General features: G+C 47.5%; 3 protein-coding genes across 3 annotated transcripts; 2 read left to right on the top strand and 1 right to left on the bottom strand.

Moving 5' to 3' along the window:
• Window positions 1-33441: 33441 nt before the first annotated feature.
• On the top strand, window positions 33442-35944 carry LOC125944340 (uncharacterized). The gene is made up of 2 exons (XM_049664727.1): window positions 33442-33744; window positions 34599-35944. The coding sequence occupies exons 1-2, from the start codon at window positions 33519-33521 to the stop codon at window positions 35942-35944; spliced, it is 1572 nt and encodes a 523-aa protein (XP_049520684.1). The 5' UTR covers window positions 33442-33518.
• A 463-nt stretch (window positions 35945-36407) lies between these two features.
• Window positions 36408-39634, bottom strand: LOC119444745 (uncharacterized). Its single transcript, XM_049664728.1, has 5 exons — window positions 39207-39634; window positions 37940-38069; window positions 37518-37652; window positions 36861-37233; window positions 36408-36412 (listed from the first exon to the last, which is right to left on the bottom strand). Exons 1-5 carry the CDS (start codon window positions 39632-39634, stop codon window positions 36408-36410), a joined length of 1071 nt encoding a protein of 356 aa, XP_049520685.1.
• An 849-nt stretch (window positions 39635-40483) lies between these two features.
• Window positions 40484-59908, top strand: LOC119444746 (phosphoribosyl pyrophosphate synthase-associated protein 1; the record flags this gene model as incomplete). The annotated part of the gene is made up of 4 exons (XM_037709096.2): window positions 40484-40817; window positions 58437-58507; window positions 59285-59431; window positions 59697-59908. Coding segments are annotated over 4 exons (711 nt in total), but the record flags the coding sequence as incomplete, so codon positions are not given.
• Window positions 59909-62158: the final 2250 nt, after the last annotated feature.

Genomic DNA, 62158 nt, shown 5'->3' on the forward strand with positions numbered 1-62158 from the left:
GTGTTATCAGCGGTACGAATGAGGTATTTGTGGGCGGTGAAAAATGTTTTGGGAAGTAAAAAATAACTGTTTCAACAAAATGCACTCGCGTAGTTCATGAATTCAGTATAGCGACCGATATTCCTCGTCAACAGTCAACGAGCACATTTTCAGCCCTGGATTGTTTCTTTTTAAACGAAGTTTTATAGGCTCACGAGTGTTGGCGGCGGCGGCGGTGGTGGTGGTGTCACGCTGAAACTTGAGAAGATCCTGGCGATAGTGCAGAAAGGGTCCAAGCTCAATGGAACATACCAGGGGCAAGAAAGAAAGGAAGGAAGGGAGGAAAGAAGGCAGTTAGACAGACAGAAAGAACTGAAAAGAAAGAAATCACGTGTGGCACACACCCACATTGATATGCTACACGCATGACCACGTGACACGCGCGCGACAAATCAGGTGTATCGCGAGGTCCAAGGGACATGGAAGGAAAGCGGCTTGGCGCGCGCTCCTCCGGGCTTCCCTCACCTCAGATCAGTTTCGGCGAACAGATGGGAAGGCCACGCGTGGTGCGCTCTGCAAAGGAGCAAGCTGCGTTTGATGAACGGCGGAGTGAACTCGCTCGGGAAAGGGCTCGTCGTCGACGTGGTTATTCTAGCGTGAGGGCTTCCCTAGCCGAGGCTCGCCGTCAGCGAAGAGCCGACGATCCCGAGGCGAGGGCTTCCAAAGCCGAGACCCGCCGTCAGCGACGATCAGAGAATCCCGAGGCGACGGCTTCCGAACGTTACCCTGACGAAGGTCTGATACACACACGACAAGCTTCGCTTTCCCCATTTTCTCGACAGGGGAAGCGCTGGTGATTTTTTCGGGAAAGAGCCAAAGTGAAAGCTATGAAAATAGGCAGAGGGCCAACGATGTTTGCCGTCTGCAGTGGGTCTGTGTGACTTTTCAGACGACCAGTGGACCAAGTGCAGCGAGACACTTCTGAGCTTTACGTTATCTTTTTCAGAACTCTTCATTTAGGTTGCGATGCTTGCTGTTTGGTGGTTGTAGGCGTTATGTCGTGCGTGAGACCTGAGTCACCGTCTACGGCTCTGTTTAGTTTCAGGCATGGTTCAGGTTACCGGATACAGCCACTTGAATTACAGCGGTCAGAGTGAGCAAGGATGGTGCACGGCGTCTCGGCAATTGTATAAATAGAAAAGGAGGAGGTTACCTGGGCAACAGTGGCGTAGCCAGAAATGTTGTTCGGGGGGGGGGGGGGGGGCTCAGGTTGCAGCACGGCCTCCTCCTTATAATATTTGTCGAGGGATCAAATGCATGAATAATAACTGCATTGCCAATTCCATTGTATAATAGATGCTGCAAACGAATTATTGAACGCTATGCACTGTCCGTTAAAATATGTATGTTTTCATAAAAGAATATATTCGTATGCCCCAAAAATTGTGGCATAAATAAGTGATATCAATGCTTCCGGATTTTTTTGTCTAATTAATAAGTAAAGGAAACATTACATAAACTTTAGAACTATTGCCCCTTTTCGCGGAGCAGTTTGTTTTAGAGAAACAAGATGGCGCTCACGGCGGCGCGCCATACCTCTCCTCAGTGACCGCGCACGAATACGAAACCATTACCGCTTCTACCTTGCTTCTGTGCTATCAGCTGTCAGAAATGCAACTGAGTTTTCGCTAACACACTGTGCTCCAATCATGCTAGATTGAATCATGTGGATTGAAGACGTGTGCAGTATTTGGCTGCAAAAATAGTGACTGGCATGTTAAGGAATAGAATGTATCTGTGTGGCGAAATTCACGGACCGCTGCTGCAACTGTCCGAACGTGTTACCGGCACTTCGTGATGTACGGATTTCCTCGAGGATACAGAAATTTGCTCATCCGCCAGCCTTGTATCGCTAACCTTCAAAGAAAGGGCTTCATCTCCAGAACGTCGGCAAGAGTGAGTACCAATCGTTAAACAATGACAAAGGGAGTAGCGCCGCTTCCTGTCATAGTAAGTTTCGCGCACGTTATCTATAGACATCTGTCCCGAATGGCAGGAAAACTTACGCCCACTCTATCGCCGACGCATCAAGAATAAGCGAATGGACGCACAGTTGAATATATGCGCACTGTAAACACACAATAAATGACGGAGTACACCTATGGCGCACCAATGGTCGAAGCTGAATGTTTCGTGACGGTCCACAAGAGTAAGGAAGTTACTAGCTGTAATATATATTTGCTACAAGGTATTACAATGTACAAAACAGCTACGTTTCAAGCCTTGCGCGCAGCAAGAACAAATCTATCCGATTCGGAACTGAGCACACCCGCGAGTGATTAGGCAGAAAATAATCAGATAGTGGCCGCACCGAGGAACTTCACCGAGTCAGAAACTGACAAGCCACTGCTTCAAAATATTTGCCAAATAAAGAACAAAGAGCAAAACACACTTCTTCTTCTTCTTCTTTCTGAGGTTTTACGTGCCAAAACCAGTTCTGATTATGAGGCACGCCGCAGTGGAGGGCTCCGGATTAATTTTGACCACCTGGGGTTCTTTAACGTGCACTACAACGCAAGCACAGGGGCGTTTCTGCATTTCGCCTCCATCAAAATGCGGCCGCCGCGGCCAGCAAAACACACTAATGCTGACTGAATTCATAATCGGACAGCTTGGAATACATATTTAGCCCCGCTTTTAGAAGAAGCACCATATACACTGCTTGCGCCGTTTGGACATAGCTTAATCAGCTCCGAAAGCGCTTTTGCATGTTCTCTGAAGCTGTGATCAAAGCTTCGTGTCGTCCTAGTCACCGTATACGTAGTAGTGACGGTAGAGAAAACAGTCGCAAAACTGTGTATGACGAAACTGGTTGTTTATTGGGCGAACCTGTGCCCACAAAAGCAAGCTACACTCAAAGCACAACGATAGCGGCGAACACAGTCGGCGATCGTCGAAAATCTGATCAGCGGCGCGACGCGTTGGCTTTTTTACCTGAGTCATCGAAGGTTCCAGATTAATCCCTGATGCCCGCGTGTCTTCCAGAAAGTTCTAGACAATTCGCGTCGGTCACACAATCAGATAACATAGGCGTCGCTGAAAACAGGCAACAAAAAGAAGCATCGATTAACGTTCTAGAAACTTCCGATACAGGCGCGTCCTGCGCCGAGCGATAACGTTTAACATTTGTTAGCCGGTGGAAAGCGGCCACCGGTGAAAGATAAACATGTATACGTGTCAATACCCTCCCCTTAAAAAGCATCGTCCCGATGCCACAAACACGAAAGCGAAAACAAAACCACGCGTACAGAAAGGGAGAAAAATAACAAAGCAACAAAGCACCTAAGTTCCTCAGCGGGCGTAGAAAGACTTAAGACGCACCACGTGGATGACTTCAGGTCGTGCGCGGCACCGCTGTGATTGCGAAATACCGTCTGGCAAGACCTCATAGTCCAGTGCGCCAATACGTCGGATGATTTTATATGGTCGAAATAACGGCGTAAAAGTTTCTCGCTGAGTCCTCGTCGGCGTGTCTGAGTCCAGACCCAAACACGGTCGCCGGGCTGGTACTCGACGTAGCGTCGTCGAAGATTATAGCGTCTGCTGTCGGTCCTCTCCTGCTTCTTGATGCGCAGGCGGGCGAGCTGTCGGCCTTCTTCGGCACGCTGCAAATAGGTGGCAACGTCGACATTTTTTTCGTCGGTGACGTCTGGTAGCATGGCGTCAAGCGTCGTTGCCGGGTTCCTTCCGTAGACCAGGCTGAACGGCGCCATGTGGTTGTTTCTTGCACGGCCGTGTGGTATGCGAAGGTCACGTATGGAAGGATGGCACTCCACGTCTTGTGTTCGACGTCGACGTACATTGCCAGCATGTCGGCGATGGTCTTATTTAGGCGCTCGGTGAGGCCATTCGTCTGTGCGTGGTAGGCGGTGGTCCGGCGATGGATTGTCTCGATGTATCGCAGGATGGCTTGAGTTAGTTCTGCAGTAAAGGCCGTGCCTCTGTCGGTGATGAGGACTTCTGGAGCACCGTGACGTAAGAGAATGTTGTCAATGAAGAATCGGGCTACCTCGGCGGCACTGCCTTTGGGCAAGGCTTTTGTTTCGGCGTAGCGGGTGAGGTAGTCCGTAGCTACCACGATCCATTTATTGCCGGACGTCGACGTCGGAAAAGGCCCCAATAAGTCCATCCCGATCTGCTGGAACGGTCGGCGAGGTGGCTCGATCGGCTGTAGAAGTCCGGCTGGCCTTGTCGGCGGTGTTTTGCGTCGCTGACAGTCTCGGCATGTCCTTACGTAATGGGCGACGTCGGCAGAGAGGCGAGACCAGTAGTATATTCTTGTATCCTCGCGAGCGTGCGGGAAAAACCGAGGTGTCCAGCCGTTGGGTCGTCATAGAGAGCTTGCAGAACCTCTGGGCGCAATGCTGCGGGTACCACGAGGAGGTAGTTGGCTCGGAGAGGCGAGAAGTTCTTCTTTAGGACAATGCCGTTTTGCAAGAAAAACGACGCCAATCCACGCCTGAACACCTTCGGCACAATGACGGTCTTGCCTTCCAGGTAGTCTACAAGGCTCCTTAGTTCCGGGTCGGCTCGCTGTTGTTCGGCGAATTCGTCGGCACTGATGGGTCCCAAGAAAGTGTCGTCATCCTGGTCGTCTTGTGGCGGCGGTTCGACGGGGGCGCGAGACAAACAATCGGCGTCAGAGTGATTTCGCCCGGACTTGTAAACGACGGTGATGTCGAATGCTTGAAGTCTCAGGCTCCAGCGTGCGAGGCGGCCTGAAGGATCCTTGAAGTTAGCTAGCCAACACAAGGCGTGGTGGTCGCTCACAACTTTAAAGGGCCTGCCATAGAGGTAGGGGCGAAACTTTGATGTAGCCCAGGTGATGGCGAGGCACTCCTTTTCTCTTGTGGAATAATTTGCTTCCGCCTTTGATAGCGACCGGCTAGCGTAACTTACAACCCTTTCTAGTCCGTCAGTCCTCTGCACAAGCACGGCGCCGAGTCCTACGCTGCTTGCGTCGGTGTGGACTTCGGTATCGGCAGTTTCGTCGAAATGCGCAAGTATTGGCGGCGATTGCAGGCGTCGCTTCAGTTCTTCGAATGCTTCGACTTGCGACGTCTCCCACTTGAACTCGACGTCGGCCTTCGTGAGATGCGTCAGTGGCTCAGCGATCCGTGAAAAATTCTTGACGAAGCAGCCTGTAATAGGCGCACAGTCCAAGAAATCTACGCACTGCCTTCTTGTCAGCGGGCGGAGGAAAGTTGGAGATGGCCGCAGTTTTCTGAGGGTCGGGGCGCACTCTTGATGACGTGGCCCAAAAACAAGAGCTCCTCATATGCGAAGCGGTACTTTTCGGGCTTTAACGTGAGTCCGGAGGTTTTGATTGCTTTAATAACTGTTTCAAGGTGCCGCAGGTGTTCTTCGAAGCTTGAGGCAAGCACAACGACGTCGTCCAAAGAGACGAGGCAAGTCTGCCACTTCAATCCTGCCAGTACTGTATCCATGACGCGTTGGAAAGTCGCAGGTGCTGAGCAAAGACCAAAAGACATGACCTTGAACTCGAACAGTCCGTCTGGTGTTATAAAGGCAGTCTTCTCCCGGTCCCTCTCGTCGACTTCGATTTGCCAGTAGCCGGTTTTGAGGTCCATCGACGAAAAATACTTTGTGTTGTAGAGTCGATCCAAGGCGTCGTCAATCCGTGGGAGGGGGTATACGTCCTTCTTCGTGATCTTGTTGAGGCGACGATAATCGACGCAGAAACGGAGGGTTCCATCCTTCTTCTTCACTAACACCACGGGGGACGCCCACGGACTCTTGGACGGCTGGAGGATGTCGTCGCGTAGCATTTCGTCGATTTGTTGCCTTATGGCCTCGCGTTCGCGCACCGAAACTCAGTACGGGCTCTGACGGAGTGGGCGGACATATTCGTCGGTTATAATGCGGTGCTTGGCGACAGGGGTTTGTCGAACGTTTGACGACGACGAGAAGCAGTCCTTGTATTGCAGGAGCAGAGCTTTTAGCTGTTCTTTCTTATGATTGGGAAGGTTCTGATTGACGTCGAAAGTTGGTTCAGGTACTACAGTCGTCGTTGAAGGTGCACTAGAATCCGTGAAGGCGAAAGCACTGCTGGCTTGTACTATTTCGTCTATGTAGGCGACCATGGTGCCTTTGTTAATGTGCTTATATTCGTGGCTGAAGTTCGTGACCATCACTCTTGCTTTCCCTTCGCGTAGTTCGCCTATGCCTCTAGCGACGCAAATTTCACGGTCGAGCAGTAAGTGATGATCGCCCTCGATGACGCCCTCCATGTCTGCAGACACTTCGGTACCGACGGAAATCATTACGATTGAGCGAGGTGGAACGGTGACTTGTTCTTCAAGCACATTCAAGGCATGGTAACTGATGCTTGTATCCGGCGGTATTGCTTTGTGTGTTGAAAGCGTTATCGACTAGGACCTTAAGTCGATGACTGCACCATGTTGGTGTAGAAAGTCCATGCCTAGGATGACGTCCCTGGAGCAGTGCTGCAGGATTACGAAGCTCGCCAGGTAAGTGCGGTTGTTTACCGTGACTCGCACTGTGCAGATTCCCGCCTGCGTTATTAGGTGACCTCCCGCTGTCCGTATATCGGGTCCTCGCCAGGCCGTCTTCACCTTCTTTAACTTGGCGGCGAACGCGCCACTGAAAATCTGATCAGCGGCGCGACGCGTCGGCTTTTATACCTGAGTCATCGAAGGTTCCAGATTATTCCCTGATGCCCGTGTGTCTTCCAGAAAGTTCTAGACAATTCGCGTCGGTCACACAATCAGATAACATAGGCGTCGCTGAAAACTGGCAACGAAAAGAAGCATCGATTAACGTTCTAGAAACTTCCGATACAGGCGCGTCCTGCGCCGAGCGATAACGTTTACCATTTGTTAGCCGGTGGAAAGCGGCCACCGATGAAAGATAAACATGTATACGTGTCTATATCTCCGAAAACAGAGGTTTTCTAAGCCGCGCCGGCGTCATACACTTCCATGTAAACAAGGAGGCAACGGAGGCAGTTGAGGCAAGCAATGGACGCGTCACCACGTGATCAAATGTGGCAGCGCCCACGGGATCGCCGCGAAAAGGGTCAATGTCAGTTCGAAACCAGCAAAACAGTGCATGCAGCTTATATGAAAAACGCAAAGGCCATGAAATGAATAAGTTGAGGGCAAATATTTTGATGAATCTTTGTCATTCAATAACCTCGTTTACATTTTTCTACATATGCAACGGCCAGGAAGAAACCTCAATGACGCTATCCCTCGTTGCAATCGATTGCGCGGGAGGAGCTGTCGTGTATTGTAATTACACCGAGATAGTACTCGCAGCAGTGAGTACAAATTAAAAGTGGGAGTTCTGCAAAATATATATTAGAAATGCGAAGATAGAATGGAATATACAAATGCGAAGATACAACTCGCTAAAGGGCAAGAAAAGAGTCGCTGGAAACAAAGTTTACCGCTTGTATACACAAAACCTCGCAATAAGATATTTCAAAAAATGCGTATGAGTCTCCAATAAATCTACGTATTTAAGCGAACGTCAGTGTATATAATGCGTCAAATAGGACAAATAAATATGTTGCTCAGTCACAGATAGTAACTTTGCGCACATAAATACAGATGATCTAGTCAAGAACATAACTATGATCTCAGAAATCATGTTATGTACTTGGGCCATGAAGCGGTCGCGACATCGCCATGTGGGTAGAATATTATAGGAGTAATGCATAAATCAGTACGAAAATGTGTAATTTAACTGCCTGCACAACGCCAACAATTATTCTGCACCCAAAATTAAAGGAGAGTGTTCCTTCGTTTCAAAAAAGAAATAAAAGCAGGTAGCTGAAAATTAAAAAAAAGGACAAACGAAGGCCACGGATGATGCGGTCAGTTGAACTACCCAATATCCGAGCGTGTTTTTGACGAACGCCGCGTGGGCCGAGCTTTCAATGAGCAAGGTCGGTCAAAATTGGTTATTGGTATTCTCGTAATTTTTGTATTCGCGTGATAATTGTGATCATGATGCCAACTGCTAGAATAAACGGCGAAAATTTCTGTGGTTTCAAAAGCTAATGAACGGTCATACGTTTTCATAATTAAGAACTTATGAACCTGAAGTAACAGTGCTTTTTACTTGGATTGATTTTTGCTGCTTCGCTATCTAAAGGACAAACTTCTCTCGGCGGGAAAGTTGAGCGAAGCGGTCAATGACTTCGGACACGTTGATGCCGCCGTCTCTGTGGGTGTAGGAGCGCCAGCCTAACCATGCGTTCCACAGACATTGTAGAGCGCAAGTAGTTTTTAGTAAACTCTTGCTAAAAAAATATTCTCTCTGCGCTGGCAGTGGTCACTGGAAGGGTGACTAGAAGCTGCAGCAGTATTTACGCATTTACATAGAACCTGCTGTCGCAATGAGAGATGGGCATCTATTCCGGTGCTAAAACCTAAAACACTCCCTTGATGCCGTTGGCATACTTGTTTAGGTATCTTGCAGAAACAGTAGGCTATTCGATTCCAGCGATGTCCGTCGTTTCGTCAGGAAGTATGGAGAAGCAGCCTGCTTTTGAATCTAGGCTTTCTTTGATAATGTCACCACAAATTTCTATTATTTGTTTTTGTGCGTCTGGGCTTAAATACGAGGCATTACTGGAGCAACTTTCCAAATGGTTCTTCAGATATGTATCTCCACAATCAGCTCGCATGCAAAGAAGCACTCTGAAAATACCTGTATTTTCAGCAGGGGCATTGCTTAAATCCATAGGGCCCCTGTCTCTGTGGCCACGGAGAGCCAGACCTTGTCGCCCGCAAAAAAAAAAATTTCCATAATAGGCCGTTTACTTTCATCTGTTTTCTCATATTTTACTTTGCCTGCCCTGGTACAGCTGATCAATAACATTGGGCACGCTTCCTCAAAATGTTTGGAGAAAAGTATCAGCTGCTAGCTGATAGTCCCGGTGATATTTAGTATTTTCGTGTGTGTGGAAGATTGCGAGCGCGTGCTTCCATTTCTGGAACGGCTTGGACAGGAGGGCTCCAGTGCGCGCATTTTCGCCCAAGTTTATAAGAACATTAACCCAATAAAGTTCTAGAATTGAAAATCTTTTAAAGCATGCCTTTGGAAATGTCAGGGCACCTTTCGCGTCAAAAGTTTATGAGAACTTTACACCCATAAAGTTTCGTAATCGAAATCCATGCACTCCGTATATTCCGCGGCCGCTGCGAGATGCCGCAACGCGCCCGCTCGCTATCGAAAAGCCGTTGAAAGTTTGTGCTTCGATGGGGCTTCTTGCGTTACGTGACTCCAGGTGCAAGGGCATTGTCACGAAATCTAGCCCGAGTTCGCAATGTTCGTGCGGAAATGTCTTTTCGAGCGTGAAAAAGACATTGTAGACAAAATCCAGAATGATTGCCGGCATCGGTGGTAGTTTTGGTCGGCGGTGCATGCCAGCACGAAAAAATTTCGGGGGGGGGGGGGGCTCAAGCCCCATCAGCCACCCCCCCCCCCCCCTGGCTACGCGCCTGCTGGGCAAGGCATAGTGCTCAGACTTCGAAAGCGCGTATTGTTTTGGTTGTTACCATCCAAGACCGGAAGGCAGCTATGTCTAGGCCTTATAGCCGCGACCAAGTTTTTGGGCCGACTAGTTAATGGTGCACAAGAAAATTCTGATCCAGGGAAATTTCCGCAGTGGAGAACATGTCGGTGTCTCTCTTTTGTGGAAGGATTTGCATCAAGGTACGCGTCCAATTAGAGATCAAGATGAAATCTGTCAATAAGGTTCAAACTGTACAATGATTTGGTCTTAGCCTCCTCGGACTCTGGTGATCCCGGTGACATCTTCGTCCCCGAGGAAGACAGGGTCGCCGAGCTGAACAGGCACATGGAGTTCACTGACGTTTCACCCTTGACGCCTCGTGTTCCTCAAAGACAAATAAAAGCTTACGAAAAAAGGGAAGCAGAGCGAAATAGAAAGCGCTATTGTAGTCAAAATTCGATCAGGGTCATCGCTGTTTTCGGAGAACCGGTAGCAATGAACCCTCCAGAAACGATTGTGATGACCCTTGAAAGCTTGGGAAACATGAGGAAAGTCTACGCAGCGTTACATCTAATCAAGAGTGTCTTCAATTGTTCACACTGCGCCCAGCGAACCTTGATACACGAAGAGTCCACGTCACCATGCCAAGCTTATCGTAGTACATGATTCACAGGGCACGAAGTTGGCTTGAGAAGCACAGCGTGTGGACAGTCCCAGATTCACTTCAGAGGTATCGTTTATACCCTCAGGATGTGCAGACTAGGATGGCCTACTGCACAAAAGATGAGTATGGGTGCTCACAACAGAGCCCAAACCAGAAAAACATGTGTGTTCTTGTTGACGGTGAATAGTAGTACGTGCCTATATTTATGACTGGCTCAATACGAGAAGCATATTGCGTGTTCAAGGCGGCGAATGCGGACATTTAAATGGTGTTGTCGTAGTTTTATTAGCTTCGTCCGAAAAGAGTTTCCCAGCTCCCCACCAAGAATTGTGCCTTTTTGTGTATTGTGCCAACGCCGATCCGAATGTTTCTACACGAAAAAATTTTGATGAGTGGTGCGTATACCATCAAGGACTTGAAAGAACTGCGGCTGCTCTCACCAACAGTGAAATGTTATCTAGGTGACTGTGAATAGTGTCCTATAGTCAATTTCATAACTACAAGAACATTGGGGGCACCACACGAGGTTGAGATCACATATCTGGTGTGTGAAAATGTAGACATTTTAAAGAAAATGCCGCAGCCGACTTCGTACGCGAAGGGATTAGTTAAGTGGATATCGAAGTGGGTTCCGCAGGATTATGGGCGAACACAAGTGGCGACCATTCCTGAAGCAAGACAACGCGAACGGCAAGCATCCCTCGTACTGAATTTTAATTTGGCAAAAAAAACTAGACTGCCATAGTTTCAAATGAGATTCAGGCCTACAACTGGGACAAAGAAAAAACAAGTGTCAGTTTTCGCCTGTGTTGTAACCACCAGTAAAACAAGATGCCCTTACGCTGTTATAAATGATGACATGTCCCAGGATTCCGCCCATGCTTGGTTCGCATTAAGCAAGATCTACGAGTGCCTTGAAGTCCCCCACAAAGTCACGCCAGCTATGTAAGTGACGGCGCGGCAAGCCACCTCAGAAACAAATTTCAATTGTATCAGCTTTCACGCAAAAGTCATGAGCCACTAACTGCGACGGGGCACGGAAAGAACTCAAGGGACGGAGTTGAAGAAGTCGTGAAGCATCAAGCTTCTCTTCACAACTTACGTGCAGAAAATGGCAAAGTAATATAGTGGGCATCTCAAACTGTCCCATAACTGCAACTTAAGCTCGAAAACATCCAGCTGATTCATACACTTGCGAGTGATTCAGTGTTTCTGTGATGAAATTACGGAGGATGCTTAGAACTTTATAAGAATGTGAAGGCGAAAGCCTAGTTGAACCCATAGCGATCTGCAATGAAGCTCTGAGCCCACCTGGCGACCTATACAAGGCGCGCCAGCGCAATGTGAGCTTCCTGCCGCTGTTTCCAGAACGTTCTACGGGCGCCGCCGCTGACATTTCGCTCCTCCTCTCCAGCGCCGCCCTTGATCTTTCCCTCAACACCCTCCCGCGCCACCGCTGACATTTCCCTCGTCATCCCGAGCGCCGCTGTGGCCCTCTCCCTCAAGTCCCTCCAGCGTTGAGCGCGAGTGGCAGCATGGGAAGACTAGCACAGAATTCAATTTGTAAACGTTAGCGCCGGCCCCATTACTCCTTTCCAGATTCCACGCACCGCCTCATATTTACTGTAGCCCCAAAGCTATCTATTTTGCATTATTGATGCATTCCTCTTCCCCAAATTTTATGATGAGCTGCGTAGTAGCCAGCTGTTGAAGAAGACGACGAACGCGCGAGCAGTGGCAGGAGCGCGAGGCAGGCGTGAGGCGAGCTTGCTCACTTTCGCTATACCTCAGAACGACCTTGAAACAGAGATTTAAGGGTTTCGTCTTAAAAATGTCGCAGTTTCGCCCGAGAAGCGAAGCATCGATAGCGATAGGGCAGGACAGTTATAAGAAGTAAGGATAGTAGTTTCATCGGCCGTCTAAACATAGGCATACTAACTAAATGAACAAGCATGGCGTCACGCGCGCACAAGCAAACATATAAACAATATAGGGTTTTACGTGCCGCAATCTTGATCTGAATATGAGGCACGCCGTAGTGGGGGGCTCATCTACCTAAATCTAAGTACACGAGTGTTTTCGCATTTCGACCCCATCGAAATGCGGCCGCCGTGGCCGGGATTTGATCTCGTGACCTCGTGCTTAGCAGGCCAACACCGTAGCCACTAAGCAACCACCGGCAGGTACAAGCAAACATGAAGACATCTCACTCGAAGACTGCGAAAACTCGCTTTGAAAACGCTGGAGTGAAACGCGGGGTAGCAGCAGCGAGCGAATTTACCTTCGTGCTGCCTCTCGCATCAATGCGAGAGGCAGCGTATATTGCGCATGCGCCGACAGCGAGCAACGGCTACCTAAGCTGGTACGCGGCGGCGCTCGATCAGATGCAGCCATGGGACGTTTCCCGCGTTCGCGCCGGGGAAGCGCGGGCGGCGTCGGCAGCAGCTCGGCGACACTAGAGTGTACTAGAATATGGACCATTGCCTAGTACACTCTAGCGACACTGCGCGCAAGCGGTTTCCGCCACCGCGCCGAGACCTGCGCATGCGTCGTAAAGATTAGATGTGTGCATGCACTGACCTTGAGGCAACAGCTATGTAAGCGTGTGAGCGGCGGCGCTCGATCAGTAGATTTCATGGGACGCCAGAGATAGTTCGTACTCCCGAAGAAGAGGCCGCGCTTCGCGAAGCAAGGCTCGCTGCTAAGCGGGAGAGGCAGCGGCAACCTAGGATCAGCCAAGTTACAACCTAGCATCAGCCATAACATACCCCTACGATCGCCCAGCTTCGCTGTTTCAAGCCTTGCGCGGCCGAGTGCAAGGTTAAGCCTTTGTTAGTTTCTGAAAACAAATTTCCCGCTCCGCGTTCCAACGTACAATGTTTGGCTCGGTTTTGCGAAGGGCGTCGGTTAGAGGACTGGCGACACTTGCAAGGTTGCGAATGTAGTTTATGAAGTAATTGCTTTATAAACTGCGCGAAACAAAAACGAGGACACAAGAAAGAAAACACACACGACACCACGAGCGCAGTGGTGTCGTGTGTGTTTTCTTTCTTCTGTCCTCGTTTTTTTTTCGCGCAGTTTATAAACGTCTAAAAGCTATGAACCAACTAGCCCGCCAGAACGTCCTACTGAAGTAATTCGCTGGACCTAAAAAGGAGCGCAAGTCAATCTTTGTTTTAGGCAAAGGAAAGTTCGTGATAACCTCCATTTTAATTTATGATGGGCGCCGCTTCCCTAAAGGTGGATTCACACGACCGGACGGAGGAGGAATTTTCGCAGCGGATGGCGTATCACCTGACGCGCGCGTCATCAAAACGTGCCGCCCTCGCCTATTCCGGGCTCCTCCGCTCGCGGTCCGGATTGAAAATGCTCGCCGGCATTTCCATCCGTCCGTTTGGCGATCGTCTGACCTAAATTTAGCGTAGTCAGCGTCAAATCTGTCAACATCGGACGCATTGGCGTGGCTACTATGGCGTGTTATCGGCTTGGAGCCACGTGTGACTTCGTTGTGCCGCAGTGACCGCGTGTATTTTGTTGTGATGCAGCGGGAAAGGCGAGTCGTGGTTGCGCGCGCATATCTATTTACTCAGACTGCGCAGCCTGCGTGACTTCAACATGAGTGAGGTGCACAAGAAAACGCTAAGTGACGAGGCAACCGTTACTCTTTTGGTTCTTGTTGAGGGATTCATAGCACTATGGCATATAGGGCACGCCGAGTATGCAAACGCGCAGCTGCTAATAAACGTTGGAGTCGAGAGTAAGCACGCGGATTCCGCAAACGGCGGTCCGGCTGTGTGAATGCGACCTAACTCGGCAGCGCCGGATTCAAGTGCTGACGTCACTGTTTGTCCGCGGAGCAGGCGGGATTTTGCCCTCGCGTGTGTATCCACCTTAAGCGAACAACATGTCCTATAGGCCCGTTTATAGTCCGACGTTTCCGGCACGCGGGCCAGCGTCGTTTGCGGCCGGTCACGCTAAGCCGGTTACGCTGCGCCAGCCGAAACGCTATAGCTCCTCTATACTTCGACGCGCGCGCCGTTGGCTGTTATCTTCGGAGCATGCGCAGAACGATCCCAAGCCGCGCGCGCTTCGAACGGCTGTTTGCGACCGTCGGCGAAGCAAGGGGGAAGCGGCGTGGGCGCCTTTTTTCTTCGCGCGAAATGCATTGTTGGTCGGCGCAGTCGACGAGACCAACGCGCGAATGGTTCAGGAGCATAGAGGTAAAAAAAACTAGGAGGGAGCATCACGTTATTCCGCTAGCCTCGGCAAGCCAACCTCCTCTGAAGCCACCCCTCCCACTGTCTCAGGGGCCCCGTGCGCGGTGCCTTTTAGGTAGGAATAGGCCCACAAGGTTGCCGGAACATTCGTGATTGTTTGGTACGTGGTAACTCTTAGTGGCAGCTGCCGTCACAGGCTTGGAGGCCCGTATGCGGGAGGTGGTTTTCTGCTACTGCGCGCGTCGTTCTTCGCTTCAAATGCGATGCCTTGAAATGTGGAGCAAGACTGGGGCGTCTGACTCATGAAGACAGAAAATTTTCAAGGCGTCACTTGCGCTAACCACCGCGGTTAGTGGAATCGCCAGCGCTCGCGGCTCGAAACCCGTCCAGACGCCCGAGTGTGGTCTATTTTTCCCACGTACTCAAGTTTCGTCAAATCAGCCGTTGTGCACCTTAAGCTGTGGTGCGTATTATCTTGCTAATTTTTCGTCCCGCTGTCTTGCACCTAGAAAGAAACGATGTGTTTTGAGGGACACTTTTTTTGTCGCATTTTCGCTTAATAAAAGGCTCTGGTGTGCGTGTTTTATTTTGAGAGAAATAAGCCTTAGCCTGCAGTTCTAAACGCCGAAGTGGTCGCCGTTTATTCAGATTTACGTGTACTATTTTGCGAGATTGTGTGGTGCGAAGACGCTGTTGAGACGCGTCTCGGGGATCCATTTTCGTTATATAATAAAGCAAATGGGCGGAATTTGTGCATTATCTAGAGTTTATTCAGCTGTTTTCGAATGCGAGTATAGCCCCACAGCATAATTATGTCCTAGAATCAAAGACTGCCAGGGGGACCCTTCTTCCTCTGCTAGTGTAAAACGGCATGAAAACTGAATACATAGCGGCAAGGGGAAAATGACAGCATTCATTTGCACTTGTGGATTCATTGTGTTGCTGGTGTACTTGTACTATGGAAAGCACATTTTTATGACAACAGTAATTTTTTCATTCTTTATTCAGTGTTCAAGATTTCACACAAATACAGAAGGAAGCCACATTTATAATTTATATGAAGTACTTTGCAAAGATTATACACAAAAGAAAATTATAAACAGCAAGTAGGAAAACTTATTGTGCCACTGCTCTTATAATTGTATAATATTTATATCTGCGCTGTCCTCACAAATATCGAAAGGCTTCGGTGATTGTGCTTGTCAGAAAAGTAAGCAATACATATGCAGAAGTAAAATAAAGAGTGGTTATTGACAAAGTCATAGTTGAAAGAATTGATCTGGGGTCAGACCCACAAACTAAGTATGTCAACATTCAAATACAATGCATTTTGCTGCAAGTAAAATGTACAACAAAGCTTATATGTATCACATACCTACAAAAAAGTTAGCACCGTCGAAGCTGAGCCAACACACCGCAAAATTAGGAGGTGACGGCTCTATTACGTTGTGAACCTCAAATTAATTAATATTTCACGGTATTTAAAACATTCATTGATTGGTATACACCAAATTTTTGTGCTTACAGTGAATCTGGCATCATAAAAGGCTATTGTAAAGCAAATGAACAGAGTGAGCACAATAAATTATTTTAAAAATAGTAAAACCAACGGTATTCCAGGTGACAGTGGCAAATTTCCACAAAGGTCAGGTAAAATACATACAGGATAAACATTAAAAAAACATTGTCATCCTCAAGCGTATACTTAGTTCACAAATAATCCATTGAGAGAATTCACAGCATGTCCATGTCATCACACAGTTTGCTCTAGTGAAAGGTAGGCCAGCTAACCAACTGTCATTGTCCACACTGTTTAGCTTGGGCTGAACAGAACAATTGTTGAAGCATAATTTGCATGCAGGTGATTCAAGCTAGAGCATTCAGCAAGACAACAAACATGTATTGCAGAATTGACAATAAGGTATCACATTTTCCCTCTATAAAAGTTTGACATCTGCATACAACGCTCTTGAACAATATATGCACTTCACAAAGTAACTCAAAAAACAAAGGCCGTAACATAAAGCCTGGTGGGACAGCTGAAGTTGATGGACAAAGGAATTAATTATGTGGGCCATCATGAACATAATTCACCTACGAGAAAAATTGTGTAGCAATTTTTCCAGTACTGCGAGCCGCAGGCACCCAAGCTCACACACCCTGCCTGGGTCAGCAGAGTAACCATGATCCTGTATTGCTTCTGTGAGTGGTTCACTGGCTGCAGGGCTTCTCTGAGGGGCAGTGAGGTTAATTACATCGATGGAGTATGGTTTTTTCAGAGGAGCGTACAAAGGAATAATTTCGATGTGTTCCAATAGAAAGCAATTTCCGCCATCAATGTCCCTGACCTCACTGCGAACTATCAGACGCTTCAATGCTGCTGAAAACTGCTTTGCGGTTGGGTTGTCATTGCAGCCCCCAAATCATTTTATTGCAGCAAAAAGTAACTCAAGGTGGTCCTGACTGAGCTTGGAAGTCGGAAGATACGCCAATAGGCCATTTTCTGTAACCAAGTGGTTGTATAGACGGTTGTCTAAGCACACCACAAAGCGAATGAAGCCTGTCTTTTGGTTGGTCCCTGTCATTAGTTTACCAGCTGCAGACTCCCTAAGCGAGCAAAAGTAGGCCATAAGTTCTTTCACATACGGAGTGACAGGCGCCACATTTTCAGGACACAGCGGTCCTTTCTATTCTTCTTGCCTTGGATGTCTTGAGTTTAAAATGTCAAATGCGTTGTTGACATGTCTGATAAACTCTTCTGTTGGCAAGAAATTTGAAAATTTTGAATTTGTTTTTGCTCTGCAGTCACTAAGAGCATCTTCTACCGAATGACTAAACGTTTGAGCCAACAATGAGACTTTCATAGGCTGGTTTTCCCAGGCAATATGTGCTTGTCTAGGTTTGTTTGCCAAATGTAGGCCCTCTGTGTACTGGATTTCATGCAGCTCATCAATGTGTTTCAACAGTATGAACTGTTTGTTCGTATCACAATAGCCTTTTTATCAAACAGGGTGTGCCGCAGTAGCTTCGACATGTGACAGGGATCCAACATGGCAAAGAAAAGCTTTTTTTTGTCACTGGACGCGGAAAAGAAGCATCCAGCTCAGGCAGGTCCATCTTGCAGCGAAGGCTGTGCAGCAATGACAAATTCGCTGGAGCGCCATCGCAGGTCAAACTCACAATGTGTGCACCTTTTTCGTGAGTGAAGCTAGCTGCTTGCAGCACCAAATTGCGCCTCTGCTCACCACCAAGGTCATGCACTAGACAGTAGCCAATCGGCAGCTTCCTATCTGCCATTGATTGCAACAAGCAATTAAAACAAATGTATCTTTGGCAACTGGAAAGCTGTCATCATTGACATCAACGCCCATATCAACATATCCATGGAAGCTTTTGCCATCCCACACCACTTCTCTGAATGGCCATCTCATCCACAACCATATTGCATAATGTGGAGCGCCGTGCGTTACCTTGATAGCCAATGCAGTCATTGCCTCTTTTGAAAAGCCAGCAGCCCTATCAATGGATTGATATCATTTACACAGCATCTTTCGATGCGGGAGGCATGCGTTGAAAACAGCTCGTACATATCTGTATGCTCTAGGGGAATAAAAATGCAAAGTCAGTGCAAATGGCCTGAGCTCTGGTGAGTAAGCGGGTGACATTGCTGGCACCAGACTTATGTGGCAGTTGACGCATGAGCAAGTCTTTTTTTACCCCACCAAGACTCTGAAATATGGCGACATCCTCATTTCCTAGAATGTGATTGTCAGATAAATCTTCTATGACATCTTCGAAATGAGCAACCTTTTGAAAAAGCTGTTGATGAGATTGCCGTAGAGTCTACATCTTCTTCTTGGTCGCAGTTTGTAATTGTCTAACGCCATACCTCACGCCTCAGAAAGGCCCTTCAAGCGCGTCTTCTGCTGGCTGTGGCTCCAAAATATCAGGCGCTGTAACAGGTGCATGAGTGACCAACATGACACAAAGCACGTACGCAGAACAAAGTACTTCATTGTTGTGGCATACACTCTTGTGCAAGCTATGAAGAATATAATGCTTAATTTTAGGTCATTACCTTACTCACGACGGTTTCCGTTTACACTTTTGTGAACTTAAAAACTGTGGGGGCATAAAATTGCCATCCACACGAGCTTGCTAGTGCCACTTATTTTGTTTGTTTATTTGCTAAATACTGTAGGCCCATCTGGGCCCAGGCAGGAAAGGTAGAAGTACAAAACAACTAACAGCGAAGAGGCCAATGTAGCATAGTTCAATGAGAGATGTTTCACAGAAGCCTGTTAGTTTGAGTGGGCAAAATATAACGAGCTCATATATCAGGGCTCATTGTGACCGATTGAACATATAAAGAGCATAGAAAATTGTGAATTCTGAATTGTGAAAATTCTGTTCGTACCACTTTCAGTTATTGTGTCATTTGAATGGAAAAGAGAAATTGAAAAGGGATTATTGGCCGCTAATTGGTGTTTAATGGAAACCCTGAGGAAACTCATACTGCTGCCGACGAATCTGAATGTTTCAGTATTTATTTAGATGGTTGCCGTGATCATAAATGTTAGTGTCCAAGTGCAGTTCACTGAGTGACATTTATTATGCTTCAGCTATTAAACAGTTGCCACGAAAATATATGCTACTTCACTTGCAGTTACCTAAGGAAACAAGTATGTAAAAATTGAAGTGGTCGAGTATTATCCTCACCTTAGTATGCCTTGCTGTTCGAGGTGTCGCTGGGTTGTGTGTAGGCAGTGCTGCAGAAGCTTCACCCTTGAGCGTCCTGGAGGGCCTTGGACTGGGAGACTGGACAAAATACACCAAGTGCAATGAGGAGGGACTGCTTACTGCAACATAACTTGAAATTGCTGACCGTGCAAATGAAACACCAGATGCACAGTTGAAGCTAAACCGCAGGACTAATAGCGACACCATTGGCTTCATTTAAAATTTAAGCACAATAATGACCAGCAAGCAAGACATTGTTAGGGAGATCAGTGGCTGTGGCTATATACTGTATTTTTTATCTACTGTTCCAAAAAATGTTGATAAAGCTTACCAGCACAGTTGGCATATTATAAATTTTATTACTGTTGTAAGCCTAGCAAGGGTGCTAATTATGTGTGTAATGAGAGGACATGGCTGAAGTATAATTCAGAGAAGGAGTGTGTTTTCCTTATTCCAACTTTACTAAAAAAAGTGGTTTTTCATCTTACATAACACTGCTTTGCTGCAGTTTTATTTTCCTTATCTTGTACTTATCCTAGATTGACTAAAATGAGATTATGATGCAGCATATATGGCTTTCATTCATTAGCACTTGCTTTTGCCAGTGTTAACAATGAAATTTGAACGCAGTATGCTTGTCACCTGTGTCAAAAAAGGGCTGTAATGTAGCCAATGATAGGTTGAACAGTTCTATCTTTCTCTTCATTCTGAGCATTATTAATAGATCTTTTAAATCTGTCGAAAACATCTTACAAAAAGCTGTATGACAGTCTCATTTGCATTTTTAAAACTTAAATAATTACTCTAAAGGTGAAATCCAAAATATATATTACAGGGAAACACCAGATTTTTGCAAAGCAGATCAGAACATGAATGAACCAAAGCACACATGTGAGAAAATGTCTTAAGCTAGCTCTGTGATCATTACAACAATCAAACATGCCAGGACATGTTGGATTTCGGAAAGCTCATCAGCGATGTCTGAATCAGTCAAGGGCGCGCTAGCAGATGTAGCAGTACCCTCTGCTAGCACATCAATCAGACAAGCCCTCAGAGATGTCCATATCCATTGTGGCTTGAGAGAGACCTGCCTGAATACAAGAAAAGCATATTTCACTTCAGGAATGGTGGGGGACATCTACCACAGTCATGAAAAAAGTATGATCAAACTGGAAACATGCATTATGGCTGCGTACAGCTGTGCATCAAGTTACTGGCTCAAGTTGATGCTGTTATGTTCCCGTGGATGTAGCTGCTTCACTTTGAGGTTGACTCATTGCTTTGGCATCGTCCTTTGCAAGTGTCTGCAGTTAAAAAATAACCCACCAGATATTTTTAAGGTCCAACAATAACATTTGCTGTGGAATGCATTTACACAACCTTTGCAGAGTCACGCAAAAGACCTCGCATGATCTGTGCATGCTTTCTCTACAGACCGCATCCCCTTATGTAGAAAACTTTGTTTGATCTAAGTGTGCTTGTAAAATACACATACAGCTAATTGAATCTCGGGGAAAATGGAGCTGTAGTAACTTTGCAGTGCATGTTTCACACAAAAATATCAAAGATATAGCTGTAACACATACATAATGTACTGTAATGCCCCCCTCTGTACTGCCTCCAGGCCTTCAGGGTACTACTAATAAATGAGCTAAAATGATGTTCACTCCTGTAATTTAAAGTAAAACTGTGTTATTTCACCTCAACTGTCATTTAATGACCTGTTGTTTAAAATATGTCAACCAACATCATATCTTCTGAAAAAAAAAGAAAATGATATTTAGCCTCAACATGGGGAGTGATTGAACTTTGCAACATGATGTTTGAGCTTTGCACTCACAAGCCGAGTTACTACGAGCAGAATATTCTCAACAAAATTATTGTTCTTGGCGACTATTGCAAAACTTGGTATGTTATGTGAAGACTAATCTTTCATGGTTTCTTGAATTAATAAGCTTTATTGCAATTTCGATTGTTTTCAGCCACAAGAAATACATACAAAATTCAGTCAATAATAATTTTTATAGCAGGAAATGTAATTCTTCGACAATAAATATATATAGTTTCACATTGTGGGCTTTTTAGGAGTGTACGCTAGCTGATAAAAGTACTTTAAAGAGAATTAATGTTTAACACTTAGTGGGAATTATGACAAAGTTGAAAAAAATGGCTTGAACAGTATTGCACCCCTATTTAGTCAGTTATAATTCCCACGAGCACGTAGTCACTAACGATCGCGAATATTGCAGTTCCATTTTCATAAATAAAAGAAACGTTCATTGTGCTCACCTATGGAAGGACAGACCATCGCGACGATTTTCTGTTCGATTAGGGCATCCTGGCACACAACACTTCATCACGCAGGTGCGCCTACTGCTGACGGGAGTTCTCGACGGTCTGCTAAGAGGCCGAAGACTTTGAGCAGATCTAGAGCAACAGTGTCGACTTCGCTACCTTAACTACGGGTAGGCACGGCCCTAAATATATTCGGAGTCTCCGGCTCGCCAGTCCATCCTTGGGCACAAGATGGGACAATTTTTTTTCCCGTAGGGGAACAGCTAGTCGCTTCGGACCCTAGTACGCTCGCTTAATCGGCTGCACATTTTGCGGGGGCGAAAGGCATCATTGTTTCCCAGAAGACGTCGTCAAACGCAACGAATCGTCGTTGGAAGGGCGGCTTGGTTGCCTTCACACGTTTGCAGGGCGAAAGGTTCCCTCGTTTCCCTGGAACCACACCGAAACTCAACCAGTCGTCCTTGAGGTGGTCCTCCCGGGTTGTTGGGCGCAATTCCGGTTAACCGACTCCTTCGTTCGGAACAGCCTTGGCGCCTGTCTGCTAATTAAGCGGCGGGACTCAACTGCTTCACACACTCGAATTCCTTCACTAACCTCGGCGCGCGTTTGCCACGCTGAGTATGCGCGCATATACCGAAACCCCCGCAGCAGACGAAACCGAAGCCACCGAAGCGAGCCGAGTAAAATCTACCGCTTGCCTATCACGTGAAGGCCTATTTCCCATCATCCCAATTCTTCTAAATGTTTTATGACTAGGCTTCAAGATTTCACGTGACGCTCCCTCCTAGTTTTTTTCCGTCCTCCATGGTCAGGAGCCAATTAGGCGCCGGGCACGTCGGGGCGCACGGAAGCCGCCGGTTACGTTGGCTGCGCCAGTGCGCCCGACTATAGAGGGGGTCGTTTTCGCCAACGTGACGTGGCGTGCGCGCGCGCGCGCTCACGTTATGTCGGACTATAAACGGCCCTTCAGTATTGATCGTCTGTGCTAGCGAGACGACCTTTGCTCATTTTCAGGGTGAGGCCTGCGGTGCGCAATCTAAGAAATAGCTCATTCAAGTGTGTCATGTGCTGCTCCCAGTTGCTAGAAAAGACGGCAGTGTCATCGAAATAAGGAGCAGAAAAAGACTCGGCACCGGATAGCACTTGGTTCATTAGCTTAGAAAACACAAACAGGGCATTCTTGAGCCCAAATGTTAGTACTAGCGGGCGAAATGTTCCGACACGTTTTTCAACTGCATCGTTTAACAGCTTTTCGTGTCGGGGGGAAAACGTACGGATCCTCGTCCGGAAGGGCTCTTCTGAACTCAATTCAAGGTCGTGCTCTAGAAGGTGTCTCCTGCCAGGACGGGGACTGAACAAGTCTGTGAAAGGTGCTATAGGTTTCTTTAAGCTATTTGCTTGTTCACTGGTCAAAGAAGCACCTTTTGTTGTGCTTTGAATAACTTCATCCGAAGGTGGGAGGGTGGACACCATCGGTACATGAGGTACTGGACCGTTCAGTTCTTCCGGTTCATTTAAGATGATACTCGCTGTCTCTGTGCGCTCGATGAACGGCTTCATCAGGTTACTGTGGTAGATTGTAACATTTCTTTTACCAGTAGTGGTCACCAAGTAATTCGTGTCCGAGAGCTATTGTTTAACTGTTACATGGCCATCCCATGCTACTGATAGCTTATTCGCCTTTGAAGCCCTCAAAGTTAGTGCCTTGTCTCCCTCTTTGAACGTTCGCGTGCGTGCTGTCCGGTCATAATAAGTTTTCGCGCGCTTCTGCGCGTTTTCCATATGAATCCGAGCTAATTCCTGCGATTGTCGTAGGCGCTTCTACAAGGTCAGAGCGTACTCAACAACTGTGTTGTCTGCCAGTTTGCCCTCCCATTTTTCCTTTAGTAAGGTGACGGAGACGGCAGTGCGCGCACGTAAACTGCCGGGGTAAACCTTGTTGCTTCGTCGGTGACTGAGCGCAGAGCGAAAATCATTGCGGGGAGCGCCGCGTCCCAGTCAGTTGCCCACCACTGGTAACAGAGCACGCGCACGATGCGCTTCATAACGGAGTGCAGCTTCGCTACTGAATTAATCTGAGGGTTATATACAAAGCAGTGGCGAATCGTTATACCGCATTTTCCCAAAAATGCCGTAGTCAACGCACTAGTCGAGACTGAGCCCTGATCACATTGAATTTCACTATAGGGAATCCTACTCCAGAAAAGACGCTGACCAGTGCGTTGACGATTGCGGTGGAGCTCAATTCAGGTAGAAGCACTGCTTCAGGAAACTTTGTTGCACGACAGAGGAGGGCTAATAAGTACCTGTTTCCTGCTGCCGATAGCGGAAGAGTACCTACTACGTCTATTTCTAGTTTTCGAAAAGGCTCGCTAATTATGGAAACTGAAACCAGCGGCGCCTTCACCTTTCGGTTGGTCTCCCCGTCCTTTGAGCATGAGCGCCCCAGTTCTAAGACTCCTTGAAGCACATCGGCCGGTAGTAATTGTTCAACAGCCCGCACTTTGTTTTTCTTTTTCGTAAATGACCAGCCCAGCTGTCGCTGTGAACTAGCCCCAAAATTGCTCTGCAATACTTTTGTGGGACTACGAGTTGTTCAAAACACAGGCCTTCTCTGTTTCCAAATATTCTGTACAAGAGGCTTCTTCAACAATGAATGACGATGTCCCTTTCTGCTTGCGCGTCGACATTTCCCAGCATATCTGCAGCGTCTGGTCATTTATGTTCTCCGTATTGAGCCTGCATTTGTCAATGCTGGCTAGAAGTTGAAAGTTTTCGTGGACTGGCGTTATCAACTCGCTTTCGTGACTAGATGGGCCCCCGGTTGTGCTCAATTCAAGGTCGTGCTCTAGTACAGGTGTTCCTGCAGCGGATTCGCGCATGCTTACCTGTTCTGGCCGATCTCGTTGTTCTGGCGTGTCGACTGCATCTGTTAAGCTAGCACGCTGCGCCGCACTAGTTTGAGACCTTGTGACAACCAATGCAGGTTGTCCTCTTAGTTCAATTCCCGTCTTTTGTAGCTCCCTCGCTGATCTATTACAGAAAATGTACGGAATTTTTGTGGGAAGTTTGTCTGAAACGGCAGCTTCGGCCTGAAACTCGCCAAAAGGGCCTTTCATTTCCACCCTGGCTACTGGTAAGTATTTGTGGTATCTTCGACTGGTCGCCTCGGAGCGCTCTAGATCGCTCTCGCGAGCAGCGTTGTCTTCAGCTGGTTGAAAGAGGGTGCGCGCCTTACGTTCGGCTGGTTCTTTTCGATCGCCCTCCTCCCGCGTCGAGCGCTATGAGGCGCTCCGCGCCCTGTCGTCGGATCAGTCGTCGAGATGAGAGCGTTTCCAGCAACGTCATCACAGCACAGCGTCGCCGTTCTTGGCGACCGTCCACCGTAGCCTAGGCAACCTAGGCCACAGCATGCTGGCGGCTCAACGAACGGTCGTCCCACCGGCGCATCCACCGGTTTAGCTTTGGATAGGCGAAACATCGGACGTTAGCAGTAGTCACGTGGTTTCGCATCTGCCATGTCCCCGTCCGAGAGCGAGTCACACGTTCGGCTTGCGCGCTTGTCCTCTACCTCTGAGTTCGGGGAACGGCGGATCTGCACGACTCTGCTTCGGGGGATGGATGCGACCAGTCGAAGATACCATTAGTGTCGGGTTCTATTGCCTGACGTGCCCACACACATCAGCCTGTAAAATCTTCGCGCTTAACGAATCACGGGTGGACGATATCAAATGTTGCTCATGTGTCTCGCAGGACTTTGCAGTTAATGCCATATACGGACATATCGTAGGTGTAAGGCAGCAGCAGATCGCTTTCGCCTATTAGCAAATTACCAGACATAGTTGCTTGCCTGCATCCTGCGGCTATATGCCTCGACTGTTGGCATTTGTAACATATTACTGGTATTTTATTGAGATAGCAATTCTATGGACACTTCAAGCTGATTTCTGCCGTCGTCGTCGTCGTCACCGTGAGGTTCCGCATAAAGTACAAGGGCGATAAAATCGTCGCCGCGCGCCGTATGTGCGAGTGAAAGCGCACGGGGGACGCGCCCTATCACGGAGAGCGAACGGACGGCGGAGAGCAAATGCGACTTCCGTCGCGCAAAAGGCCGTGGTGTTATGGGAGGGTGGGAGGGGGGGGGGGGTAGACGCTGTGCTGCGGCACCAAATGCGTATCTTGCAACCGGGCGCAAGGGAAACTGGCGACGCAATCCCCCACGCGCAATGAGGTAAACGGGCAGGCATCGCGGGAGGGAGACGGGGGGGGGGGGGAGGGGGGCTTCTACTCTGCCAACAAATGCGTTCTTGTACTTCTCGCCGGAACGGGCTGCCGGTGTTGTCACGCGCACCGTATCTTACAAGCGATCTCCACACGGCTCTGACCTTTGTATGCGCCGCGCCATTCGCCGCTCAGTTTCCGTTGAAGCGACAGACCGCACGAACCTTCGCCCACTGCGGTGGCTGGGCTTGCTGCCAGCGTTTTGACAGTGGTTGTCTGCGGTCATCGAGTGCGATCTATTCATGTTTGCTTGTGCGCGCTGATACTACGCTTGTTAATTCAGTTAGTAAGCGAATGTGTCCATGTTTATGCAGCTGATAAAACTACTATCCCTACTCCCAATAGCTCTCTACTAATTTGCTGCCGCAATTGATGCTTCGCCTTTCGGGCGAAACTGCGACATTTCTTCCTTTAAACTTCGATAAGTTGGACTCTTGTTCCTGGACTGTTGTTGCCGGTGCCGCAGCACTTTCTACTTTCACCTGACTAGCCTTTCTTGTCTCTTTTTTAATCTTTCTGAACTGCCCGTAAGGTTTCTCTCGTGGTTCTACCGAACCGTCTTGCCTCCGGGTACAGTACTCGTCAGCTAAATTAGCTGCTGTTTCCAACGTTTCTACATTTGCTTTGTCGTGAGTCCACAAACGCATTTGATCCTGAACCATCTCGTAGAAATGCTCCAAAGCAATTAGCTTGACGACGCTTTCCTCGTCATTGTACGCGTCAGCGCTCTTAAGCCATTCTTGCAAACGGCCTTGGATTTGTACGCAAACTCAGAGTACGACTCACCTTGACTACGCCTCGCATTTAGAAACCACAGTCTTAAGGCCTCTGTACCCAAACTATACCGGCGCCTAAGTTGAAGCTTCACCTTCTCGTACTCACGCGAGTCCTCAGCAGTCATTCGTGCGACAAAGTTGGCCGCCTCATTCGGGAGCAATGTCAACAGCCGCTATGACCAAGTTCCTTTCTTAAATTCTGCGTTCTTACACGTTCTCTCAAAGTTGATTAGGTACAAACTGATATCCCTCCCAGATATCCCTCCCAGGTTGCATGAATCCACGCATGTCAAAGGTTTCGCGACGTGCGGCCGCTTCTACAAGGTTTCGTCTGCTTCCACATAGCAAAGCTGCAATTGTTTATACCGCAGTTCTATCTCTCGTTCTTTGATTTGATCGGAGACCGGCGTCCGACATTTCTCGACTTCGTCGTCTTTCGCCCCGCATTTGCTTATTGGTTCAATAATTTTGGCTTTTCGCATATACTTTTGTACCGTTTAAGCCTAGCTCTTCAGCCAGCACACCTAGATTGGGTTTGGTCAGCGACGTAAGAATCATGGTTGCTTTACTGCCGTTACAGCTGACGAGAATATCATTACAGCTGTTGCTTGTTGCCAAATGCCGTACATGCTAAATATGTCACAGTTTCGCCCTAAGGGCGAAGCAATGAATGCGATAGCAACACAGCAATGTCGTACGAAGTAAGGTGAGCGGCTTTGGTAGCAAAATGCAGCAGCACCAGCAACGCGCAGAACTGTTGTCGACGCCGTCGGCGTTTTGCCCACGTTCGCACTGAACGCGCACGGCGTTTTTATATAAATACGCATTTGGTGCCGCAGCTAAACGTCGCCTCCCCTCTCTCTTTCCCTCTCGTCCCCCCACAGCCTTTTTCGCGACGGAAAAAGTCGCGTTTGCTCTCTATATATGGAAAGGAGGAAAGAGACGCTTAATTCTGCAGCCCTTCAAGGAGCACGGCGCAGAACGCGCGTTTGCTCTTCGACGTGCGTTCGTTCTCTGTGAAAGCGCGTGTCCCTCGCGTCCTTTCACTCGCGCATACAGCGTGCGGAGCGCGGCGACGATTTCATCGCCGTTGACGTCATACGGAACCTCACGGCGACGGCGACTCTGACGGCAGAAATCCGCTTTGGAGTGTCCATATAATTGCTATCGCAATAAAAGGAACCGCTAGTGTTCCCAATAATCTAAAACAAGCCGTGCTCTCACTAAACCGGACACCGAGGCCACCCCCAACCAGCGCTACATGCCGCAGCCACCGCTGTGTCCGCCGTTACCGCTGCCACCCAGCTTTTACGTATTCGGCGGTAGAACGACCGCCGGTAGTCGAGGAACGGACGGCCAGCAGCGAGGCCCGGAAGACAATCCCGTTTACTTTTGCAAAATGCGCTTTTTGTGAGTTTCCTGACTAATGTCAGTGGCGCAAAAAAAAAAAAAAAGCAAAGCGAGTGTTGGCGGGCGACCATGGCAATCTTATCTGAAGATGCAAGCGTGAACACAAGCGAAGCACTGCAGACATAACAAGTGTCCATATAATTGCTATTGCAATAAAAGGGAGGAGTGAGAGCTCGTGACCCTTGTGCAAGGCATCCATTCATGGCATGTTAGGCTATGACCAGACGCGACTCGCTCTAAACGTTTGTTGTCTGTGACCGAAACTGCTGCCACCAAATTTCACATAATCGATACTTTTTAAAACTCTGGTTGATCGCATCCAATGGCTATCCGGAAGCAGGAATTATTCTTGCCTGTCATAAAGAGCTTCTAATTTTGGAATAACTTGGCAAAGCAACATACGGATTGAGTGAATGCATCGTTAGCATCCAAGACGCGAATGCCATTCCATGCAATCAGATGAAAAAAAAAGGAAACCTACTACAGGGTGTGCTGCCTGTTGACGAGGAATAGCGGCAGCTGTACTGAAGTGACGAACTACAGGGGTGCATTTCGTTCAAACGTTCTTTTTCTTTTCGAAAACATTTTCCACCGACCACAAGTACCCCATTCGTGTCCTTGAGCAAAGCTCAAAAGAGAAGCAGGCGAGTCCTTGTATTACGTTTACGCGAGAAATGCTCATTCCCGCACTATAGGGACCATTCTCCCGAAAAACAATATTCCAACATGTGTAACATTGTTCCAATAAAAAAGCTGGAGCTTCTTTTTTTTCATGTTATTCCGCAGTCCACAGATGATAATTTGGTTGTCGTTGAGCGAGATGGATAGTTTTCTAATGAAAAATTTTCAATAAAGTGACGTCTTTCTAATTTTGATATTCGGAGCAATTACTTTAGACATTAGTAGAATAAAACTTTGTAGTTTCGTTATCCACTTAAAGGCCTATCTCTGCTGCATATCGCAACAAGCTGGAATGTACAGTGAAGATGAGCAAGTTTGAAAAATGAAGCGTATTTCAGTTTATTTTCTAAGGGAGTTCATTGACAAGTCAAGGAAATGCCGTGAGCCACTTCCCCTTTACTTTTATTTGCACTGTAAATAAGTATATTTGCAACATTATAGTTACGAGGTCTTAAGCATTGGCGCCAACTTAAGAAAAAAAGACACATTTCGTAAAATTGTCGTCACCCGACGACCTTTGATGATTTTTTACCATTTAATAATAACTTTCTTTAAGAACAAGTAGCAATTTAGCAGTATTCAGTCGCGTGTGCTTAAGGTGTAAAATTATCAGAAAATAAAAAAATGTCAAACATGCCACCTGGTTTCGATTCTCGTGGAATTGACCAAGAGGGTCCGTAATGAAGCGCGTTTGCGGCTTGAAATGCTTCATTTGAAGGTGATGCTATCAACTTCGTTTTCCTCACGCAAAACCATTTTTCTCTACGGTAGGAGACTGCGAATGTGGTGTAGAGGTCGTAAAATATTCATTCACTGGAAATTTTAAAACTACAAGTCTTCTGGCCATATTTGTTAACACTGGGATTCCCGAGTTACTGGAAGCATTACTGGGATTCCCGAGTTTCTTCATAAGTTGGGCCGGGTGGGATGCTTTAATTCAATGGAATAAGTAGTCAGAGTTAGCGGAACTCCCTTCCTGCGTAAAGATACAATAAATGACGACATGACCCCGTACATACAATGCGGGCCTCCATAACCTCAGGATGGAGGGACGCCAGTCCTAAAGCCAAGACATGTTTCGGCTAAAACTGTACGTCTGATTAGTTTATATGAGAAGTCCAATGATTGAAAAGTCGAATGTAGGGAGTCCGGGCACATTGACGTCCTTGAAGACTGATGTTCTCATTCAGGACTTGCTACAATACTATATATTCAAACTTTCGGTGATATGTTTACGGTTGATGGGAATTTCTGGGTGCTACAAATTTTGAACAAGATTAGGTCAGAACATGTAAAGTTCATTGTGTGCTCTTACGAGGTGATCCTAACGCTGTCACCAGCTGTAGTAGATGATTTGAATTGCTGAGCAGCTGTAAGGTCTCAAAGAGTCAGACGAGCACGTCGCACAGCTGTGAAATGGGCGTATGAAATCTTGGTCTTCAATGATCTCTCCCATAGACACGCGCACTTGAATGCAGCGTTTAATACGCCATGTTTCAGATATCCCAGAAGAGCCTCCTCGGTAGCACTGAGAAAAGACAGGTCAAGATAGATAAATTATAAACAAACAAGAACGCCTTACCTTCGCTTCGACATCTTGATTGTGGCTTCTTGCGGATCATACAAGGTTCGGATGATACGAGTATTTCCCGACGCCCTGACAGCTAGATATGTAGGGCAGAACATCTCTATTTTCACCTCTCGGCACTAGGATTAACAGTGCAGAATAATAATGTAGCTATTCATGCGAGTGTACTCCTGGCTGAACAATAGTCATCGTTAACTCGTGGCAGCTGAAAACGTAGAGCACAGGCTGTCGGCTCTGTACTTGCATTGGCCAGCACAGCTAGTACCAATCTTTCCTTTTTTCTTGCTCGTATAAAGAACGACCCTTTTGACTTGGCGGGGCCCACGTACGACAGTTCGACAGATTAGGGATCACGGTGAGGCGGTGGTAAATCGCTGAGTGATAGCTTCGGAGAGCTTGAATGTACCTCGGTACTTCCTAACTTAATTTGAAAACATTGAACAGAACTATTCCGCAGTACAGACCTCTGTGAACTGTGCAAGTGAGACAAAACCGCTCATTTCTGCAAGCTTTCTCCTATCGCCGTTGTAAAAAACAGAACAGGAAATTTCAGTCTGTCGTATTTTTGGACGTCCAGTAGTTTGGCGTTCTGTTGTCTGACGTTCTGTTGTCTGACGTCTGTAGTCGGACGTCCTGTAGTTCTGGATCAATATTTAATTAAAAAGACGACAGATAGCTCTTTAGGACTTTGTACATTTGTTAGTGAAAAAAAGCAAAATGTAAAAAAAAGCCGCAGTTTTGCCTGGAAGGTGAATCATCGATTGCGATAGCAAATTAGTAGACACCTATACGAAGTAAGGATAGTAGTTTTACCGGCCGTATAAATTTGTAAATATTCGCTTACTAATTAAATAAACAAGCACGGTGTCACGCGCGCACATGTAAACATGAACATATCTCGCTCTATGACCGCTGGAGTTCGTCAAAACGCTGGAATGAGAAAGCCCGCCAGCGGCAGCGAATTGACCTTCGCGCTGGCCCTCGCTTCAACGCGAACTAAACGTCGAAAGCGCAGCGCATACGAAGCAACCGGCACTCGGCGACGATTTTAACGCCGTTGGACTTTACACGGAACACCACGGCGACGGTAAAAATGCGCTTGGAGTGTCCACATAATTGCTATCACAATAAAAATATATTTCTGAAGCGGGCATTTAAACTTATGACCTAATGCTTTGAACCCAGTCTCTCACTGCTGCAAGACGACGACCGTGGCTGTATTTGTACATTTTCACCCTGTCAATAGTACAAATGTCTGTATACGCTGGTGTTTACATCTGTATGTTGATAGTCAAGGTGCGTTTTCAGTCCACCACGTGAACTAGAGCCTCTCTAGAAGAGCAACATGGTGTTATCGACAGGTACTACGTGAAGTGCTAGATGACTTATATTGCTTTAAGATATCTATATCAGTTAACAAATCCGGAAATAAAACGGCGATCTGGGATGCTGTAAAGGTTGTTACTGCTAATTTCAACAGCAGTCTCTCACTTTATACACCGTTGCGCGCGCATGTAAGTTGTGTGTTCAGTGCAAAATAGCTAAATAAACTTAAAAATTCGTGGATAAGTGCTCGTTTAGACAACGTACCGGTTTCTCGCGGTGGCCCATATGCAAGAATACTAACACCCGAGGGAGACAGATTTTCACGCAGCTTTGTGAAACAACCCATAATTTATTTTCCGCGTGGGAAAAGCTTATGCAGTATTTCTGGGAAATCAACTAATGTGTCAGCGTAACAATACGTCCAAGTCCACAGACCTCTGTGTCACATCTTATATAAAATAAAACTAAATAGATACGCAGCCGTTGCAGCAGCTGCGATGATGTCGATCAGCGGCCGATTTTGAGGACTTCTGCCTGTAGTGCGACTGTTTGTGTCGTGCCGTCACTGCACAATTACGACAACTGGCCCCGTCGACTTTAATACCGGTATCGGTGTTATCGGCATTGTTGTATTTAAAGAAAACGCCTTTGAACACCACGTAAGAGAAAAATACACTGAGAAAAGCACTGATGTGAAACCGACATAAAATTTTTAACTGTCGCGAAGGAAAGCGCTTGTCGCGACGTCAGGACACGTCGTTGCGATAGACAGTGGCACGTTTGTAACGCCGCCGGAGAAACTGTGTGCCTTCGCGAGAGAGAGTCCCTATTGTGACGTCAGAACCATGCTTGCGATTGAACGCCTTTGTTGCGACTTCAGAACTATTGTTCTCGCGACAGAACGTCTCTGTTACTTCAGAAATCTTGGTCGTTGCGACAGAATGTTTCTCTTGCGGCGTCAGAATTTCTGTCGTAACGTCAGAAATGTCTGTCGCAACCAGATAAACGCCAATAACCTCTGTAGGACGACAGAAATGGCTGTAGTTGCGACAGAAATGTATGCTGTCCTTTTAAACCGCCATGTTATACTGTGCTTGCGAATGATTGTCCTTGTGGGCAGTTTATAAACTATAGATAACCTTCCCTTAAAAAATGGCTGCGGCTTAGCTCAGCTAACCATGGATATGCAAAGCGAAATCTTGGTTTAGCCTGGTTAAGTGTTGGCTTCACTTGGTTAACCTTTGATTTAGCTGTAGTTGTTATGCTTACGTATACACTCATCGTTAAGCCAGGTTTAAATTATAAGCCGACAAGTCCAAGCGTTTTGTGAGTCGAACGGCTCGCTCTTCCTCTGTCTCCGATGCGATCGAGCTTCTCGCGCTTGGCATTCTGGACCCTTTCCAGTGAAGCAGCTCACCGGGCGATATCCGTGGGGTGGCCAGACGCCGCTTCCCGACGACGGCTCAAAGCCTCCGCTCGCGCGCAACGCTCAGAGAAGACGGCCCGGCCTCGCTCTCAGCCATGGCCAAGCTCACACTGAGTAGTAGTAGTAAGTGGTTCGTGTGGAAAGGGAAAGATAGTAGGCGAGCGCGGCGCTCCTCTTAACCAGGCGCGCAGCAAGTCACGTGGTGCGGAGAGTGCATGCGCCAAGCCGGCGGCGGCAGAGCTCGGCGCAGCGCGTAACGTGATGGGTGTCTGTCTAAAGCTACGGCGCAGCTCTGGTCAAATGAAGGTTAAAAGCTGGTGGCGGCGAAACTCGCCTCAGCTATACTAGTAAAGCTTTCGCTTTCAAAAAGGAAATTCCTCGCCCCTTCCACTCCGTGAAGATGGATTATAGGCAAAGCTTGTCCCTTTGTATAGACCTTTTTCACGAAGGCTTGCCGCCAGGGCGCGCCAGCGTGCCGCAAACCGGATGTGCTCCCAAGAAACTTCCGGCGTCCTTGTCTGTTGCGTGTTTTTCTTGCGGCGGTTCACGTTTGCTGCTGCTCGCGAAATGTTTTCGCCACAATTATCATCCGCTCTTGGACAAACACATCGAGGGCCTTGCTGTGTTGTCCCTGGATGCAGCCTGCGGTCTGGCACCAACCTCCTTTCGCAAGTGCGAACATTCAGGTTTCCCAGAGAAAGCGACAGACGGGACGCCTGGATCGCAGCAGTGCGAAGGGATAAATGGGTGCCTACAAAGAGCTCTCAGATTTGTTCTGCTCATTTCATCCAAGGTGAGTATTTTGTTTTTCACTTACCGCGCATTTTGAAAGCAACTATGCAATCTCGCTTTCTTGTACGCTTTGCGAGGATCGTTCACGAGAACGTCGGTGCTGCGAATGCCGCGCGCAAGGCTGGGCACGTTTACGTGAGCTTCGTACACCGGCTTATCGCGAGCGATATCTACTAAGATTTCAAGCGATGCGAGATTATTGCTTGTCAACTAATAATGCAGTGCTGAGTATTGAAAATGCCCATTGCCATTTTGTAGCGCAGCTTGCCGCAGCGAAAAGCTGATCCGTGCGCTTTGATCGTATTTTATATCGCGCAGTGACAAGCACTGCGCGCGTACAAGCTTGCGCGACGGGGGTGCCTAATGTAGAAGGACCATTTTGTAGTAAATTAAATGGAGCTAGAAGGAGTCTTGGCTGATTATTTTACGTTTCGAATGTCTTAGTTGGTCATTTGCATTTTGCACTGGTGTCACACGGCCACTGTCGCTCGAGCCCGATCCGGATCAAAATTCTTGACTGCGATCGACACCTTTCCGCAAATTGCGCAATGAAACCAATCTGAACTTTGAAATTTGATCGTCATCGAAAGTGCGCCGCGTGACACCCGTGTTACATGCTTGAAAAATCGAGTCAGCTGCGAAGGTTGCAGTCACGTAAAATGTGCTCGGCGCTCTGTACCTTCCGTTTTTCACTTCTTCCCGTCTTCTTTGCGGCGTTCAATACAAGCAAGCATGGTCAGTTACAAAACAAATTCTGGCAGAGTAGCTCTGTTGACTTTATCTTTTCCTAGCTAAACTTTCATTATTGTGCTTGACCCTGAATGTTTTCTAATAGCTGACAATTTTATTTTCCAGGCCGGCCGTCGTCAGACCCTACCCATCCGGACTATGTCCCTACAATATTTCCGTACCGTGATCAAGGCAACACGAACCAGAAACTTCAGCGGTACCAGCGTGGCCAAAGGAGGCGCAGTGTGCAAGCTAGCGGACCTGCAGTGGGGAGCAAAAGTGCACAGGTGCAAATATGTGTACCTACTGCAAGTGACCTTGCAACATCGTCAGTAACTGACAATAATGTTGGCATCGAGGATTACACTAAAGATTCTTGTGAAGCTGAAACAGAGACAACACTTTCTATGGTTGATATATCTGCTCTTACTTTAGAGAATGCAGCACTAAAAGATAAGGTTGCTTGTTTAGAAGAACAGCTGGCATCAGCAAAGAAAAAAAATGCGGAGCTTGAGATGAAAAATCAGCCAGTTCCGATTCGGAAGATAACTAGGGACATTGTTATGAAGTCTCAGAAAGCTGTTAAGTTCCACACAGGTGTCGTGTCTGCAGAAATGTTTGCTGCATTGCTTCAAATGGTTCTGTCTGTCTGGAGCCCAACAACTCGAACAACCCTGGATCCAGAGCAGCAGCTCATTTTAGTGCTTATGAGACTGCGTCTGGGACTTCTGACGGAAGATCTAGCATTTCGGTTTGGCATTTCTGTAACTTCCGTAAGCCGCATTTTTCATTCGTGGCTAGATGTCTTAGCTGAGAACTTCAAGAAGCTCTTGATTTGGCCATCTCGTAGAACACTGCAATCTAGGTGCCCTGAAGCATTCAAAGATGCTGCATTCGAGAATGTCAGGGGCATAATTGATTGCACAGAAATATTTATCGAAAGACCCACTTCAATGACAGCAAGGAGCCAGACATATTCCAACTACAAACATCACAACACAGTCAAGCTTCTTGTGGTGATTGCCCCATCAGGATCAATCACGTTCGTTTCTAAAGCATGGGGCGGGAGGGTCTCTGACAAAGAGCTGACGCAACGCAGCGGACTGCTTGAATTGGTAGAAGAAGGGGACGTGTTCCTTGTAGACAGAGGATTCAGATGTGAGGAAATGTTTGGTGCTCGAGGTGCAAGCCTGCTGATGCCTTCATTGACTAAGAAGCGAGCACAACTTCCTGGGGCTGAGGTCACCACATCAAGAAAAATTTCCAGTGTCCGCATACATGTCGAGCGATCAATTCAGAGGCTGAAATCATTTAGGCTGTTTCACATGATCCTCCCTGTGAACTTTATAAAAAGATCTGGGGATGTAGGCTATGCCACCATTGACAAGTTGGCAATTGTGTGTAGTGGCCTGGTGAATCTCCAAACACCTATCATCAACACGAACCATGAAGACCTCGCTGTATGTAACTGAAAGATAAGCTGTGTCTTGATTGTCAAATAAAAAGGGAAGCAGTCAGTGGTGTTCAAAGCATATAAATTCAATATTTATTGCTTTTACTACTGGGTTACATATTGCATGCAATTTTGTACGGCGTCGCTGCAGTAGAAAAATGGTCATAACATTTTCATTATTGCATCACCAAGTGCAATGCCTGGAGAGTGTTGTAGGGATTCCAATGGTTTACTTTAATGGAAAAAAGACCACTGCTCTCTTTTAGCTTTCTTTTTACTATTCTTGACTTGGTGCGCTTACATCAGCTGGCCCTAGTTCCACTTGACATTTATTACACATCCACGATTTTGGTGTACGTTTAAGCTTAACACATTTCAAATGAAAGTTTGCTGTACACAGTGAACATTGAACAGTGCGGCCAGACTTGTTACCATGACAGTAACATGTTTCCTTGGCACACTCTATTTGCTTCAGAATTTGTTTAGTCTGCAGTTCAGGAAAGATATGGGTAAAAAAAAGCTTGCTGCTTTAAGTTCTGCATTTGACCAAAATGATTCGTTAAAGCTGATAAGCTCAATTGTAAGGGACAGCCCTGTAAACACTAAAAAGTAGGCTCGGCGAAGCTTCGTGGCGGCCATTTGGGCTTGTACTTGTGTATAATATGCGTGATCATGCTTTAACTGCAAATTATTATTTAAATATTGCAGATGCTTTGAAGCGTTATTGAGTGGAGTACCTTTTAGAGATGCAGGGCACTTAATCTCTACCACAGATTTCCCACAACATTCACAGCAGGCAATTCCATCGGGAGAGGCAGCAAGAAAGGGAAGTCTTTCATTCACAAATAGACCACATTCAGTTAACTGAAACCCTTTGTGCTTTTTTGACTCCTGTGAGATGAATGCCTCTTTAGCCTTCGGCTCCATTGACACACCCCAACAGATGTTTGAGACCCTGGGTGCCTTTACATAGCCCATGATTTCAGCCACAATGCCATTGACCCCACTTCGACAAACTAGCACACGATGTAAAACTGAGGCCGTTATTCTACCTTTGCGTTCGTGGGTCCATCTAAGTGTCCGTGATTGCCCACGGGTCGACTGCTCAATTTCTTCACAGCATTCGTTACTGAGCTGAACATTTTTTGCAGTATTCAAGTCAATATTGCTGTAAATGTCATCTATTGCTGATCGCGATGAATAGTGCTGGTGGTTGGTCTTCCTTTCTTCTGCAGCAGTCTCAGGAGAAGAATCCGTACTTTCACTGTCTGTTATGCAACTCAACACAAGTGTGCTGGGGGCAAATGTCTGCGAAAGAGACCAATAACAAACATTCACTGATGTAGCCAGACCACAGTGTGTCATATGTGTATCATAGAAAACGCATAGCCACTACATCCAATAACACTGCATGATTGTATGAAAGTAATGATTTCATCAGATAAGGTGTTGGAAATGGAGTGAGTATGCAGCATGTGATCTTTCGATTAGGTTTTGGTGTACCAAAGTATGCTGATGCTGAATATGTAGTTTATGACAGCTTGAATAGTGTGTGAACTTTCACTAGAAGTAATGTAAGTCGCGTAGTTTACCTTGACATGCTGCAAGAAGTTGTGTATTTTATCAGAGCTCCATGTTGGAATAGACCCTTGTTGCCTTGGGGCAGGTTCAGGAACTTGTTGTCCAGGCTTTGCCTTGAAAAAATTTATCTCGCTGACTGGTGCCACCTGAAAATGCAGATTTGTTGCAATTTTATGAAGGAGAAATATTGTTATGGAGGGGTATGAACATTGATTAGTGCGGTGCTCTACAAAGTGGTGAAGACGACGAGTGTGTGTGAAATGCTTGTGCGTGTGGCCCTTCAGCCATCTTGTCTGTCTACTGAAATACGCTTGTAAATATTCATCCCATCTTACTCTCGTATTCTTCACAATTTATCCACCATTCATATCAAGAAGCTACAAAGGAAACCAATAGGGGAAACCAAACATCCATAAATTTATTAAAAGCTCACCATAGATTTCCTGGATACCTCAGACCACCTGCACGCTGTCTCAGTTGGAGACGGGTCATTCAGCCCATATTTTATGGCTGCTTCTATGTTGAATAATAGGGCAGCCACGTGTGTGCAGCATTCTCCAAGTCTGAAACAAGGGTACGCACAGTTTAGGTGTTAGCGACAACTCTCTGGTAAACCACTGCATTAACCGCAGTGTGACTGCACGATAAATGTGCACGTACTGAACATCAGCCACTAACATAAGTAGCACCATAGTTGTCTCGCGTTAAGCATTACGTTTACCCGCCTTGTAGCTAGCAGTAAGCCCGCCTAAGTGTGAGTTCGTTCACGCCACGGCGGCCACCTTATGGGGCGAAAGCAAAAACGTGTGCTATTTAGGTGCACGGAAGAACCCCAGTGTCAAATATTCGGAGCCACCCCTACGGTGCCTCATAATCATATCGTGGTTTTGGCACGTAAAACTCCAGAAATTATTTAAATTTGGTAATTCCTGCGACAAAAAAATGGGTTAGCCCATTTTTAGCAAACTACGACAAATAATAATTGATGGAGTTTCACGTGCCAGAACGTCTGCTTTGCACAGCTGGCTCCGTTACCGCTCATCATTCCAGCGTGGAATTTCACTTTTCTGTCGCCGTAATGGGGAGGCCGCGCTTACGGGCGTATGAGCCATTGCTTAAGGGAAATATGAGCCATTCATTGTCTTACGTGACGGACAGATTTAATTTTCAAGCCATTTAATTTCGAAGAATCGCAAGCGGTAATGGCGCGCGAATGCTGCTAATCACGCCGCCGAGTAAACTCGAGACATCAAACACAAGCGACAACCGTCAGTGACGTCGTTCTCTCCGTCGCAGCCGAACGTGTGTGTAAACTCGTAATTGTGAAATACTTTACTATAACCGGGGCCGCACGTTTTCGCTTTGCTGGTTAACCATCTTCACGGAATGGAAATATTCCGCAGCTGGCTCGTTGGCGCCCCTCGGTTTGCGCTCGTGCTCGGCACGCGCTCGTAGCACAAACGAGTCAGCACACGCTTCGCTTGCACCCCTCTTGCGCAGTAGTGGAAGGGGGGTCAATTTTTTTTCACTTTGCCCCCATCGAAATGCAGCCGCCGAGTCCAGAATTGAACCCGCGTGTTCGTTCTTAGCAGTGCAGCGCCTTAATCTCTAAGCTACCACACTGGGTCTAAGACAAATCGGCACGTAAGGTCGTGGTAATGTAAATCGTGCTCTTGGAGTAGGCAGTAAACTGTACTTACCCTGCTATGCACGTGCAGTGAGCGCTTACAACAGTGCCGTCGTCTTTGACGACGCACCACGGTCGGTATGTCTTCGAAAGCAGCTGGCTGGCCTCCACAGATGCTGTTAAGATGACGACGCCAACTCCGCGCTTGCCTGCCTTGAACGACATTACACGCTTAACTTTCCCACTCAGGAATGCATTGTAAGCGTCACTCAGTTTGTGGTTCTTAAACTGTTCTTTTGTGTAGAAGCAAACGCCCTCCACTAAATACATGAAAATATCCGCTGCTGTGACAGGCGGAAAGTTTCTCGGGCTTGCCGAAAAAGAAAATTGCACGACATCGTCGTCCAACGGGTCCGGCAGCTGCTGGCCTTCGAAGGACAGCTTGTCTTGGTAGCGCTGCTGTGCACTGTTGTCCAGTCCTCTAAAATATTCGCTCGACATGTCGTCAGCCGCACTGCTGAGAGGTGCAAGCGATTAAGAAAATATCGGCCATGCGGCGCGCTCGCAGGGGAGGCTTTTGAGACAAGAGCCAAGCATCCGGAAGTTGCTCGACCGGAAGCGTCCGAGGAGCACCAATAGGACGCGCGCGCGGCTTGTTTGCAAACATGAAAAAGGTCTATAAGCGATACGTGTATACATGGACTGCTATGGGAAAATTAACGGGAGTCTGAAAAGACCGCACTATATCCGGTCCTGCACTATAAGCGGTTACGTTATAAGTGGTCTATACTGTACAAAGACTTTCATGTACTTATAATTTAGGTGCCAGCCAAAAAGCCCCAGGTGGTCGAAATTTTTCCAAGGCCCTACACTACGACGTCTGTGGTAGCCGTAGTGCTGCTTTGAAAGACCAAGTCATGTGAATCAATCAATCATAACAAGCTGCCTTATTTCCACGAGCCGTTGCTGGAGTGTCGGGATGCAGAAGCTTAAAGGAAAAAGCACTTTCCTCTAGCTTACTGACAGCTCATTCCCCTTAATTTGATGTTGTTTGTTCAGGCCGCACCATTTTTTTTTGTTATAAATCAGTTTAAAACTTTTTACATGATGTTGATTCATTGCATGTTATAAGCCCAATAGTTTCATGCCACATCTCACCAGAGGCTGCTGCTGCGATAGTAGTCTTGTATGGCATGTTCCTCCAGGCACTTGTGTTCAGGGGTCCTGGTGACTCAGTAGTCCTACTGGCACTGACATCTTTTAGTACAAATGATTCTATCGAACCATTATCATTCATGTTCATAGCACACCTCACGAATCTTTGTCCTAGATTAATTACATGCATATTTTTTAGCACTTTGCAGCAAATGTTTTTTAGGCCTCTATGCAGCCACATTACCGCCTGACTTGGCCCTTGCGCTGCTAAACTCTACACATCACCATCCTTATTTCCCAGAGCCCAAATCTTTACTTCCTGTGCAAGCTCCCCGAATCTATGCGCAAAATGTTTCACTGTATCAATTTGCGAGTAGTCTCTTCTATTGTTTTCCTTTCTTCACAGGCATTGCGGTGATCCACGGTGAGCAGAAGGAGTCCGAGTCAGACATGGTCGATGGCCGTTACTCTCCTCCGACGGTTCTCGTGTCTGGGCGCACTATGGAGGTTGGCCTCGACATCATGCCTGGTAGGCACCATGGCCAAGGCCGCCCTTTCGTTACTTGTAGGTGCAGTTATGAACTGTACTACAAGCACTCAGGGCAAGCCTTGCTCGTCAACACTGTATTGTAAGCATTGCTCTGGCGTTCAATCCTCTGGCATCGGCAGTTTGCATATGGGTTGCGCATGCAACAGAAAGCTGCCATTTGAAGCCGGAAGCTAGTGACAGTGAAAGCAACAAAGCGGGGTTTTGTGCTTCAAGTGAACAGGATGATGACACTGTTGTTGATTTTGATACTGTAAGTGATGATTAAGAAAGCGAGGACGACATTGACCATTTGTGGAAAGGACAAATTCCTATATCTTACTTAGTGAAGAGGCAAGAAGTTTGCACCTTAGATATGAAGTGAATTGGTTGCTCACTCGATTGTCTGTTCGTGCTATTCGCCTACATGGACAATCATCGCCAATGGTTTCTGCATAATTTCTTGTCTGTTAATCTGCTCCAAATGCGTAATTTCGTGCTCCAAGACCAAGTTTTTCTTCCCCGTAAACTGCCCCAAATTGACTTTACTGCTCCGAAGATTTCCCCAAATCCTATTGCAGCACCCCTGATTGCACTTTCATTTCAGTGTGAGAAATTTCGTCAAAATTCAGCAGCTGTTCTGTGGAATTAGAGCACATCTGCGGTGTAGCACAGAATACAGGTCCCACATGGGGGGCCAGCACATTGTTGGCCCGTTTAAGGCCAACAATGGGCACCTTGTTTTGGTGCTACTGAGGGTGCACTTGAATAGGAATATTGAGGGTTGGGCACCAGCATAGGTCATATCTTAGAACCGAATTCCATGAAGAGGAATCGTTAAAATACTGAAACGAAAACTTTGTGCCCCGCTGTATAAAAACAAATTTTAGGTATCTGTCATCTCTACAATTATGGTATGAAGCCTCACTTCCTGAAAAGCACCGCAAATAGTACCGTATTTGCTCGCATAATGAACGCACCCCCAAATTTGCTACTGTGTGGTGCCACGAACGAACGGCCGTGCTATAGTTTTTCGGAGAGACTGGGATCTTTTACTGTCGCACATGTGTTTAAAGCAGGCGCACTTAAACTCAATGCCCGTCCATGGCAAAGCCATGACAAGAGAACACTGGCAGGAAGCATGCGGTAAGAAGAGGCTGTGCATTATCACAGTCGCTTGGGACCTGACGTAAGCAGCGAGCGCTCTTACCACATGCTTGCCACCAGTGCCAGCGTATAGGCACCGCGCAGGCTCTATAGAGAAAGAAAAATGGCAACTGGCTCTTCACAACAGTACTTAAGGGGGGACGCGGCTTTCGCATCGCGAAAAATGACCGAAAAATCGATTTTTTGTTTCGGTTTCTATAACTCTTTCTCTACCCGATTCCGAAATATCTTCCCTGAAGACCGCGTAGAAGTGCTCTAAAAAGTTTGTTTTATTGTCAAGGCGACGTGAAATTTCACGGAAATCGCAAGAACACGGCGTTTTTCAAGCCACGATATCTCCGCAATGGCGCGACCGAGCGCTGCCATCTTGGTCTCATCAGAAAGAGCATTTCTCCAACTTCAAATTTGCTGCTTTCGCGGTCTCTTCCAAGCAAAAACAAGCGCAGAAAAAGCAAAAGTCCCGAGGTCTCGCGATGGTTCCTGATTGGTGGCGCGCGCCACGTGACAGCTAACGTCGTCTGCTAATCCCGGAGATAAGTTCGCCGAGGTCGCTATTGCCCGTATCGCGAGTTGCTCCATAGTTTCGTTAGCGGCTCCGAAGGCGTACGGGGCATAGTTTCGCGTAGGATCTCGGCTGTGATCATGGATCGGCCACAGTACAAGAAGAAATACAAAACTGCACATCGATTTGGCAGCCTAAAGCGCAAGTCTCCGACACCCAAAAGGAAAGCGTCGTCAACAGCTTCTAGTGCTGACTCTGCTGATGTTCAGTGTGTTGCAGAGATGGTGGACACGCCTCAGTTCCGTCCATGCATGGACGTCTCGGACCCTCAACCAAGCACCTCGTGCGCCGACGTCTCAGACCCGCGAATACGCACCTCGCGCGCCGACGTCTCGGACCCTCAACCAAGCACCTCGCGCGCCGACGTCTCGGACCCTCAACCAAGCACCTCGCACGCCGACGTTTGGACCCTCAACCAAGCACCCAGGGCGCCGACGTCTCGGACCCTCAACCAAGCACCTCGCACATGGATGAAATACAGTCGAGAAGTGGCAGTACAATTCAGGCTCACTTGGAGCCGCGCTACATATCGCTAGAAGCTTCGCGTGCCCGTGCCGAGACAGTGCAAGCATCACTCAGTTCTGTTTCGGCAACCGAGAGAAAACTGAAACTCACAGGTGAGAGTGACAGATGCGCCGATGTGGAGCTGGCAGATGAGTTTTTGGTTGTGCAGGTCACAGCATCGAATGCTTTGTACAAGAATGCTTTGTGCCATGAGTGCTCTCAGCCAGGACTGACTGTTCATTTGGGAACAAGGCGTGGGTTGGCTGCACAAATGTTACTGACCTGCAATGCCTGCGGCATTGTTGCTAGTGAATGGTCATCATCGCGAGTAGAAGGTGGTAAGGCTTTTGACGTAAATATGTGCTCAATGCAAGCAATCAAAACGCGAAGGGCAACTGCTCTGAATGACTTTTGATCAATAATGAATGTTTCACACAGAGGCTTGCACCAGGAAGCATTCGAAAAACATCTGAAATCAAAATTCAGGTCTGCTGGTGAGGTGGCTGCAGCAAGTCTCTTTTATGATGCTGTGGCAGCTGTGCGGAAAGCTTATAGTGAAATGGAGTCAGCATTCACAAAAAATGTGACCATAGTCTACGACGGCGCATGGATGACACGGAGTCATACATCTCATATTGGTCTGGGCACAATAATTGAATTTTACACTGGGCTGGTTCTTGACTGCGTTGTGCTCTCCAATAGATGCCATGGATGCACACTTGGGACAAAAGAAGACGATAAAGGCTACAGTGAATTGAGAGAGACTCACGTGTGTCAAAAGAACACTGATGCGAACTCAAGCCGAATGGAGGTCGAGGCAGCGTTGATCTTGTTAAGAAGGTCACTGGAAAAAAATGACCTCCACTACACAACCATTGTTTGTGATGGTGATAGCCGTACTTTCCAGGCCCTTTGTTGAATGTAATGAAGCCGTACGTCTTGTCTTCACAAAGAGGATTTTTTCAATCATGTGAAAAAGAGGATGGGTACAGCCCTGCGAACACTTGTCTCAAAAAGCAGAAGAAATAAACCAATTGGAGGGAAGGGTGGCCTGACCCAAGACCTAATCAAAAAGCTGACGAATTATTATGGTATGGCCATATGTAACAATAGTGAAGTAGACGATATGCAAACGGCCATAATGCCAACCTTCTATCATATCGCTTCAACAGATGACGAGCCTCATCACGAGCTCTGCCCTCCAGGACCCCTGAGCTGGTGCAGACACCGGGCTGCAGAAGCTGAAGGTAACATTCCGCCCCAACATAAGTACAAATTGGAAACGCATGTTGCAGCTGCATTGCTGCCAGTGTATCAACGCCTCTCGGATCCTCAACTACTCAGCCGTTGCCAAGGCAAGAAGACTCAGAATGCAGCCGAGAGTCTCCACTCTGTCATTTGGTCAATTCTGCCAAAAGAGAAAAATGCTTCATTGTTCGCAGTGGAGACAGCTGTCAGTGAGGCAGTCTGCAAGTACAACGCCGGAACTCTTCGTGTGTACAGAGAGTTTTGTGCCTCACTTGGCTTGAGCCAGGAAACCATTCTCTTCAAAGAGCCGCAGAAAAGGATGCCCTACGGAGAAAAAAAGGCTTCGAAAAAACATCAGACGAAAGGCTGCATGCCCAAGAAGCCCCGCATTGCTAAGGACACCAAAGACTACAATCCTGGTGCATTTTAGAAGAGTGGAGGCAAGGCCAAACTTTGGAAGCCTTTTTCTCAGAACTATTTTTTTTTTTTGCCTTTCTGCTCAGTTTCTGGAGCTGATATCTTTGTTACTGTGTAGCCTATTTTGACTGTTTTTTTTTTTGCGTTCCTTGGGCTACAGTGCAGGCCGTGACAGTCTTGCTTTTTTATCTTGACGTTTTATAAATTTATGATGTGACTATTCGTTCACCCCGAAACTGTGCTCAATGTGAAGGTACCATAAAAAATGACACTGCAGAAAATTCGTGTTGCGTAGAAAAAAAAGCAAGACTGTCACGACCTTCAGCACGCATTTGGCTATGCAGTGAATACTCAACAAGCCTTCTATCGCGTTTCTTAAGCTCCCCAGGCCCTCCAGAAAGTGCCAGAATGTTCAAGGGAGAAAAATGCTGCCCAATAAAATGTTTTCGAGGTATCACTCTGAAACTTTTATAGAAGCATCAGGGAGACATTCTAAACATTTGTGCCAATTTTCATCAAAATCTATGAAGAAATAGGAATTGATTTTCAAAGCCACGTCCCCCCTTAAGGGGGGACACAGGTCAGACCCAAAAGGTAATAAATAAAAAAAAACGAATTTTGAAAAATAGCATTTTTGGAATCTAGATCTATTATTCTGCCTATCTGCCAAGTTTCCAATCTCGTAAGGTCATATTTCAGCCAAACCATCAATTTAAAAACAGATGGGGCACCTGATTTTTCGCGTGTGTCAACACTAAAACGACACACATTCATTGACGCCGCACTCGCATACCAGTGCCTTGAGGGCAGCCATCTTGGTCTTGTTTGAAAGAACGGGGTTTCGGCTTCAAATAATGCGCGCTGCCGCTTCGTTAGGCTTGCTGGTTCAATACAAAAACCGGCGGCAAAAATAGATGAAACATGCGTTCTCATTCGCTGTCGCATGCACGTGACGAGATAACGTCACGTGATTGGTTGGGCCCACTTCGAGCTGTCTGCTAGCGGCTACAGACGCACAGTGCAAGATGCCATGTTCAATACGATCATTGTGTGACTACCCACGACGATGCCTCCTCCACTTCGAAACTTTGACTCTAAGCACAAGTTTGGAAAGAAAAGGAAGAAGTCCATGCTCGACAACTTCAAAAAACGCCCCACCGTGTCGCAAGTCGTTGAGGACGAGCCAACAACTGCGTCAAGCGACGGAACCGATGGAGCCGACCGAGCATTAGGCCTAGATGGTGCGACAACGAGTAGGTGCGACGAAAACGCCAGCCGCGTCCGTCGTGACACTGTTATGCTGCGCCTTCAGATTTGGAGATACAGTTAAACCTGCTTATAACGAACCTCCATATAACGAATTCCTGGATATAACGAAGTTTTTCAATTCCCCGCCGTTACTCCATAGAAGCACATGTATTTGAGACCTCTACGTAACCAAGTGGCAGCGGGAGACCCCCTCGATATAATGAATTTTCCCCTCCGAACCACCTAGAGATTTCGCCCCAAATTTTGTCATTTTTGCATGAGCAGAAACTGAAAGCACCTTCTCTGCCGCGATGGAATGCGAAGCGAGCGCACGTGTGCGTGGTGCGTGTGTGCGAGGCGGCCCTGCAACCCTCGACCCGGCGATCTTGCCGCCGCGGACGTGACCTTTCCCCCTCCCTTCATTCAAATCTGATCCTGCCGCTTGCTGCAGCTGGCCTAGCCCGCCAAGCCGGCACTCTTTCCTTTTCCAGCTGATGTTGCCGACGCGCTGGTACACGCTGTGGCACATCAGAATCGATGAGCGCTGACACGCGCTGTCAAACACTGGCGGCGTGAGGAAGCGCCGCTGGAGAAGCGAGCGAAGTGACCTTCGTGCTGTTGTCTATTGCTTCAACGCAAACTGAGCGCCGAGAACACACAGCACGCAGAAAGCTAGGAGCCGCTGACGCACCTACACTGCTAGACTCTGCCCCAACGCAGATCGCTTTCAAGATACGGCCTGCGCGACTGCGCGCCGCCCCGCTATCCCTCCCCCCACGCTCCCTCGCCGGTGCCTCATGCGCAACGGAAGGCGCCTTCCTCCCTGCTTTTCTTGCGCGCGCGAGATTTCGACGCGGTCGTCGGCTCCCCTTGCACGTTTTCACTCATGCATACGGCACGCGGCGACTGCGTTATCGCCCGTATGGCCACACTAGCGGCAAAAACACGCAGCAAAAACGCATGTCAGAAACGCGCGGCAACGCGTCATGCCGCGCGCAGAAAAAGCGGCAGGAATCGGGGGTCTTGCGGCGTGCCGCGCGAAATGGTTTCGAGACCCATTTCTGTGGCAAATGCCGCATGCCGCGAGATGAAGAACCAATCAAGAGCGACGAGGGTGACGTAACGGCGCCATGAGAACCGGAACGCCGCCGGTCCGCGCCGGGTTTTCAATCGACGATCGTCGTCTCTCGGATAAAACAACGAGTGCTTGCGGTGTTGCTTGCCCGTTCGGAGAGCGCGGGAGATCTTGTTGCGCTGCCGCGTGCCACGGTGGCCTCGCGGCAAGGCGCTGACGCGCAGCAACTTGCCGCTCGCTGCATGACGCGCGCGTTTATTGCCGCTAGCGTGGCCGTACCCTTATATACGGAATATCTATGAGGCAAAACCAATTTTAGGGCCACAACGCGTCATGGACACCATCTTTATATAGCAAATTCGGATCTCAAGGGCCATACTTTTGCTGGCGGAAACCGAAAATACGTCATAGGTTGTCGCCCCCGGCACTTTGGGTGGCCAATGCCATCGTCAAGCCACCAAGCCAAGCGACATGAAAAGTCAAAATGGACGCTCGGGCCGGCGCGGGGTGGCAGTTCGCAACGTATAATGCTGGAACGGTCCCACAGTTGCGACGCAACAGCGGGGTTACCAATGCATTGAGTTCTATGGGAGCTGTGCCGGGACCGGTCGAAAACGACGTAACAGCCGGGAAAACGCAGCCCCCGGGAACCTAACAGCGAGGTTCTACTGTAACACTATACGACGCTACGACGCCATCGTGACACTCGCTCTTCGTTTCCGATGCCTCGCGCTTGTGCGAAACGACACGTGTCCACGCATCTGGTACCGGGTTTGACATTCCGAGGATGAGTGCTTCGACGAAAACGGAAAACGGGTGCGCGTTACAATTGAGGGCGCGTTAGAATCGAGTAAATACGGTAAACGTTTATTTTTTGAATTTTCGGGCCGAACCTGCATATAACGAAATCCTCTTTATAACGAAGTTTTTCGGGAATTTGTCAATTTCGTTATATCCAGGTTTAACTGTAATCGACAGGAGATCCGACGAGAAACTACAAGAGCTCGCCTCAACCGCAGCAGTGATCCGTAAGTCGGAGATCTTGTCCGCTGGCAATGTCGCGGCCAGCCCGCTTGACAATACTGTTTTCACTGTGGTGTGCCTGGAATTGGTGAATGCACTGCTGGAGCATATGAATTGTTATACATGCGGCGGTAGCGCGAAAATCAGTCTGAAGGAGCGCAAATGCGGCCTTGCAGTAAGTCTGGTGCTGATGTGCTCGAAATGCGGCGACAAAGCGTGAGCGTGGAGCTCGCCGCGTGTGAATGGGACTCAGAAGGTGAATTCGTTTACCGTTAATATTCTGGCTGCGCGCGCGATGCAGAGCACGGGCAATCGGCAAACTGCGTTCAACGATATTTTCGCAGCAATGAATATATTGCACCACGGGCTGCATATGAAAACGTGGCAGGGGTACGCCAAAACGAAGTTGACGCCTGCCGCGACCTGTGCAGCTGAGACGCTTACAACCGAATGCACGAAGTCGGTCCGGCAGCTTTACAGCCAATTAAACTTCAGCAACCCGTGCAACGTTGCTGTATCGTACGAGGTCTTGGATGATTCGCGGGCACAGTTCGCACATCGCTGTCAGCGCCGTCATTGAACTTTTTACCGGACTTGTGCTGGACTACGTTGTGCTGAGCAACTTTTGTGCCGGTTGTCAGCGTGGGCCAAAAGTTGGTGACCCTTCATACGAAGAATGGAAAGCCAGCCATGAGTGTCAGAAAAATATGGATAAAAAGGCTGGTGTAATGGTAGTGGAGGCTGGCCTCATTTTATTCAACAGATCGCTGGAAAAGCACAGCCTAAGATACGCAACTGTGCTATCACACGGTGACAGCCGTACTTTCTTGGCCCTAAAGGAGGCCAAAGTATATGGCTACATCGAAGTTGACAAAGAGGATTGTGTCAACCATGTCCATAAGAGGATGGGGACAGCACTACGTAACGCCCTGTTAACGCACAAGGGGCCTGGCTCTAAGCCACTTGGTGGAAGAGGAAGGTTGACTGGAGATTCGGTCAACAAATTGAGCTCTTAATATGAATGGGGTCGAAGTCCCACACTGGTGACATTGAAGCCATGGAGAAGGCTGTGATGGCAAGCTACTATCACGTAACATCAAATGATGTCACCTCAAATCATAGCCTTTGTCCAGAAGGTCCCGATTCCTGGTGCCGGCAAAATGCTGCAAAGGCCAACCTGTGCCGAAGCACCACTACAATTTACCGACTTATGTCAGCAAGGTGTTACTGCCAATTTACCAATGGCTCTCTGAAAAGATGCTGCTTGAACGTTGCCAGCGAGGCAAAACACAGAACAACGACGAAAGCCTGCACTCGCTAATATGGGCGCTCGCACCGAAGGAGCGGCACGCCTCACTCTTCAGCGTTGAGGCTGCTGTGGCGGAAGCAGTGACGAAATTCAATGCTGGGTGCTGGAGAATCTCGGCAAGCATTTTGCAAGAACTCTGGATGAACCCTGGCCAAAAGTGTGTGCAGCGCATGGATGAAAAAGACCGGCGCCGATCAGCTGCATCTGAACACAAGCATGCATCGGCAGAAAATCTGCAGTGCTTATTCAAAAAGCGCCACAGAGGTGCTAATACCCAAACTGACTATGCCCCAGGAGCCTACTAATGTTTTGGGAGTGTGTACGTGTAGACATTTGTGACGTTTCATAATTAAATGTGACATTTGTTTGTTTTCTTGATTTTCTCGGAATACTAATTTTGCACACCCAGCAAGACATTTACTGTGATATAGCAGTAGCTATCATAGATAGAACATTAATTCTTTTTCCAGCATGAAGCTAGATGTTTGGATCACGCAACATAGGAAGCAGTTTTTTAAGTTCCTTTGTTTAAAGTTTTTTAAATTTGTCTTTTATGTGACTAATGCATGGCCATGTTGAAAACAATGCAGTTCAGTTTACTATAAAGTAAGAAATATTGATCCAATCATAAAAGTGCTTCATATGTTGTGTAGCTTGTGCTTTCTGCTATTGGTCCATATGTCATTTGTCTATTTTTATGCAGCAGTTATTTGTCTATTTTAGTGAGAACAAGACATTGTTTTCTTGATTGTGTAACGAAATGATGAACCTACAGAAAAAATAACTGCACTTTAGAGTCAGGAGAAGAAACTAAACAAGCATGCCAACTTTTATCAAGTTTGGTTCATAAATAAGTAATGCTAATTTTAATTACCATGTCCCCCCTTAACCCAGTTTACGGACTCTACATTCTGTGCGTGATGCGTGGCAGGCAGGTCGTGGTGCTTGTGAAAGTCCAAGTGAAGGAGGGGTGCCGGCACATGGTTGGCGTAGTCTGTTGCTCGCTTTTGTTTCCATCTTTGGTTTCCCTGTGTGCTATGGGCCCAAGGGCCCAAAGTTGAGTTATACTCCTTCTTTAGGACAGAGAGTATCTGCTCACAAAACGGAAACGCTGATTGGATATGAATAAACTTTGACATTCCGATGAGCAGGACAGTCGAGCAAAATAGATGCATACAACATGCTTTGTCAAAACTGTTGCCGAAAAGCAGCGCTTCAACGTGATGCTTGCGATAACGACAGATGGCCGGAAGTGGCTGCATGAAGACGAACTGTTTAGGAACCACAATGTGGATGAAGCGGTCAGCGACCTGGACAACAGGTGTGGTGGTTGCGACGCGTGGTGAAGTGCAATAAAAATGCTGTTATGGTTTGCAAATAGCTTACGTCTATTTTTACTGCAAAGATACGTTATCTAATGCATTTTTCAAATAATTACCGTCTTAGTTTTCAATTTTCGCTGTTTCGAAAAAGTTCCCATAAAATTTACCCCTCACAATAAACGCACCCCCAACTTTGCTTTGATTTTTTTTTGGGAAAAAGAAAAAGGTGCGTTCATTACGCGAGTATATACGGTAATTCATTATGGCAACAGTTTATATGACCTGTTTGAAATGTGCATCATGTGCCGCTTTGGACGTGAAAAGGGAGATCATCATGTCATTGAAAGCAGAGGTGGTGGTCGCACGGTATCGCAAACAACTTCGGAGCCCGCCAGTCAGCCCGGTGTGGCGATTGAACTTTGAAGGCCATACAGTGACCGTGTCATTGATAACTGCCAAACGAGCTCTTACAATTGTGCGTTCTCTTGGAAGCACAGGGGACAATGCCCTTCCTTGTTGTCTTGTTGAGTGACGAATGGACTCAGGTTTGTGAGTCCATCGAGTCTGCTTTTTCATGTCTAAAACCACACTACTGTTGGCTGCTGCTTTCAGCTGGCCACATCAAGTGACCATGCAAAAGGCCTTCCCAGTCTGATATGCATTTCACAAGGAAGTGTGGGTATCACTCAGTCTTTTCACCGAGTGGCTTTTTCACTGGGTGGCGAAAAGATTGTCATCCAAACTTTCTTGTAGAATGCGTATCGGACTGGGAGGCCTTTTGTGCTGATGTGCTCTTGCTGATGGGCTATTGCTAATGAACAGCCGTAGTTTGCACGAGCTTTCCATATTCAGTCAGCAAAACTTGAAACACACACATTAATTTTTACTTCATGGCATGTACTGCCCTTCATATTCAATGTCTTGTTTGAGAGCATCCGCCAAAGCAGTGCTGTTTTGATTTCGTCCACATTCTAAATGTCCAATGACGCAAGAAGTGATTGCGTTCTCAATAGAAGCGCACTTGCTGGGATGCACCACAGTGTACAATGTATCAAATGCGGCAGTGAACGGGAGTTCGATACACATGTTGTACAGTGCTATATTTTTGCATGGGGCTTCCAAGAAGATGTTACAACTGTTCGATACAGTCTGCTCATGTTCTTTCCACCTCAGTTATTTTGACTTTTCTCTTAATTTGAACGGACTGAGAAGTCCTGGCAAGAAACCATACATTGCTATGAAAAGGAAGACTTGGTAGAATACGATAGCATGACTCTTGGGGTAATTCGACCTCCACTGACTCCAACAGGCGCCACCTATGCATGTAGCAGTAGTAAGTAAAACTTTGAAAACGCAAGAAATTCAACAGTTGATGCTAATTCTTTCATCTCCTTTCGGAATTTTGTTAGCGCCGACGACACTGTTAAAGTTTCTGGGCCGCTCATCGGCGACAGCACTGTCGGCAACGTGACAGTCCACCGGCGTTTAAACATGTTGGCATTCTTTGGCCACATGTTGCTTGATTAACATTTCAAGAATTAAGCAGAACATTATGGACTACTTCGGGCCATAAAAAAGATTTTGATTCACTCATTTTGCCGTGATTTCTTGAGGTCCTGGAAGGGTCAAATTAAAGGGAGTTGGCTGTGTAAACAATAACTGATATATCCTAGTTTGATGTACCTGGGATTGACTGTATATTGGTTCTACTGCATTGTTTATTTGACCGCCTAGTCAGCAAAATTAAAATGTTACTTTTGTCTACTAAGAAGTATTTCAGTTGGACTCCTACATTTATGCACTCTTACAAAAGTTATTCACGTATTAACTTTTTCCCTACCATGGAGAAATAAGTGTTTTCTTAAGGTTACGCCAGATTTTTTTTTTTTCTCAAGGAACTACCTCGCTCAATATTTTATGTAATCAGGGTGTCTAGCGACCGGGAAAAGTCGGGGAATTTTTTGCCAATGGGAAAAGTCAGGAAATTGTCAGGGAATTCGTCAATCAAGCGAGACAAGTCAGAGAAAACCGTCTTGGGGCCTGCCCACACTATTAATGACTTGCACAGCCGATCGCTTTGAACGAAACGCTAGCGTCAGGGCAATGAAATTTCCATAGAAGGACGATAGGAGGTGTTAAACTTCCACGCTCAGTCTTTTTTTTTTTATGTAGCGAATGATGAAAGTGATGCATTTTGGTCGCGAATATTGAAAGCAATGCTTTCTTACGACGTCAGGAGCCAGAATTACATAATCGAAGTGGAACACGGCATGTTTTCGGTGTCACCTATTTTTGCGCCATCGTTTGCATGCACTGACCTCTAAGAAAATTAGTTTGCACGTTCTGGCTGCAGAGGCAGGGTGTCACATGTAAGAGGCCGCCGGTGGCGCGAAAGAGAAGAGCACGCGATGCCTGGTGTTTGGAACGGCGCGAGCGCGCGAGGCGCACGAACCGAGGCATAGTCGAGAGATGAACGGCGCTGTTCGTGGAGTTTCAACGTGGCACCGGGTCAGGAAGGTCGCATCTCCAGCTATGTTCTGGCGACGGGAGACTTGGGGGTCTGGTTGAGTCCGCGACGCTGGCCGTCCAATGTGTGGCCGTCGACCTCGGCAAGTTCGGGCGAGGCTCCTGGACGAGCTGCAGCTTCTCACGGCAGGACCAGGCACCCCAGAGAGGATCCCCCTTCTGCGGCAGACCGGCACGTTTGATTCTCCTCGGGACGCCACGTCGGCACTCTTGAAGAAGTTGCGACGCGTCCCGACGCTAGGCCTAGGCAGGTGGGCCTAAGCTACGGCGAACGCCATCGCTAACGGCACATCACCAACGAGATACCGACGAGCTCACCACCGTCAAAAGAAACAACGCGAGGCGCCGACACCTACGACACCCTGAATGCTGCGGACGAGCCCGACGCAGGTTCGACAAGAACTTCGCGACGACGATCTGTAAGCCCACGTTTCCGATTGCGACGCAGTCAGGCCGGATGCAGGGTGGCTAGACTCTAACGAACCCGCGCTAGGACTGACCTAGAGACTTCTAGGCGGAGCTAGGCTCCGGAACTGAGATAGTCCTTTTTTCAGTAGCTGCTATTTAATCTAAGTTTGTTATTTAAGTTTGAGTGAAGACTTTTGTTAAATCATAGTTTAAGTTTTGCGTGCCGTTAGTTTTGAGTTTCAGTGTTGTGTGTTGCGTGCTTCCACCTCTCCTGTACATATTAAATCCTCGTTTGCCGTGCCGCCGGTCGTGTCTCTCCTCCATCGAGAGTAGCGCATGCTCGCAACTCTCCGCACTCCCAAGTAAAGGTGACACAGGGTAACGTAGCATATCGAGCTGAGCCACGACAAGCCACACGCAATAAATCCAAAATGGTGACGTCCCTTTGTTAATACAGTGTGACTAGGCTCTACTACTACTGAGACTGTGTGAATTGTGAGCTTTGCGTTTTCGCGGACGTTTTCCCGGAGTCCCTGCGTAGTGCGAACTGCGGTGTGCGACGGTGTCGGTGACTAGGTGCTTCTGTGATTTGAGGTGAACATAAACGTATATTTCTGTGACATCATATTCTGGAGAGAAGAAATCCGTCGGAACTGCAGCATTTCAGACGCAAGTATCAGTGTCGCATGCCGCAAAATATTTTTCATCGAAGATGTCAGGAGGCAAGAAGTGTTCCTTTAATGTGGACTGGACGAACCCAAGTGTCTCCGACTATGCAAGTTGGATTAGGTCTGTAGAAAATGATCCGCACCAAGCCATGTGTACAGTTTGCCGGAAAACGTTTTTGCTGAGCAACATGCGTCACAGAGCTGTTTCAAGTCATGCCTCTAGTAAGAAGCACATTGCTGCATTGAATTTTCTCAATAGTGCTTCCCACCCAAAGCTATTGTCATTTTTTAAGAGCCCGACGGACGCCTCGCCTAGCAGTAGCGCTGGATCTGCGCCTGCTGCTACCGAAGTTGCAGTGACCATAGCTCCTGTGCAAGTGTCAGTGGGAGGTTTTTTGTTTAAGAACAACGTGACTAAAGCAGCAATAATTTGGTGTCTCAATACCATAATGACACATGGATCCTTTCGTTCTGCGGCAGCATCTGTGGCACTTTTCCCACTGATGTTTCCCACTTCTGAGGTGGCTGCAAAAGTTCAGCTGGGTAAAGACAAGGTATGCTACTCCATTTTCCATGGCATTGCGCCGTACTTTCGCAATATGTTGCTGTCGAGCCTCGTCAATGTCGAAACAGGCTACCTTACCTGGTAGTCTGTTTCGACCAGGCGCTGAACAAGGTCACCCAGAAACAGCAAATGGATTTTCTCATTACGTACTTGGACGCTGCTGACGACAGCGTGAAGACTCACTACCTGACGTCTTGTTTTTTGGATCACACGTGCACTGAAGACTTGGCGTCAGCTTTTCGAAAAGTGGTGCAGGAAATCAAAGGATCGAAAATCCTGCAAGTGTCCATGGACGGGCCAAATGTCAATTTTAAGTTTTTGAGGTCTCTGAAGGAAGAGCTTCGCGAGTCAGTTGAGAGCCATATCCTCGACATGGGAAGCTGTGGCCTCCATGTAATCAATGGTGCTTATAAAGCTGGCTACGTTGCATCTGGCTGGGATTTAATATAATTTCTTCGAAGCGCCTACAACCTGTTCAAATGTGTTCCTGCACGTCGCGCTGACTTCGTCAGCCTCACGGGGTGCTCGAAATTTCCCCTTGAGTTCTGTGCAGTGAGGTGGCTGGAAAACAGTACTGTAATCTGTAGGGCACTGGAGATTCTGCCACACCTCATTGTATTTGTGCTGCAGTGTAAAGAAAAAGCGCACAAGAGGCCAATGTGCTCAAGCTACAAAGTGTTCGAAGAGGCTGTGTCTGACCAGGTCTTGTCAGCAAAGCTAGCCTTTCCTCTTTCTATTACTGAGGAATTGGAACCCTTTCTGCGTGAATTTCAGACGGATAAACCGATGGTTCCATTCCTATTAGCAGCACTAGAGAGCATTCTGCGTTCACTGCTGTCGAGAATTGTAAAACCGGAAGTTCTTGATGCCGCCGACACGATCGCCAAGTTGATGAAGATAGACGTAAGGATACCAGAAAATGCAATAAATGTAGCTGCATTCGACCTTGGGTTTTCAGCAAAAAAATGAGCTCCGCAAGAACAAGTTGTCACAGCTTCCAATAATGAATTTAAAAAAATGCTGCATATCATTTGTCAAGGCTTGTGAACAGAAAGTAGTGGAGAGATCGCCGCTTAAGTACAAATTGGCCGTGGGTGCAGGCTGTTTGGACCCTGTCTGTGCATTGTCTTTGTAGGCTGGCCCTAGGCGGCTTACGCTGGCACTTGAAGTACTTTCCGAGCACCACTGGATGAATGACTGGCTTGCAAACAGAGCGAGCCCATTGCTCCTATGTGAAGGTGTGCTCAGAAAGCACTACACAGACACAGCTGGCAAATTTTGACAGGAAGCAACAGAGGCTGGATACTCTGTGGACAAACATATGTTCCCAGGATCACAAGGAGCTGCAGTTCTTTGTGAAACTTGTCTTGTGCTTATCTCATGGCAACGCTGCGGTAGAGAGAGGCTTTTCTGTCAACAAGGAGTGCCTTGTTGAGAATTTGAAAGAAGATTCTCTTGTGGCACAGAGAGTAGTGCATGATGCGGTCTTGGTGGCAGTTGGTGTCGCTGAAGTAGACATTACCGACAGGATGGTGAAGACAGTTCGCAGTGCCTACAGCATCTACAGGGAGCAGCTGCAAACAAAGAAGAGAGAGCGAGATGAAACAACTGAATTGGAGAAGATGGAAAAGAGAGCAGCAGCTCTGATCAAAGAGCTACAAGAAAAAAAGCAAAGGCTGCTCAGTGAAGCGCAACTTGAAGCCTCTATTCTTCAGGACGAAATAAACTCTCTCAAACACTAATTGAAGTGCAGTTCGAGAATGAGGGCAGTTGCAATAAATATGTTTTCCTCTACAATGAAATGTCTTTTCTCTACCCTTTTTATATGCTTCACAGACCATTTACACAAAATGGTGTCTGTTGTATAGGTCAGGGAATTTTAGCTAAAATGGTCAAGGAAAACCTGGAAAAGTCAGGGAAATTGAATTCTGCAATTTTCTAGACACCGTGGACTAATACAGTCGAATCTCGGTAATTCAAACTCGAAGGGGCCCGGAAATTTGTTTGAATTAAAAGAAGTTTGAATTAAAGAAAGGACGTATTTTTTAAGTATTCGAGCACGAATGCACGAACGGTGCGAGTTGTGAAATATCGCGGCGCGCAACTGCCCACGCCTGTCAACGGTTCCTGATAACGGCAGCAAATGAAACTTCAGGGAGCAGACAGTGCCGGATGGCGACTGGCGGGCGGGCGGGCGGGCGGGCGGGCGGGCGGGCGGGCGCGCGCGGAGACCGTTGAAGGTGAGGGGGGAAGGTGGCAGGGAAGCTGTATTGGCCTTGGCAACTCCGCCGCTTCAGTGGCAGTAGTTTTTGTGGCTCCCCTTGCCTTCTCTCTCAGCTCCCTCCCCTTAGACTGTCTCCGTGCACGCGACAGCCAGCGCAGATTAGCCCACCCCCTGAAGTTTCGTTTTCTGTCGTTATCGGGAAGCGAACGTTGCCGGCGTGGGTGCCGCCGGCCCGGTGCCAGCTTAACCCGCTCCCTGAAGTTTCGTTGTCTGTCGTTATTGGGAAGCAAGCATTTCCCAGCGTGGGCAGTTTCGTTGGCCATACTGGGCCTCCGCTGCTGCATTAAGCGGTTTCTTTTGCTCTATGGCAGTGTCAGAGCAAATGCCGGTCGGAGGCGCCGCCGCGTTATTTGGCGCACTGCTGAGAGCAGTGTCGGTCCGCAGTATGTTCGAATTAACCGTCGCAAATGCTTTTTCGTTCGAATTACCGAGCGTTTACGCTTATTAAAATACACATAACTTTGACGGGACCACAGCGTCAGTTTGAATAAACCGACAGTTCAAATTAAGCGTGTTCGAATTAATGAGATTCGACTGTACATAAACAAAAAGTAGAGTGAATGCACTTTTCACGCGTAAAAGTTTTATTGACGAGGTGCCTGCCTAAAAAGATATGAATTGTCAAAATAAAGATTGCCGGGTAAAATGGAACGAAGTTTGTAAAGATACGCTTTTATCTACTAAGAAAAAAATGTAACAAAAATTACAAAATGTATACAAAATGTATTTCCATCTTATAGGCACGATCTCTGAAAAAAGTTTATTTTTCATTGAACAGGTATTCCACTACAAAAATTAACTGCAAGCACAACAGTTGGGCGTGCCAGGCTGCAGCCGCCGATGTTCCGGGCTGGTTTGTGTCGTCGTCGCTCTCAAAGTCCGACAAAAAAGCAGAACCCTCGGACTCGCTGCTGCACGATCCATCGATAAAATCAGCTGCAGACGCAGCAGAATCGAGATCTGCAATCTTTCAAAGCGCACGCGCTGCTCTTGGAGGTGGTCATTTTTGCTTTCTACTTTAACGATCGTGAAATTTCGGACCGCATTCAAAAGTTACCGCCTAGCAGGAAAAAAAGCGAACTGCTTAGCAAACAAAAATATAGTTGGCCTCCTTCATGTCCGATGGCACAGTGTGTCTGTGAGCAGAGCAGAAGGTCTCGAAAGTGGTGTTTCAAACCATCGATAGCGGGCTAACAATGCCCAATGGGCGCGGTGCGGAAAGAGTAAAAAAATAAACCAATATTTCTATGCCATATTTGGCCACTGAATTTCAAGTCTACTACTTTTCTTTTGCAGTGCCTGCAGCAAAGGAGAAGCCACCAATCTATGTGGTGGGTGATGTTGGTGGCCGCATTGCCATCATGGTGGTGAGTATTTAAAGCGAATAGCTTTCTTTGGCTGCTGTGTACATTTTCTTGGGTGTGGCATCTTGCCAAAGAATGAGAGCAACACCAAAGCAGTGGCGACAGCCCTCCTCCTCTCCCGACACTCAGTCCTGCTATGGTGGCTGCGGGAAAGCAGAAGGGCTGTCACCTTCCAAACCACCACTCAGAAACCACACCTCTATCGAATCAGCTTTTGCACTATAATAACGCTACAGATGTGCTCGTTACTGACTCTGTTCTCTACAAAATCGCACAACAGAACAAACAAGACTGAACTAGTGCACTTTGTAGAACAGAGGAGGGAGTTGTATGCCTTAGCGCAGCCACATTTCTTCTCAGCAACCACCGCCTGGTTCAAGCGTAGAAAAACACACGAAAGCAGTGTGTACCCTGGAAAATAATCTCCTATGTTTGCAGCTCACCCTTTGAGCTTGCCAACTGGCTATACAGAAAATCACTAAGGGATTCTTATCAGAGAGCATGCTGGGTAACGAGGCATTTCCATATAAGTTGGGGGTAAAGGCAGTCACAGCGTCTGCCACAGTAAGGTCTGTTTTAAACTTTTGTGGGGAGACTCCTGCACCCCTTCAAGGGCGTTCCATGACAGCCTTAACCAGTATAATTTTAATTGGACTGGGAGAGGCAGGCGTGGAATCACTAGCACTGACTAGTTTAGTTATGATAGTTCGCATGAAATGAAGTTAAAAAGCCTGTCCTTGCTTACCTAAAGTGCCGCTGCACCTTGACTTTATCACCCAGGATGACATGGTGGATGACGTGCAGTCCTTCGTGGTGGCTGCCGAAGTGTTGAAAGAGCGTGGTGCCTACAAGATCTATGTGCTGGCCACCCACGGACTCCTCTCTAGCGATGCACCGCAGCTCATCGAAAACTCTCCAATCGACGAGGTCAGTCGGTCGTGTCAGGGGTCTACTTAACCGGTTCCAAATGCTTAGAGTGAGCAAATAACTTTTGCAAAAATCTGAAAATTGGGCCAAGTTTCATGAAAGGAATAGTTTTCATTTTATCCACAAGTAGCACGAAAAGCTACAAAGGAAGCCCGTACGCGTGCCTCGGAAAGAAATTGTTGCAGCTCTCAACTGGTCAACAATTATGAAACTTTGAGAATACAGAGCAATCCCACTCATTGGCGGTGTGCACCCTCCTGTGCAGGTGGTGGTGACCAACACGGTTCCGCACGAAGTGCAGAAGATGCAGTGCCACAAGATCAAGACGGTGGACATTAGCGTGCTCCTGTCCGAGGCCATCCGGCGCATCCACCACAAGGAGTCCATGTCTTACCTCTTCCGAAACGTCACGCTCGAGGACTGAGCACACCTGGGTGTCTGATTTTCAGATGGTGGGTTGTGTACAAAAGCCTTGCTCTCAAGCAATTCCTTCCCAGTGTTCCTTCATCTTTTTTCAACATTCCTTCAACTCGGCGACTGCGGAGGGCTGCAAATGTGCAACTCAATAGAGGAAAAGTGGTGCTAGCGTCCTACCGAAACAAAGTGGCAGATTCCACATCAAGTCCGCTTCCATTATGGAAGTGCCTAGTGGGACAGATGGAACTCATTTAATTATCGTCAGTCGTTCTGGCTCTCTTGCCTGCGGTGTTGTGCTGGTTTCCCCAGCTGTGGCGTTCTAATAAGAGTGGAATGCGAAAATGCTCGTGTACCATGCTTTGAGTGCACATTAAAGAACTCCGTGTCTTAGCTATTTTATTGTATATCCCAGCCAGCTGTCCGGGTCTTCGAATGATGATCCACGAAAGGTCCTCGGACTCCCTAGGTTGTCACAGCGCGATTGCTGATGCCGACACCGTAGCTCTCATTGTCGCTGTTGATTTGGCCACGCGCTTCTTTGTCGTTTTGTATAGGAGTCTTTACTCTGCAGCAGTCCTTGTTAGGTGGCTAGAAGGGGAGGTGTGAATACCGGCGGCGCTTTCCTGCGGCCGCGCATGACCCCCTTGCGCACCGATGCCACCAGGGGAAAATATGGCGCTACCGCCACGCCGCGGTAAGCATAGCCGCGCCGGCCTGCCGGCCTCGCCTCCGTGCCTTCGCCGTCAGTTTTGGTCTCGTCGCCTGTTTTGGATGTTTCTCGCGATACATAGCATGTTTGCACAGCATCGTCGTGGCATTGCCAATTGCCATCCTAGTATTATTCACGAGGCTTTTCACGCTAGCTCAATCTGATCACACCGTCTGTTTTTTTTTTTTTTTTTTTCTCGTTAGGTTTATCGTTCGCGACTTTATAATGGAACTGCAGTCTTGATACCACGTCGCATTCCTGCCCTCTCAGAAGGTGCCGTGCCCACAGTACTTCCGAACTTGCCAAAATACATAAGCAGGACTCTGACGAAAGAAAGAAAAGAAGAGATGTCTCACACGCTCCACGGGTCCCAGGTCGGCACGCAAACCACTCCGGTATAGGTAGTTCCGGGCCTATTCTGACCCTGTATGCCAGGACCTCTACCATATTTCGACGACCTTCTCTGAGTAACGATAACAAGTATTATTAATTATTATTATCTTTACAGAGAAGGCAGCGCTTTGTCCTATTGACAAGACGGGGGGGAAATGCATGCCCACCACGGCAGACGTGGAAGGCTGTAAATATACAGCGGGATGGAATGCCCAGTCCAGTCGCAGAAGAATTGTTCATTATCGAGCTTAAGCGACCTTTGGAACTGTGGTCACTGCAAAAGTTTAAACAAAACATTGCTCGTTACTGGACTGCAGAGTTTGCAATGAACGAAATGCCACACCTGTTGTGTTAACCAAATGGTAGTGTTCATTGGAGAAGGACTTGCCAGCTGTAGCATCTGCTTAGCTGGGCAGCTTCACAACGAAACCGTTGTGGAATCTAAAGAACAAACAGAAGGGACCTTGGGGGCCTTTTATATCTATCAGAACCATTCTACAAGCTGGTCAATGCTCTTAATTGAAAACAAGCTCACTCGTTTGCATGCCAAAGCTGTGGCAGAGTTTATGCAGTTCATCAATTGGTGATGTGCCAAAAATTGGTTGCCTAGAGCATTCTGCTGCCCTGACAGCATCAGTTGTACGTTTTTATTGCGTAACAAGGATTCATTTTTTGCTTAATGGTGTCATTCAGCAGGGCACTGAGAATAAAAACTAAAAGCACTGAAATATTGCGTGTTGTAGATCAAATTTTCCCATAGTTGGTTTCCTCACTTAAATAAACAATTTCATGACCAGATCTGTTGCTGTCTGCAATCATAGTAAATTGCTTATTTGAGTGTCGAAAGGACATGCTACACGTCTGGCAAGCGCTGGCACAAAGTGGTTTGTACGTCGAGAAGTAACATAAGGGTAATTGACAAAAAGCGGCAGTGACAGGTCTACGTACGGCACGCATAGGTGATTACTGCTGACCTCGACGACGACGCGGTCGCACTTGAGTAGTCCGAATGCAAGGCACCTGTGTGCCGTAAGGTTCAGTGCGCGTTCAAGAACCGCAGAAGTGGTCGAAATTATTCCAGAGCCCCCAGCCCCTAAGATCTGATCCGGAGGACAAAAAAAACGCGTCTGAATCTATCGACGCAATGCGAATGGGCCCGTAAAATCTCAGGAGTATGATGTGGGCTGATAAACGTTGATTTCATGATA

This window comes from Dermacentor silvarum, chromosome 3, assembly GCF_013339745.2.
Source record: "Dermacentor silvarum isolate Dsil-2018 chromosome 3, BIME_Dsil_1.4, whole genome shotgun sequence".
NCBI lineage: Eukaryota > Metazoa > Arthropoda > Arachnida > Ixodida > Ixodidae > Dermacentor > Dermacentor silvarum.

Coding starts and splice junctions, on each gene's coding strand:
- LOC125944340 (XM_049664727.1), top strand. CDS start 33,519: ATGTTTTCGCCACAATTATCATCCGCTCTTGGACAAACACATCGAGGG. Junction 33,745..34,598: donor TTCTGCTCATTTCATCCAAG/GTGAGTATTTTG, acceptor TTTATTTTCCAG/GCCGGCCGTCGTCAGACCCT.
- LOC119444745 (XM_049664728.1), bottom strand. CDS start 39,634: ATGTCGAGCGAATATTTTAGAGGACTGGACAACAGTGCACAGCAGCGC. Junction 37,653..37,939: donor AGGTATCCAGGAAATCTATG/GTGAGCTTTTAA, acceptor CTGCATTTTCAG/GTGGCACCAGTCAGCGAGAT. Junction 37,234..37,517: donor ACTTCTTGCAGCATGTCAAG/GTAAACTACGCG, acceptor TCTCTTTCGCAG/ACATTTGCCCCCAGCACACT.